This window comes from Oncorhynchus clarkii, chromosome 25, assembly GCF_045791955.1.
Source record: "Oncorhynchus clarkii lewisi isolate Uvic-CL-2024 chromosome 25, UVic_Ocla_1.0, whole genome shotgun sequence".
Classification (NCBI taxonomy): domain Eukaryota; kingdom Metazoa; phylum Chordata; class Actinopteri; order Salmoniformes; family Salmonidae; genus Oncorhynchus; species Oncorhynchus clarkii.
Genome location: NC_092171.1, coordinates 22,169,117 through 22,228,002, shown reverse-complemented (window position 1 = coordinate 22,228,002; position 58,886 = coordinate 22,169,117). Strand labels below are relative to the sequence as shown.

The following is a 58,886-nucleotide window of genomic DNA, read 5'->3' as shown; positions in this document are numbered from 1 at the left end:
AAATAGGAAAAACGCCAAGGGGGATGAATACTTTTGCATGTCACTGTATCTGATGCTGGCTAGTCAAAAGGAGTATGACATGCCATCCTCTTTTAGGCCAGACATGATCAGATACATGGGTAACACATGAATGTCCTCTGCCTCAAGGAGAAATAAATCCCCTGCCAGTATTTTCAGCAGCACCTGTCGTTTTACTAAAGAAATTAGTTTAGGTACTTTTTCTGTTCAAATTAAATCTTCTTTCTTTTTCTCTGCCCCACTCTGAAAGCTCCTCTTTGCCGGAGCTTAATTTCAATGAAAGTCACGTTTGCAACCATATTGAGTGGAACAATGCACAGGAATGAATCAGTCTGTGGGTGATTAATGACACTCGTTTCTACTATTATGAGAAAAACTGTAGGTATGGAAATAAATTATGGTTTATTATGAATTATTATTCAGCTGTATGGATTCATGTACTTTTTTTGAGGCCTTAGTAAACAATGTCCTGGGATAAACCCCACTCCCTCCCCATTTACTTTGCAAATTTCAAGCTTTCTGCAGATTTTGCTGCTGCTGAACCAAAACATAATTGGAGTGATGAGCTGAGCAGCCCACGACAGCAGGTCGTTTGTCAGGGGGGCTCAAGTAGAGAACTTATATATATATATTTTTAAAACTATTACTAGTATTTTTATTATGCTCAGCTCACTAGGCCCCTTAATGAGGCCTGAGGCATTGCACAGGGGTTGAATTTTTGCAAGGTCTGATTAAACCAGATTAGTAGCCTGCACTGGTGCCTCCCGAGATCAATGCTCTTGACCTTAAACCTTGAGCTAAACTGATGCTCCAGTAAGTCATAGAATAAAGAAGATAGAGGTGGGATTTTGTTAGTTTAGTGCTGGCAAGGTTTTAGAGCCGTGTGAGGCATCCTCTTTCAATTGAATAAAGTTCACATAAGGTCTATGTGTCCTTGTAGCACAGGCTAGTGGGACATTACTTGTGCTCTGTTTAGACGGGAGCTATTTCCTGCCATTGATTTCAAACAATGCTAATTTTATATCTTGGGAATTTCTTCCAGCAGGATAAATCAGTGACTCTGGTACTGTCTGAAGACTTCCAGTGCTAAATGACAGGAAGTTCCCATCCTATCTGAACATATCAGTGCACATCTCCGGGTCAAGAACATCGAGCTCTGAGCAGGTTCAACACAGGGCAGCAAATTGTTTCTTCTGACTGCTGGGATTTCCTTCAGCGTCAGAGAAGGGTTGTTTTCAAATCTATCTTCCATCTCCTAGACCAGCTGCTTATTAGCAGAATGCTTGGCCAACATCTAAGTCGCCCTTTCAACGAACAGTAACCTCACCTTCCTGTAACTATCAGAGGCGACAGTCATGACACTGTAGTTTCCTGTTTATCCATTTATTGTCTGTGACGACAGTAAGAATGTAAGATATACAGTACATGATGGCTCAAACAGAGGATGGATCTTTATGGTTAGGGTTGCAACTGCATTTCCCTTCTCTCTCTCAAGAGATCCATAAAGCAACATATAAATAATAATCTGATGCAGTTTCTTATAGTCTCTTGTTGCTATCCTGTACCTGTCCCGCAGGTGTGATGTTAGGATGTAGCGATCCTGTGTAGGTGTTGTTACACGTAGTCTGCCACTGCGAGGACGATCAGCTGTCCGTCCTGTCTCCCTGTAGCGCTGCTTAGGCGTCTCACAGTGCGGACATTGCAATTTATTGTCCTGGCCACATCAGCAGTCCTCATGCCTCCTTGCAGCATGCCTAAGGCACATTCACGCAGATGAGCAGGGACCCAGGGCATCTTTCTTTTTGTGTTTTTCAGAGTCAGTAGAATAGCCTCTTTAGTGTCCTAAGTTTTCATAACTGTGACCTTAATTGCCTACCGTCTGTAAGCTGTTAGTGTCCTAACGACTGTTCCACAGGTGCATGTTCATGAATTGTTTATGGTTCATTGAACAAGCATGGGAAACAGTGTTTGAAACCCTTTACAATGAAGATCTGTGAAGTTATTTGGATTTTTATGAATTATCTTTGAGACAGGGTCCTGAAAAGGGGATGTTTTCTCTTTTTGCTGAGTTTACATATCTACCTCAATTACCTCATACCCATGCACATCGACTCGATACATCGAGCATAGCTGTGCTGCAATCCCAGCTTCAGATGCAATCGTTAGGCAAGGGTAATTTCAGTGTAGGAAAGGATGAGACAGCGTCTGTGCCACCAGTACAGATAGTAGTATAAATCCCCTCGCACAGTCCCCGCAGTCGGACAAGTTTCTCATGGCTTCTGGAGGGAAATGCTTTAGGAAAGCTCAACCGGTGTCGCTCATTCAGCCGACAGAACCTTTCAACAGGTTCTCCTCATTAAGCAGCGAGTTGGAGTCAGAGGCTGAGCCTTCTCTGGTCTCTACTCCTCCCGTTAAGGGGTCTGAGACGCCGAAGCCTCCCACCATTAGCTCTGACAAATTGAAAACCTTAGTCATTGGCGACTCCATTACCCATAGTACTAGACTTAAAACGAATCATCCAACGATCATACACGGTTTACCAGGGGGCAGGGCTACCGACGTTAAGGCTAATCTGAAGATGGTGCTGGCTAAAGCTAAAACTGGCGAGTGTAGAGAGTATAGGGATATTGTTATCCACGTCGGCACCAACGATGTTAGGATGAAACAGTCAGAGGTCACCAAGCGCAACATAGCTTCAGCGTGTAAATCAGCTAGAAAGATGTGTCGGCATCAAGTAATTGTCTCTGGCCCCCTCCCAGTTAGGGGGAGTGATGAACTCTACAGCAGAGTCTCACAACTCAATCGCTGGTTGAAAACTGTTTTCTGCCCCTCTCAAAAGATTGAATTTGTAGATAATTGGCCCGCTTTCTGGGACTTACCCACAAACAGGACCAAGCTTGGCATGTTGAGGAGTGACGGACTCCATCGTAGCTGGAGGAGTGCTCTCATCTTATCTACGAACATAGACAGGGCTCTAACTCCCCTAGCTCCACAATGAGATAGGGTGCAGGCCAGGCAGCAGAATGTTAGCCAGCCTGCCAGCTTAGTGGAGTCTGCCACTAGCACAGTCAGTGTAGTCAGCTCAGCTATCCCCACTGAGACCGTGTCTGTGCCTCGACCTAGGTTGGGCAAAACTAAACATGGCGGTGTTCGCCTTAGCGATCTCACTGGAATAAAGACCTCCTCCATTCCTGCCATTATTGAAAGAGATTGTGATACCTTACATCTCAAAATAGGGCTACTTAATGTTAGATCCCTCACTTCCAAGGCAGTTATAGTCAATGAACTAATCACTGATCATAATCTTGATTTGATTGGCCTGACTGAAACATGGCTTAAGCCTGATGAATTTACTGTGTTAAATGAGGCCTCACCTCCTGCTTACACTAGTGACCATAACCCCCGTGCATCACGCAAAGACAGAGGTGTTGCTAACATTTACGATAGCAAATTTCAATTTACAAAAAAAAAAAGAAAACAACGTTTTCGTCTTTTGAGCTTCTAGTCATGAAATCTATGCAGCCTAATCAGTCATCAATTATTATGTTTGCAATCACAACAAATAATCTGCTCAGATCCCAACCAAGGATCATCAAAAGCCGTGCTATAAATTCTCGCACAACCCAAAGATTCCTAGATGCCCTTCCCGACTCCCTCCGCTTCTACACCTGCATTGTTTGCTGTTTGGGGTTTTAGGCTGGGTTTCTGTACAGCACTTTGAGATATCAGCTGATGTAAGAAGGGCTTTATAAATCAATTTGATTTTGATTTGACTCAGTACTGGTAACCCGTGTTTATAGCCAAGTTATCGTTACTCATTGTGTATTTATTTCTTGTGTTATTATTCTTCTATTTATTTTTTTTCTCTTTGCATTGTAAGCATTTCACTGTTAGTCTACACCTGTTGCTAACGAAGCCTGTGACAAATAAAATAGGATGAGATGTATTCCTTAAAAACAGGGACAAAACAAGAGGTGTGAGACCCCCTTCCCTCTTCTCAGACCACATCCCTGTGTCTGATATGAAAGGTGAAAATGACTGACATTTATCTCCATTGTGTTTGAATTACTATCCTCGTGGGTACGGGAAATCCCCCAAAGTCCCCGCAAGGATAGTAAAACAAGGAACATTCTCCCTCGTCCTCATGAGGACAAAGGCTATTTTAAGCTTAGAGGTTAGGTTTATGGTTGCAATTAGGGTTAGAATTAGGGATAGGTTTAGGGGTTAGGTTTAGGAGTTAGGGTTAAGTTAAGGGTTAGGTAAAAAATGTTTTTTAGGTCCCCACAAGGATAGTAAAACATACTGTATGCTGTGTGTGTGTGTGTGTGTGTGTGTGTTTTCCGGGAAGGACAGAGAAACTTTTTCACATGGACCCCTCAGCAGTCATTCCAGTATTTTATAGAGCAGATCAGCCGTTCTGGTTACGTTACCATTTTCCCTGCTATCGTCTATGTGCTGGAGTCAGTCAGTTATCTTGACTAATGGTCACAGCCAGTGGCGACACGTCATTCAGCCCAACCTGTCTTGAGCCCTACCTGTTTAGCCCATTTCATTTTTTTGCGCCTCTCTTGCATGTTATTCTGGCTTTAATATTCTGTCACATATCAGTTTGCAAACAATGTTTAAAAAAAGAGTTAATAAAGCTGCATGCAGACATGGTCTCTTTTTTGCTTTCTTGAGTAAGGTACTTTCTGTGGTGCTGGGACAGCCAGCAAAAAATACAGCGCCTTGGGGTTGGTAATGTTCTCAGTGTTCTGTCACTCATGGGGACACTACGTCACCGCAAAATCTACGGGTAGAGCTCGAATATTTATTATTATTATTTAAAAAAAAATGTTTAGCCCTTTTTCTCCCCAATTTCATGGTATCCAATTGTTTTAGTAGCTACTATCTTGTCTCATCGCTACAACTCCCGTACGGGCTTGGGAGAGACGAAGGTTGAAAGTCATGCGTCCTCCGATACACAACCCAACCAAGCCCCCCTGCTTCTTAACACAGCGCGCATCCAACCCGGAAGCCAGCCGCACCAATGTGTCGGAGGAAACACTGTGCACCTGGCAACCTTGGTTAGCGCGCACTGCGCCCGGCCCACCACAGGAGTCGCTGGTGCGCGATGAGACAAGGATATCCCTACCGGCCAAACCCTCCCTAACCCGGACGACGCTAGGCCAATTGTGCGTCGTCCCACGGACCTCCCGGTCGCGGCCGGTTACGACAGAGCCTGGGCGCGAACCCAGTCTCTGGTAGTACAGCGCCCTTAACCACTGCGCCACCCGGGAGGCATAGCTCGAATATTGAAGCCCATTGGGTGCTGCCATAGACTTACATTAGAAGTGCCCATCAAAGAAAGCTCAAAGTCATTGGCCACATATCTACAGTAGCTTTGATTGGACTGATCTTGTCAACATCATACTTTCAAAATCTTAGCTAGCCAGACAAGCAGTCATCATAAATCAAGTCGACAATCTACTAGCAAATCCTTATCATCCTTGCCACAATAAAATAAATTATAGATAAAACATATCGGTGCTCATCGGCCATAAACATTACTCAAATTCAACAATGAGTGCTGAGGCGCGACTGCAGCCTTGGGTTCTATCCCCAGCTGTGACCTGGAGACCCATTGGATGGCGCACAATTGGCTCAGTGTTGTCCGGGTTAGGGGAGGGTTTGGCCAGCCAGAATTTCCTTGTCTCATTGTGCTCTAGCAACTACTTGTGGCGGGCCGGGCACCTGCCCGATGACTTCGGTCCTCAGTTCGATGGTGTTTCCTCCGACACATTGGTGCGGCTGGCTTCCGGTTTAAGCGAACACTGTGTCAAGAAGCAATGCGGCTTGGCTTTCGACCTTCGCCGAGTCCGTAGGGGAGTTGCAGCGATGAAACAAGATTGTAACTTCTGGCCCATGACGTTATATGTGAATGTTTATCCTTTAAAATGTTTGAACCCCTTTTTTCCCCAATTACGTGATATCCAATTGGTAAGGAACTCAAATTTGTTCCCCCTCTGACTGGGAAAATACAGAAAATAATTTAGACTCGGAATTCCAAGTCGGGAACTCGGGCCTCTTTCTCGAGCCCACAAGAAAGACCGCCGCGCCACCTTCCTGTTCAAGTGAGCACAGCACAACAAGGTGAGTCCAAAAATGTCTTGTATGCTGCTGCATAAATGATGCAATATGCCAGGGAGATATGTATACTGATGTTGTGTAGTAAGCAGTTAGTAGCCCATGTGCCTCACCCTAATAATTTGGTCCCTTTCCCCCCTCATAACTTAGCCTTCTGTTCTGACTTGGTGGTGCACATGTAGCCTATAGCCTGTTTTAGAGAACTGTAATCATCGAATATTGTAAGAGCTTTCATTGTCAGTCTATATTTATCCTACGGTTCTGACTTGGTGTACAGGGAAAATACTTTAAGAAAGGCCCATGTTCTGAATTCTGTCGCTGTACATTTCTAAAGTGCTGAACAAAGTTATATTGACTACGCCCGTCCTAGCTAGCTAATTAATGTCTTCATTGAAATAACGGATTGCCTCTTATCCGCTCATCATTCCCTTATGCCATAGTTTGTAGATCTCAAATGTCAGTAGGAACCACATTTGTTTAAGCAAGTCAGACATATCAGCTATGTTTTTTTAAAGGCAGTAAATGAGGCTGAATTAACTGTTTCACTGCTAGACAAGGCTCTGTTGATAGCCAGGTGTAGCAGCGGTTAGGATTCATTCCATGGTGCTGAAAAGTTCAGCTCTGCTGTTGGGACAGCTTTATGTAGGCCTAAGAGTTTGTGGGCACCGTTCGTCACCGTTATAGTGCAATGAATGTATTGTTTAGTGTTGTGTAGTGGTTTTGCTGGCATGCATAAAAAAAAGAAAAAGTTTGCCCACCAGGATTTACATGCTAAAATCGCCAATGGTCACAGCATGAACAAGAAGTATGTCAAGTTAATAAAGACACAGATACACAATTCTCATTAGTTTAAAAAATGCTTGTATTTATCTTGAAGTAACTGTAGGGAAATTCATCTTTCTGTATCAGCGGACAAATTGCCATTAACATTGCTTTGCATTTCAGTCAACTAGTCTGAAAGATCAGTAAAACACTTTGAGCAAGATTACAAGTCAGAACTGTCCCATGTTTTCCAAAGGTGACAGGAACGAGCATGGAAAAATAAAGAATCTCTGATTAAAATCTGGCCTCATTGAGCAACCTCTCTCTGTCTCAACACAGAACCAGTCAGTCATGTCTCACGGTGACGAGACAGTGATGTCATATCCCACAGTGCCAAGACGCAATTACGCAACAATCCTGCTGCAAGAATTTAATTGATAATGTCAGAAGCTGGATATGTTTTTCAGTGCTACAGTAAGAGTCCAATATGAGTCCTCATGTATCTGGAAGTCAGCCTCTTCCACTCAAACTGCCTCCCCATTGGGCAGAAGTAGAAGTCAGTAGGGCCAGAGAAAAAGGGGTCAACAGTGAAAGGGGGAGGTATGACAGAAGTCTGGGGGTGCTGGGGTGTCACACAGGGCACCTTAATCGTCCAGCAGCTCAGGAACAGTGAAGGAGAAGTTGTGAAACTCGTCTTGATTGACAGAGGGAAGGAGGTCCTCAATCGGCGTCAGGGTGGGCTCCTCCTGGGTGAAGTCTGGGTCAAAATTGTTCACGTCCTCTGCAGTTTTCTGAAAGTGAAGTATTGGTTAGACAGGAAAGGAGGCACAATAACAAAATATCAGTGAGATGTCCTGGAAATACTTTTGGGTAACTGCCAACAGATACCACCTTGCATGTCTTTCATAACCCAGGCCACTACCTACCATACTGTAATTCAATGGTTAAGAGAGTAAAACTGGGTGTGTATTATAAATGGTAAGATAGGAAGGTATTACAACTCTACCATAATATCTACTGTAAACAGTTTGTAATGACATCAATCATGTATATCAGGTGTGTGTGTGCGCGCCTCACGATGCGGGGTTTGAAAGGTGGCTCCAGCTCCCTGCGGTTCAGCTTGTCCCAGTCGATTCCAATGAAGAAGGCGTGGCTAGTCACAGCATTCTCCCCGCCCTCTTCCGCCATGCAGCCTAGACGCCGGGCTGGGTTCTTAGTCAGGAACTGTGGAGAGAACAGAAATATAATTGCATATGAGAAGCAAATAAAAGTAAAATAAAGTGTGTTAATGAAGTAAATAACTTGAATGTGGCTTATAATATGACTGTTGAGATTAGCATCAGATTTGGTTCGACCTTGAATGCCATCCCATCCACCCCCCTGACACACTTGCAGAAAGACACACCCCGAGGCCCAGTAGCACCTCCTTTCCGGCTCAGCTTGGCGTCTGGAGAGACACAGATGTGTTTTGTAAATTCTATTTATCTGAACTGTGTCAACAAAACAAAGCAACCATTTCCTGGACTAAATACTGTATGTGGACCTTACATTTTTCTCAACAACATCTGACGTTGGTGGGTATGAGCAGCCAAGGGGAAGAGTCAAAGAAAACACAACAAAACTAAATTAAACACAGTCTCTCAAATTTCCTTGAGGAGTGATTCCAGAGGAACAAATTAATGTATTGGACCGCTGTGTTGGCTGAGGAGTCTAGGGGGCTAGCAGTGACATTCCCAATCAGCCAAAACTAATGAAAAATGGGACCAGATTCACCTCCAGTCCACCCCAAGATTAATAGGTCTTGCCACACCAGACCCAAACACAGTTAACAGAACATTAATACTCTCCCTTCCGTGACGGCTACAAATCCCTCCCCCACCCAGGACTACGTTTTTGGCTAGAAAGTCCAAGCTGCTTAATAAGGACTCCATGAGAGTGCTAGCCACTGCCCTCATTCAATGCCATTTTGAATACGCTAGTACTCCAGATAGCCTAGAATTAGCTGATCAGGGCAGTATTGAAGGGGAGTCCACATACTCACATAGGCAGGAGCTGCTTTCAGGAACTGAACTGGTTGCCTGTTGAGGTTAGGGTGTCCCAGATTAAACTTGGTTTGGTTTACAGGACTATTCATGGTTCTGCGCCCAGATATCTAACTGATTACTTTCCCCATGTTAGGGATGCACATAACAGCATCAGATCAGGTGTTGATAATGTGTACTTATACAGGTTCAGGAGTAATGCTGGGAAAGGTACTTTCTTGTATACTGGGTCCTCAGAGTGGAATGAGTTGCTTCTGCCCATAAAAACAACATCCTCACTGGACAGTTTAAGTAAAACAAAAAACTGTCTTCTGTGCCCATTTGAATGTACCTTATGATGTAACTGCAATGATGAGATAGATGTTCTTATTCTTTGTTTTTATGTTTTATTATCTTGCTGTCATACTGTGTTGCAACTGTTGGATTTTGCCTAGCCATCTTGTCTCAAGAGGACCACAATGGAAATAAGTCCTAGACTTTGTGTGTTATCCTCGATGATTTTACTAATATGCACGTTTGGATTTAAGTTTTATGGTCAATTTAATAAACAAAACATTTAAAAAATCAGCTCACACCTCCATTCTGCTCCTCCCACCTATAGGTAGAAATTTAAATAGGAAGCTACCATGGTAAGGGCCGTTCAACATTGGTCAGACCAAACAAAATCTATGCTTCAAGATTGTTTTGATCACACGAACTGGGAAATGTTCCAGGTTGCCTCTGAGAATAGTTTTGACGTATACACTGACTTGGTGACAGGAAGTGCATAGAGGATGTTGTTCCCACTGTGACGATTAGAACTTATCCAAACCAACCATTGTTCTTGCCATAATACAGACTTCGTCTTTTACCAAATAGGGCTCTCTTCTGTATACCACCCCTACTTTGTAACACAACTGATAGGCTCAAACGCATTAAGAAGGAAAGAAATTCTACAAATTAACTTTTAACAAGGCACACCTGTTCACTGAAATGCATTCCATGTGACTACCCATGAAGCTGGTTGAGAGAATGCCAAGAGTGTGCAAAGCTGCCATCAAGGCAAAGTGTGGCTACTTTGAAGAATCTCAAATATAAAATATATTTTGATGTGTTTAACACTTTTTTGGTTACTACATGATTCCATATGTGGTATTTCATAGTTTTGATCTCTTCACTATTATTCTACAATGTCAAAAATAGTAAAAATAAAGAAAAACACTGGAATGAGTAGGTGTATTCAAACTTTTGACTGGTACTGTATGTAAGAATGTTGTTCATCACCTACAGCTCAGCTTTCAACTCCATTAGTGCCCTCCAAGCTCATGACTAAGCTCAGGGCCCTGGGTCTGTCCTCCCCATTCAACTGGGTCCTGGTGGGTTGACCCCAAGTGGTGAAGGTAGGCAACAACACCTCTGCCACACTGATCCTCAACACCGGCCCCACAAGGGTGTGTGCTCAGCCCCCTCCGGTACTCCCTGTTCACCCATGACTGCTTGGCCATGCACGTTTCCAACTCAATCATAAAGTTTGCTCACAACCCAACAGTGGTAGGCCTGATTACCAACAACGATGAGATAGCATACAGGGAGGAGATTAGAGCCCTGGCAGAGTGGTGCTTCAAGTTCCTCAATATGCACATCACCGACAACCTGAAAAGCGGTCCATTCACACAGACAGGATGGTGAAGAAAATGCATCTGCGCCTCTTCAACCTCAGGAGGCTGAATAAATTTGGTTTGGCCCCTAGGACCTTCACGAACTTCCACAGATGCACCATTGAGAGCATCCTGTCAGGCTGCATCACCGGCTGGTACGGCAATTGCACCGTCCGCAACCGCAGGGCTCTCCAGAGAGTGGTGCAGTCAGCCCAACGCATCACCGGTGGCACACTGCCTGCCCTTCAGGACATCTGTAGCACCTAATGTCACAGGAAGGCCAAGAAAATCATCAAGGACCTCAGCCACCCGAGCCACGGCCTGTTCACCCCGCTACCATCTAGAAGTCGGAGACAGTACAGGTGCATCAAAGATGGGACCGAGAGACTGAGAAACAGCTTCTATCTTCAGGCCATCAAACTGTAAACAGTCACCACTAGCTGGCCTCTGCCCAGTACCCTGCCCTGAACCTCAGAGACTGCTGCCCTATGTATATAGATTAACTGAACACTGGTCACTTTAATAATGTTTAGATACTGTTTCACCCACTTTATATGTATATACTGTAGTCTAGTCACGGCTCATCCTATATAAAACTTTTTATTTTTATTTTTATTGATTATGTGTGAATTTCTTTGTTGTTGCTATTACTGCACTGCCGAAGCTAGAAACACAAGCATTGCGTACACATCTACAAATCTGTGTACGCAACCAATACACTTTGCTTTGAGACCAGACCACAATTAAACTGAGATTTAATCTAAGCCACTCTTCAACAGCCCAGAGCCATTGCATTTTTTATAACGAAACAGTTCACAAGGAGAGGAGAGGAGAAAGTAGAGCTGATGTAGAGAAAGGAAGACACAAGCAGAGACAAGAAGACAAGAAGAGGCCAGGAGAGAAGAGTAGAGGAGCAGAGGAAATTGGTTAGTCAGTTCATGATGGGACAGAGAAATGCACTATGTAATTCCCTCCTCCTCAACTGACCACAAAATGGAAATTGGGAAATCCTACTTGAGTCTATCATATTTTCCACTGGCTACACCAGGCCTGTGCCATCCACTCTGCCAGGCCTGAGAACTAAACTTTGCAGACAGACAACAAGCCTACTATATCAGAGCGAGCAGCTTTCAGTATAAATAGAGCAGCGAGTTAAATCCACTCAACTGTTGAAAGCCTCTGGATATGATGACACGAGCTAGCCTTTACATAACATGATGTGACGCTAGGGGGGGGGGGGGTCAGAGGGGAGGAGGCAGCGTTATTTATAGTGGTGGGGTAGTGGACTGTGCCTTAATGTAGTTATGTAAGACAGAGGGAGCACTGTGAGGCTAGTGTCATACACGAGGACCCAGATTATTTATTATCCACCCCGATGCGCTGACCAAAAATCCGTCCCCAAAACCCTGTCCTGTATGTTCTCTCCTATCTGAGAGCTTATATTATTTTTTAACCCTGTGATCACTTGTGGCAACAGATGGGTGCCAGTTCTGTTTGCATGGAAGTGTTGCTACTGCTTCTCTCTACATGGTGGTCTGTAATGTTGATATTCTATTATGCAAACCGCTGGTGGTAGGCTAATTGGACTTATCATTTTTTCCTCATAAGGCTCTAAATACACAACTGTGTATAGATCGATCTTCTTGCCCTTTGGTTCAGAGACAAAATGTACTCTGACAGAGTTGGGCCCGAAATGATTGACACCTTCCTGATAAACATGAGCAATAATGACTGTGTACAATAATTCAAATCTGAGCTATATTGTATGCAACAAAAAAAGGGGGACTTTTTCTATTTATTCATACTAATACAATTGCTGAGAGAAATAGAAATAGTAATATTTTCTATTTTCAAAAAGGTAGTGGTCAAAATTATTGACACCCCTAAAGATTTGTAGAAATAAAGTAGTCTAAAGTTAAGTATTTGGTCCCATATTCCTAGCACACATTGACTACATCAAGCTTGTGATTCTATACTGAACAAAAATATAAACGCAACATGTAAAGTGTTGGTCTCATGTTTAATGAGCTGAAATAAAAGGTCACAGAAATGTTCCATATGCACAAAAAGCTTATTTCTCTCAAATTATGTGCACAAACTTGTTTACGTCCCTGTCAGTGAGCATTTCTCTTTTGCCAAGACAATCCATCCACCTGACAGGTGTGGCATATCAAGAAGCTGATTAAACGGCATGATCATTACACAGGTGCACCTTGTGCTGGGGACAATAAAAGGCCACTCCAAAATGTGAAGTTTTGTCACACATCACAATGCCACAGACATCTCAAGTTGAGGGAGCGTGCAATTGGCATGTAGACTGTAGGAATATCCACCAGAGCTGTAGCCAGAGAATTTAATGTTCATTTCTCTACCATAAGCCGCCTCCAACGACAGGATAGTCTGAGACCAGCCACCCGGAAAGCTGATGAAACTGAGGAGTATTTCTGTCTGTAATAAAGCCCTTGTGGGGTTAAAACAAATTCTCATTGGCTGGGCTTGGCTCCCTAACAATTTTGTCCAGTCCCAAACTTGATGTAGTCATTGCGTGCTAGGAATATGGGACCAAATCCTAAGCTTTTGACTACTTTATTTATACAAATCTTTAGGTGTGTCAATAATTTCAGACTCCACTGTATATTCTCTCATGTAAACAATATAAAGGCCTCTGTAACATGAACAGCATTGAGTGTTATTGACATGATTAACTGTGGTCATTTAGGACAGATAGATGAGCTCCGCATTAAGGATGGACTTTTAATTTTTTTAGGATGGACTTACAGCTTTCAGGATATTGACTGCATCAGCACTCAGCCAGGATGCATAGATAATCTCCTCATTCAGGATGGACTCAAACAGGTCGTCCTCGTTCTCTGCCTCGAAGGGGGCGTGGCCAGACAGCATCTCGTAGAGCAGCACCCCGAGAGCCCACCAGTCCACAGACGGCCCATACAGCATCTCCTGAAGAATCTGGGTACCCACAACACATGACATTTAACAACATTACACAACATAGTAGAGACCTTCTAAAGTACATCAACTGGAGTTTTACTAAATGTAACACCAAATTCCAGAGCCAAGACAGTTCCTTGGGTTTCGCTGCTCTTCACTGGGATACACTAAGGACTGAGTGTTGGGGATGGCAATGAAGCCATTCATCAAAATCAGACTAAATGCTTTACGTACAAACACATACACACTCCACATTCATAAACTCACTAATTCGTAACCAAGGACCCCTCTCTTGGTGCATTTCGTCGTGGGGATTTAAAGAGTGTTGGCAAACAGAGCCTGTGAGAGGCAGATGGGGCTCTCCTAACAGAACTGAAGTGGTTTCAGGGGGCCAACCCAACACAGGTGTGTTACCTAGCTGCTAACCACCAGGGAGACTGGATTAGAGGACCAGTGTTAACAGTACTGGGTATTCAGAGTGGTGGGGTGACATAGTGGGGCTGGCTCCTAAATAATGTGAACTCCAATGTCCTTCGAAAGATAGATGGGAGACCGATACTTAATGATTCCCATTGGTGTAAAGGATGCAATCTTAGAGCAGAGGAAGGGGTATAAGTGGAGGGGGGTAAACTGACCTCTGGGGCGATGTAGTCAGGCGTCCCACAGAAGGTGCCCGTGGCCACACCTTCAAACATGCCCTCCTTGCACATGCCAAAATCAGCCAGTTTACAGTGTCCATCCTTATCAAGGAGCACATTGTCCAGTTTAAGATCCCTGGAAAACATAACACCTCATTACAGACATCTCCAGACCTGTAGACTCCTAAACGCATTCATTTTTGGGGGGAAACTATTCAACTATTACGTATGTTCCCTATTGGGGCGGCAGGATAGCCTAGTGGTTAGAGCGTTGGACTCATAACTGGAAGGTTGCAAGTTCAAATCCCCGAGCTGACAATGGGGAGAACTTCAAACACAGACATTAACAAAATGTTTTGGCGTTGGGCTCTTGTATCTTTGAAGTTTGTCTAGCGTCTTTAAATTAGCACTGTAACGAGGAGAAGCAATATTCAGGAGAAGCAGTAAGGTAGGAGCAAAGCAGTCATTATTAATTTCCTTCATAATGAATCATCCCCCATAACAATAAATTGTCTGGTCTCTGTCTCCATCTCTATTGGAGGCCCCTCCTCCTCCCCACTAAGGCCGTTGGAGCCTTGGCTATCTGAGAGACTGATTAACCCAGCCAATAGCGCTAATCTGAGATCAGGTGACACAGCAGTGATGCGTCACCAATGTGTTAGACGGGCATGGCTGAGTCTGCAGGTAAAGGTGAGGTAATGACTTAATGTGTAGGTTGTGTGTGTATGTGTGAGAGGGAGGGAGTGAGGAAAAAGAAATAGAGTGAAGACACACAGACACACATTAATGGAAGTATAGTGTGGTTGGTTTAATCTGGTGTTTCCTGTCCTGACTGACTCAGTTCCTCATGGTGCCTCTGGCTCACTGCAAAACAAACACAGGGCAAAAAAGACTTGTAGAAATAAAGCAGTCTAAAGTATAATATTTGCTCCCATACTTCAAGCACGCATTTACTACATGAAGCTTGTGATTCTATACTGAACAAAAATATAAATGCAACATGTAAAGTGTTGGTCCCATGTTTCATGAGCTGAAATAAAAGATCACAAAAATGTTCCATACACACAAAAAGCTTATTTCTCTCATATGGTGCACAAATTTGTTTTACATCCCTGTTAGTGAGAATGTCTCCTTTGCCAAGATAATAAACATGGACAGGTGACTAGGAATATGGCCGAATACAAACAGTGTAGTTATTCCCTCCACAAGGGAATCAAACAAGCAAAATGTCAGTATAGAGAAAGTGGAGTCGCAATTCAAGGACTCAGACACGAGACGTATGTGTATAGTCCTTAGCAAGGGTACATCCTGTTTGAGTTTCTGCCTATAGGAAGGGAGGAGCAAAATGGAGTCATGGTCAGATTTGCCGAAAGGAGGGCGGGGGAGGGAGGGCCTTGTATAATTTGCAAATAAATTCATTAAAAATCCTACAATGTGATTTCTGGATTTTTTTCCCTCATTTTGTCTGTCATAGTTGAAGTGTACCTATGATGAAAATTACAGGCCTCTCATATTTTTTAAGTGGGAGAACTTGCACAATTGGTGGCTGACTAAATACTTTTTTGCCCCACTGTATATATATTTTTAAATACTGCAAAGTTTCCTAAGGACTAGAAGTGAGGCAGCCCTCTCTATCGGCACCATTACTCTAAGAAGCCGATTAAACAGCATGATCAATACACAGGTGCACCTTTTGTAAAATGTGCAGTTTTGTCACACAACACAATGCCAGAGATGTCGACAATTTTGAGGGGGCGTGCAATTGGCATGTTGACAAAAGGATTAGCCACCAGTGCGGTTGCCAGATAATTCAATGTTAATTGAAAAATACCATAAACCACCTCCAACGTCATTTTTAAAAATTTGGCAGTACATACAACCGGCCTAACAACCGCAGACCACGTGTATGGCGTAGTGTGGGTGAGCGGTTTGCTGATGTCAACGTTGTGAACAGAGTGCCGGGGTTATGGTATGGGTATAAGCTACAAACAATGAACACAATTGCATTTAAATCGAGGGCAATTTTAATGCACAAAAATATCGTAACAAGATCCTGAGGCCCATTTGTTTAAGGTATCTGTGACCAACAATCATGTGAAATGCATAGATTAGGTCCTAATGAATTTATTTCAATTGACTGAGTGACTGTAACTCAGTAAAAATCAATGAAATTGTTGCATGTTGCAGTTATATTTTTGTTCAGTATAAAAGCACAACCAAATTACAGTAGAAAAACAATATGTTTGATTTTTGGTTTAGTTGTCATCTAAATGTGTTATTACTGCGCTGTCAACCATTTAAAAGCATAACAAAGTTCAAATGGGAATACAATGTCAGATATTTGTATTTATACAACAACTTAACGTGTTATGGGCTTCATCTAATAGAACAACCAAATGTCCTGGGTTGCAGTTGAGATTACATTAAAAGTACATAGTGCAAGTGATCAATGCTGTTCAAGATTCTGCACAGATTATGAAAGCAACTGAAGATCTCCACAGACCTGCGACCTTTGAATGCTATCTTGAACATGCACGCTTGATTACGTAAGAGATTTAGAGTTACAGTAGGCTAACCTCAAAATGTGGCCATAGATGTGTTACTCATTTTAAGGTTGAATAAATACTGTTACATATGAAAGATTATTGAATTGTGTTTGGTTGACCACGCAACCAAATATCAACATTTCAAGGATATCTAATGCTTGGATAGTTTCATCTGAGCCACTGGCTTAATCTTATTCTTTACATTTTTGTTGTTGAAGTTAGAGATGTGAATCCAACACATCATTTGTTAACAAGTTAATAGGGAATTTACTGTATTGCAAAAGTGATATTAAATTGTGTTTGGTTGTCAAATTCCAGTTTGTCTACAATTTAATAAAATGTAATATCCCACTGGGCACAAATTGGTTGAATCAACATTGTTTCAATGTAATTTTTCAACATATTGAATGTGAAATTGTTGTTTTAAGGGTGAAATTTGAATCACAGGATTATGTCATCATGGTTACACATTTTCAACATAGATAAACCTTATATAAAATATGTTGAATTTGCACCTTTTGAAATACCGTTATATCCACTATCAGAAAAAAACTATCGGAGAGTTTATATATCTACAGCTATCCATTTGGTCTCCCAAACCCAGCCCTGCTCAGCTTTAATATGTGTCACTGACTACTATCAATGTGCTATCGAGAGAATGATTTTGAGAGATCTCTTAGTAACTAAATATATTCACTGTTGCTATCAGCCATTCCAAAGCTACATTTTAACAAAGCAAATTAAAATGTAAGCATACTTTATAAGTCATACAGTATTTCAATGATACTTTTTAGGCCTAAAAAGCATTTGCAAAGTCATCAACGACTTTTGTTTCAATTCAACCTAGGGTAAAAAAATAAATAAAAAGACAATACAGTTGAAGTCGGAGGTACATACAGTCGTGGCCAAAAGTTGAGAATGACACAGATATTAATTTCCACTAAGTTTGCAGCTTCAGTGTCTAGATATTTTTGTCAGATGTTACTATGGAATACTGAAGTATAATTACAAGCATTTCATAAGTGTCAAAGGCGTCTATTGACCCTTCTTTTTCAAGACCTCTGCAATCTGCCCTGGCATGCTGTCAATTAACTTCTGGGCCACATCCTGACTGATGGCAGCCCATTCTTGCATAATCAATGCTTGGAGTTTGTCAGAATTTGTGGGTTTTTGTTTGTCCACCCGCCTCTTGAGGATTGACCACAAGTTCTCAATGGGATTAACGTCCGGGGAGTTTCCTGGCCATAGACCCAAATATCAATGTTTTGTTCCCTGCTTTTGCCTTATGGCAAACTGTTCCATCATGCTGGAAAAGGCATTGTTCGTCACCAAACTGTTCCTGGATGGTTGGGATAAGTTGGTTTCGGAGGATGTGTTGGTACCATTCTTTATTCATGGTTGTGTTCTTAGGCAAAATTGTGAGTGAGCCCACTCCCTTGGCTGAGAAGCAACCCCACACATGAATGGTCTCAGGATGCTTTACTGTTGGCATGACACAGGACTGATGGTAGCACTCACCTTGTCTTCTCCGGATATAGGATATATCGATATATGGTTTACTGTGGATATATGTACTTTTGTACCCATTTCCTCCAGCATCTTCACAAGGTCCTTTGCTGTTGTTCTGGGATTGATTTGCACTTTTCACGCCAAAGTACGTTAATCTCTCAAATTAGGTTGAAACAACGTTGATTCAAACAGTTTGTGACCAGTGGGTGGTGGGGTTTTCAGGCTTGAGTCCAATGACACCGTTTTACTAAAGAATTACCCTCCACTTAATCACAAACCCTGCCTGCTTCCTGTCCTCTGGTTTTTGTTTGGCTCTCTACTCCAACCTCAGTCGCTACCTCATCCACCTAATTCCTCTTCATCACTTCCTGTGAGAGGCACGGCTGGGCAGTGAATCTAGCGTCGATATTAGAGACATTAGACCTTTGTCTATGCGATGTAGGTCATAGTCACAGTGTGTTCATGACCTTGGGGTCAAACTGCCATGCTGGAAACATCTCAGTGCATTCTGAACGTCTGCCGCATGCTGACTTGATCTGCTGTGAATCACATCTCCAACTGGTGATTGGGAAACAGCTGCAGGCATAGAGAGAGGGACCAAGTGCTTCCCAATCATACAGGGAGCGGAAAGTACTAGTAGAGGGAGTAGTTGGTGACTTACTGACTTACTAACCCAAACCATTTACCTTATCTGGACTTCAAATATGTAATAATGACTAACAGCACAGTAAGCAAACCTAAAGAGATTAAAGGACTAGTCAAGGAGGGGACCTTGTGGTCTGTAACATTTTGACATTGGGTACTATAAGCTCTGGACTTTGATTTAAGATTATATTAATGGTCTAAAATCGAGATTAAAGCACTTTTGCAAAAATCATTTTGTTGCTCCATTTTATGGCCCCTGATTGGCTGATAATGAGCCCTTTATCTTGAGGTGAAAGAGCACGAGGAAGAGATACAGTAGTTAAGACAAGAAGGTGGTTAGGTTACATAATACACTTGGGCTACATCTGGGACCATATGTTGAGAAGTCAGCACAGGGTCTTTAGTACTGTTATAGAGCAAGGCCTGGTGTTCTAGGGTTAGGGTATTTCCAGGAAAAGACATTAGCTCGTCACATCAATCTAGCAGTCATTATATGTGGCGCTAACATGGAGGGCTCTCTACAGTGCCTTGCGAAAGTATTCGGCCCCCTTGAACTTTGCGACCTTTTGCCACATTTCAGGCTTCAAACATAAAGATATAAAACTGTACTTTTTTTGTGAAGAATCAACAACAAGTGGGACACAATCATGAAGTGGAACAACATTTATTGGATATTTCAAACTTTTTTAACAAATCAAAAACTGAAAAATTGGGCGTGCAAAATTATTCAGCCCCTTTACTTTCAGTGCAGCAAACTCTCTCCAGAAGTTCAGTGAGGATCTCTGAATGATCCAATGTTGACCTAAATGACTAATGATGATAAATACAATCCACCTGTGTGTAATCAAGTCTCCGTATAAATGCACCTGCACTGTGATAGTCTCAGAGGTCCGTCAAAAGCGCAGAGAGCATCATGAAGAACAAGGAACACACCAGGCAGGTCCGAGATACTGTTGTGAAGAAGTTTAAAGCCGGATTTGGATACAAAAATATTTCCCAAGCTTTAAACATCCCAAGGAGCACTGTGCAAGCGATAATATTGAAATGGAAGGAGTATCAGACCACTGCAAATCTACCAAGACCTGGCCGTCCCTCTAAACTTTCAGCTCATATAAGGAGAAGACTGATCAGAGATGCAGCCAAGAGGCCCATGATCACTCTGGATGAACTGCAGAGATCTACAGCTGAGGTGGGAGACTCTGTCCATAGGACAACAATCAGTTGTATATTGCACAAATCTGGCCTTTATGGAAGAGTGGCAAGAAGAAAGCCATTTCTTAAAGATATCCATAAAAAGTGTTGTTTAAAGTTTGCCACAAGCCACCTGGGAGACACACCAAACATGTGGAAGAAGGTGCTCTGGTCAGATGAAACCAAAATTGAACTTTTTGGCAACAATGCAAAACGTTATGTTTGGCGTAAAAGCAACACAGCTGAACACACCATCCCCACTGTCAAACATGGTGGTGGCAGCATCATGGTTTGGGCCTGCTTTTCTTCAGCAGGGACAGGGAAGATGGTTAAAATTGATGGGATGATGGATGATGGATGGAGCCAAATACAGGACCATTCTGGAAGAAAACCTGATGGAGTCTGCAAAAGACCTGAGACTGGGACGGAGATTTGTCTTCCAACAAGACAATGATCCAAAACATAAAGCAAAATCTACAATGGAATGGTTCAAAAATAAACATATCCAGGTGTTAGAATGGCCAAGTCAAAGTCCAGACCTGAATCCAATCGAGAATCTGTGGAAAGAACTGAAAACTGCTGTTCACAAATGCTCTCCATCCAACCTCACTGAGCTCGAGCTGTTTTGCAAGGAGGAATGGGAAAAAAATTCAGTCTCTCGATGTGCAAAACTGATAGAGACATACCCCAAGCGACTTACAGCTGTAATCGCAGCAAAAGGTGGCGCTACAAAGTATTAACTTAAGGGGGCTGAATAATTTTGCACGCCCAATTTTTCAGTTTTTGATTTGTTAAAAAAGTTTGAAATATCCAATAAATGTCGTTCCACTTCATGATTGTGTCCCACTTGTTGTTGATTCTTCACAAAAAAATACAGTTTTATATCTTTATGTTTGAAGCCTGAAATGTGGCAAAAGGTCGCAAAGTTCAAGGGGGCCGAATACTTTCGCAAGGCACTGTAGATATAAACTCAACATTTAGCGTAGCCGCTCAGATGCTGCTGCCACCTTTATCAACATGAGGTTTGGCAGAGAGATCGTTGTGTTGGCCATCATGGTAAGTGGACAACAACCATGTAAAAAGACTTTTAAAAGACCACACACAAATCTAGATGGATTAGAACCAGTCACCTGCCACCTTGGCATCACTTCAATGAAAAGGTTAGCCGTCTCTATATAAGAGCATGTGTGTGTGTGTGTGTGTGTGTGTATTGGACCTGTAGAGGATGCCCTTGCTGTGCAGGAACATTAGTGCAGAGGTGATCTCGGCAGTGTAGAAGCAAGCGCGGCCCTCCTCAAACTTCCTGGACTTCTGGATGTGGAACATGAGGTCGCCCCCGTTGACAAACTCCATCACAAAGAACAGGCGGTCCTGCAACACAGGGACAATGGTTCAGTTTGTACATACACAATAACGAATCCCAACTTTATCCACAACAGCTCTACATGTTTGAGGACATACCAAGTTCCTTATGTCAAGGAGGAAGAGACGTCAAACTCTTGTCTATTACCCTACTATACAAAATGGCGCCGACAGATGGTCGCCTCGCTTCGAGTCCTTAGGAAACCTTGCAGTATTTAGTTTTTTTATGTATTATTTCTTACATTGTTACCACAGGAAATCTTAAGTTTATTACATACAGCCGGGAAGAACTATTGGATATAAGAGCGACCGACATCCACTTACCAACATTACGACCAGGAATAGGACATACCCGAAGCGGGTCCTCTGTTTGGACCAGGACAATGGATCTAATCCCAGAAGCCGAACCAAAACAACTGTGCCTCGGCAGACGGAGCGGCCTCTTGGTCAGGCTCCGTAGACGTGCACATCGCCCACTGCTCCAAAGTATACTACTCACCAATGTCCAGTCTCTTTACAACAAGGTAGACGAAATTCGAACAAGGGTTGCCTTCCAGAGAGACATCAGAGATTGTAACATTCTCTGTTTCACGGAAACATGGCTCTCTCGGGATATGTTATCGGAATCGGTTCAGCCACCGGGCTTCTCCATGCATCGCACCGACAGAGATAAACACCCCTCTGTGAAGAGGGGGTGTGTATGCCTCATGATTAACGACTCATGGTGTAATCATAACATATAGGAACTCAAGTCCTTCTGCTCACCCGACCTAGAATTCCTTACAGTCAAATGCCGGCCATATTACCTCCAAGTGAATTCTTGTCAGTTATCGTCACAGCTGTGTACATTCCCCCTCAAGCAGACACCACGACGGCCCTCAAGGAACTTCACTGGACTCTATGTAAACTGGAAACCATATATCCTGAGGCTGCATTAATTGTAACTGGGGATTTTAATAAGGATACCTAAATTCAATCAGCATATTGATTGCAGTACTCGCGGGGGTAATACACTCGATCACTTATACTCTAACTTCCAGGACACATACAAAGCCCTCCCCCGACCTCACTTCATCAAGTCCGACCACGACGCCATCTTGCTCCTACCATCTTATAGGCAGAAACTCAAACAGGATGTACCAGTGACTAGAACCATTCAATGCTGGTCTGACCAATCGGAATCCACGCTTCAAGATTGTTTTGATCACGCGGACTGGGATATGGTCCAGTCAGCCTCAGAGAATAACACTGATCTATACGCTGACTCGGTGAGTGAGTATATAAGGAAGTGCATTGGCGATGTTGCACCCACTGTGACTATTAAAACCTACCCTAACCAGAAACCATGGATGGATGGCGGCATTCGCAGCAAACTGAAAGAGCGAACCACCGCATTTAACAATGGAAAGAGGTCTGGGAACATCACTGAATATAAACAGTGTAGTTATTCCCTCCGCAAGGCAATCAAACAAGCGAAATGCCGGTACAGGGACAAAGTGGAGTCGCAATTCAACGACTCAGACCCGAGACGTATGTGGCAGGGTCTACAGGAAATCACAAACTACAAAAAGAAAACCAGCCACGTCCCAGACACCGACGTCACGCTTCCAGACTAAAACCCTTCTTTGCCCGCATTGAGGATAATACAGTGCCATTCTTGCAGACCTCTAACAAGGACTGCAGCCCCCCCCCCCCCCCCCCCCATCTCTCCTTCTTTGTGGCCGACATGAGCAAAACATTTAAACGTGTTAACTTCCTTGGGATAGGTGGGACGGTAGCGTCCTCGACAACAGCAAGTGAAATTGCAGAGCGCCAAATTCAAAAACAGAAATACTCATAATAAAAATTCCTAAAACATACAAGTGTTATACATCAGCTTAAAGATGAACTTATTGTTAATCCAACCGCTGTGTCAGATTTCAAAAAGGCTTTACGGCGAAAGCAAACTATGCGATTATCTGAGAACAGCGCCCAGCAGACAAATCATTAAACAGTAACCAGCCAAGCAGAGGAGTAACAAAAGTCAGAAATAGCAATAGAATGTATCACTTACCTTTTAATGATCTTTGTATGGTTGCACTCACAAGACTCCATGTGACACAATAAATGTTTGTTTTGTTCAGTAATCCATTGGCACAAAGCGCTGTCACAGCAGGCAGACGAAAAATCATAAAAGTTTGTAGAAACATGTCAAACGATGTTTATAATCAATCCTCAGGTTGTTTTTGTCAAAAATAATCAATCATATTTCAACCGGACAATAGCTTCGTCAATAGAAAAGGAAAAACAAGAAAGGCGAGGACACATCTCTGGAAATTTCCACTGGCCTCTCATTGAAAGTGGTGTTTCTCCCTCATTTTTTAGAGTAAAATCCTGAAACAATGCATAAAGACTGGCCACATGTAGTGGAAGCCATAGGAATCGTGAACTGCGTCATAAGTCTTTGTATGGTGGATAGGCTTTCAATGGAAAAACAGGCATTTCAAAATAATAGCACTTCATGGATGGATTCTCCTCAGGTTGTCACCTGCCATATTAGTTTTGTTATACTCACATACATTATTTTAACCATTTTGGAAACTTTAGTGTTTTCTATCCAAATCTACTAATTATATGCATACCCTAGCTTCTAGGCCTGAGTAGCAGGCAGTTTACTTTGGGCACCTCAGTCATCCAAACTTCCGAATACTGCCCCCTATCCCAAAAAAGTTTACCCTCGCAAGGCTGCTGGCCCAGACGGCATCCCTAGCCGCATCCTCAGAGCATGCACAGACCAGCAGGCTGGTGTGTTTACGGACATATTCAGTCGCTCTCTATCCCAGTCTGCTGTCCCCACATGCTTCAAGATGGCCACCATTGTTCCTGTACCCAAGAAGGCAAAGACAACTGAACTAAATTACTATCGCCCCGTATTACGCCCCGTCATCATGAAGTGCTTTGATTGACATGTCAAGGATCACATCACTTCCACCTTACCGGCCATCCTAGACACACTTCAGTTTGCATACCACCCCAACAGGTCCACAGACGATACAATTGCCATCACACTGCCCTATCCCATCTGGACAAGATGAATACCCAAGTAAGAATGCTATTCATTGACTATTCATTGACTACAGCATTCAACCCCATACATAGAACCCTCCAAGCTCATCATCAAGCAGGAGGCCCTAGGTCTGTGCAATTGGGTCCTGGACTTTGACGGGCCGCACCCAGGTGGTGATGGTAGGAAACAACATCTCCACTTCGTTGACCCTCAACACTGGGGCCCCACAAGGGTGCATGCTCAGCCCCCTCCTGGACTCCCTGTTCATCCACAACTGCGTGGCCATTCACGCTTTCAACTCAAACATCAAGTTTGCAGACAACAGTAGTGAACTTGATTACCAACAACGACGAGACAACCTACAGGGAGGAGGTGAGGGCACTCGGAGGGTGGTTTCAGGAAAACAACATCTCACTCAACAAAACAAAGGAGATGATCGTGGAATTCAGGAAACAGCAGAAGGAGAACCCACCTATCCACATCGAAGGGACAGTGGTGGAGAAGGTGGAAAGTTAAGTTCCTCGGCGTACACATCACGGACAAACTGAAAAGGTCCACCCACACAGATAGTGTGGGTGGACCTCAGGAGGCTGAAGAAATTTGTCTTGTGCATCTGTAAAAGTTGGTCAGGGTTTTGGGTGACAATCGAGAGCATCCTATCAGGCTGTATCATAGCCTGGTATGGCAACTGCACCGCCTTCAAGTGCTAGGCTCTCCAGAGGGTGGATACAAACTTGTACTGATGCACAATTGAGAGCATCCTGTCGGGCTGTGTCACTGCCCGGTACGGAAACTGCACCACCCAGACTCTCCAGAGGGTGGTGCGGTCAGCACAACGCATCACCGGGGGCAAACTACCTGTCCTCCATGACACCTACAGCACCGGATGTCACAGGAAGGCCAAAAAGATAATCAAGGACAATTACCACCCGGGCCGCTGCTTGTTCACACTGCTACCATGTAGGTAGAGTTATTAAAGTGACTATGCATAGATGAAAACAACAGACAGTAGCAGCGGTGTAAAATGGAGGGGTGCACATAGTCTGGGTAGCCATTAGATTAGGGTGTTCAGGAGTCTTATGGCTTGGGGATAGAAGCTGTTAAGAAGTCTCTTGGACCTAGACTTGGCGCTCCGGTAACGCTTGCCATGCAGTAGCAGAGAGAACAGTCTATGACTAGAGTGGCTGGAGTCTTTGACAATCTTTTTGGCCTTCCTCTGACACTGCCTTGTATAGAGGTCTTGGATGGCAGGAGGCTTGGCCCCAGTGACTAGGCACCTTCTGTCATGCCTTGTGGTCAGAGGCCGAGCAGTTGCCATACCAGGCAATGATGCTCTCAACGGTGTACCTGTAGAACCTTTTGAGGATCTGAGGACCCATGCCAAATCTTTTCAGACTCCTGAGGGGGAATAGGTTTTGTCGTGCTGTCTTCACATGACTGTCTTGGTGTGCTTGGACCATGTTAGTCTGTTGGTGATGGACACCAAGGAACTTGAAGCCCTCAACCTACTCCACTGCAGCCCCATCGCTGAGAATGGGGGGGTGCTCAGTCTTCTTTTTCCTGTAGTCCACAATCATCTCCTTTGTCTTGATTACATTGAGGGAGAGGTTGATGTCCTGGCACCACATGGCCAGGTCTCTGACCTCCTCCTTATAAGCTGTCTTCCCGGTTATCAGGCCTACCACTGTTGTGTCATTGGCAAACTTGATGATGGTGTTGGAGTCGTGCCTGGCTGTGCAGTCATGAGTGAACAGAGAGTACAGGAGGGGACTGAGCACGCACCCCTGAGGGGTCCCTGTCTTGAGGATCAGCGTGGCGGATGTGTTGTTACCTACCCTTACCACCTGGGGGCGGCCCGTCAGGAAGTCCTGGATCCAGTTGCAGAGGAAGGTGTTTAGTCCCAGGGTCCTTGGCTTATTGATGAGCATTGAGGGCACAACAGTGTTGAACGCTGAGCTGTAGTCAATGAATAGTATTCTCACATTGGTGTTTATTTTTGTCCTGGTGGGAAAGGGCAGTGCGGGGTGCAAAATAGATTGCATCATCTGTGGATCTGTTGGGGCGGTATGCAAATTGGAGTCGGTCTGGGGTTTCTGGGACAATGGCGTCGATGAGAGCCATGACCAGCTTTTCAAAGCACTTCATAGCTACAGACGTGAGTGCTTCGGGTCGGTAGTCATTTAGGCAGGTTATCTTGGCGTTCTTGGGCACAGGCACTATGGTTGTCTGCTTAAAACATGTTGGTATTACGGACTTGGACAGGAAGAGGTTGAAAATGTCAGTGAAGACACTTGCCAGTTCGTCAGCGCATGCTCGCAGTACACGTCCTGGTAATCCGTCTGGCCCTGTGGCCTTGTGAATGTTGACCTGTTTAAAGGTCTTACTCACATTGGCTGCGGAGAGCGTGATCACACAGTCTTCTGGAACAGCTGGTGCTCTCATGTATGTTTCAGTGTTATTTGCCACGAAGCGAGCATAGAAGTAGTTTAGCTCGTCTGGTCGGCTCGTGTCACTGGGCAGCTCTCGGCTGTGCTTCCCTTGGTTGTCTGTAATGGTTTGCAAGCCCTGCCACATCCGACGAGCGTCAGAGCCGGTGTAGTGTGATTTGATCTTTGTCCTATATTGATGCTTTGCCTGTTTGATGGTTCTTCGGTGGGCATAGCGGGATTTCTTATAAGCTTCCGGTTTAGAGTCCCGCTCCTTGAAAGCGGCAGCTCTAGCCTTTAGCTCAGTGCGGATGTTGCCTATAATCCATGGCTTCTAGTTGGGGTATGCACTGTGGGGACGACGTCATCAATGCACTTATTAATGAAGCCAGTGACTGGTGTACTCCTCAATGTCATCGTAGGAATCCCCGAACATATTCCAGTCTGTGCTAGCAAAACAGTCCTTTTGCTTAGCATCTGCTTCATCTGACCACTTTTTTATTGATCTAGTCACTGGTGCTTCCTGCTTACATTTTTGCTTGTAAGCAGGAATTGAGGAGGATAGAATTATGGTCAGATTTGCTAAATGGAGGGCGAGGGAGAGCTTTGTATGCTTCTGTGTATGGAGTAAAGGTGGTCCAAAGTTTTTTTCCCTCTAGTTGCACATTTAACATGCTGATAGAAATTTGGTAAAACATATTTAAGTTTCCCTGCATTAAAGTCCCTGGCTACTAGGAGCACTGCCTCTGGGTGAGCGTTTTCTTGTTTGCTTATGGCAAAATACAGCTCATTCATTTCTGTCAGTGCCTGCCTCTGACTGTGGTGGTATGTAAACTGCTATGAAAAATACAGATGAAAACTCTAGGTAGATAGTGTGGTCTACAGCTTATCATGAGATACTCTACCTCAGGCGAGGAATAGCTAGAGACTTCCTTAGATATCATGCACCAGCTGTTATTTACAAAAATACATAGTCCACCGCCCCTTGTCTTACCAGACGCTGCTGTTCTGTCCTCCCAGTGTAGTGTATAACCAGCCAGCTGTATGTTGACTGTCGTCGTTCAGCCACGACTCCGTGAAGCATAAGATATTACCGTTTTGAATGTCCCGTTAATAGTTTAATCTTCCGCGTAGGTCATCTATTTTATTGTCCAAAGATTGCACGTTTGCTAGCATAATGGAAGAAAGTGGGGGTTTATTCGATCGCCTACGAATTCTCAGAAGGCAACCCACCCTCCAGCCCCTTTTTCTCCGCCTCCTCTTCACGCAAATCACAGGGATCTGAGCCTGTTCCCGAGAAAGCAGTATATCGTTCACGTCGGGCTCGTCAGACTCGTTAAAGAGGAAAAAAAGGGTTCTGCCAGTCCGCGGTGAGTATTCGCAGTCCTGATGTCCAGAATTTATTTTCAGTCATAAGAGACGGTAGCGGCAACATTATGTACAAAATAAGTTAAAATAAGTTACAAACAACGCAAATAAACAAACAAAAAACACAATCTGTTGGGGGCATGTAAAACATCTGCCTTCTTCTCCAGCTCCATTTTAAGCAATGTACACTGTGCAAATACATAAATAATTGATCTCATTACAGGTTAGGCACACATATGTTCCAGAATATGGGAGCAGGAAAAAACACAAAGAACACGGAGTGCAGTACTGTATGGGCCATAAATGTACCAGACATGACTAGCCAGTACAAGGTGTTCTGTTCAACTGCAGCACACTAGGTAGGTAAAGACTATAGAGCCCTTACTGTGTTATTCTACTGAGCATGTCTTAGATTAACCCAACTGGATAAGTCATGGATATGAATGGCGTAGAGGGGCTCTGTGAGAGATGAGGTACAGCTACAATTTGTATTGTTAAGATATGAAGTACTGTAACTCCCACTCAAAGAAGACAGAACTATGGAGTGAAGATAGAGTGTGGTCTGGGGTAGCTGAGGTATACATAGTAAGCTGTGTCTAGGAGCCAGAGATAACCCATCACTCAACACTGCTCGATTTTCATCCACATTGAAGTAGACCAGCGAGGGTTCAAACAACTAAAACAGAGCAGGCTCTGGGTTGTAGAATAGCTCTGGCATCCAGATGGCCATTCACACTGTGCTTCCTGTGTCACAATCAATTTAACCTCTCACACTCATAACGTTAGGGCACTGCTGCCCTCAACAGGACAATCTAGGCATTTATTTATGTATTTTATTTCACCTTTATTTAACCAGGTAGGCAAGTTGAGAACAAGTTCTCATTTACAATTGCGACCTGGCCAAGATAAAGCAAAGCAGTTCGACACATACAACAGCATGGAGTAAAACAAACATACAGTCAATAATACAGTAGAAAAATAAGTCTATATACAATGTGAGCAAATGAGGTGAGATAAGGGATGTAAAGGCAAAAAAGGCCATGGTGGCGAAGTAAATACAATTTAGCAAGAAAAACACTGGAATGGTGGATTTGCAGTGGAAGAATGTGAGAGAGAAATATAGAGATAGAAATAATGGGGTGCAAAGGAGCAAAATAAATGAATACAGTAGGGGAAGAGGTAGTTGTTTGGGCTAAATTATAGATGGGCTATGTACAGATGCAGTAATCTGTGAGTTGCTCTGACAGCTGGTGCTTAAAGCTAGTGAGGGAGATAAGTGTTTCCAGTTTCAGAGATTTTTGTAGTTTGTTCCAGTCATTGGCAGCAGAGAACTGGAAGGAGAGGCGGCCAAAGGGAGAATTGGCTTTGGGGGTGACCAGAGAAATATACCTGCTGGAGTGCGTGCTACAGGTGGGTGCTGCTATGGTGACCAGCGAGCTGAGAAAAGGGGGGACTTTACCTAGCAGGGTCTTGTAGATGACATGGAGCCAGTGGGTTTGGCGACGAGTATGAAGCGAGGGCCAGCCAACGAGAGCGTACAGGTCGCAGTGGTGGGTAGTATATGGGGCTCTGGTGACAAAACGGATGGCACTGTGATAGACTGCATCCAATTTATTGAGTAGGGTATTGGAGGCTATTTTGTAAATTACATCGCCGAAGTCGAGGATCGGTAGGATGGTCAGTTTTACGAGGGTATGTTTGGCAGCATGAGCGAAGGATGCTTTGTTGCGAAATAGGAAGCCAAGTCTAGATTTAACTTTGGATTGGAGATGTTTGATGTGAGTCTGGAAGGAGAGTTTACAGTCTAACCAGACACCTAGGTAGTTGTAGTTGTCCACATATTCTAAGTCAGAACCGTCCAGAGTAGTGATGCTGGACGGGCGGGCGGGTGCAGGCAGCGATCGGTTGAAGAGCATGTTTTTAAGAGCAGTTGGAGGCCAGGGAAGGAGAGTTGTATGGCATTGAAGCTCGTCTGGAGGGTTGTTAACACAGTGTCCAAAGAAGGGCCAGAAGTATACAGAATGGTGTCGTCTGAGTAGAGGTAGATCAGAGACTCACCAGCAGCAAGAGCGACATCATTGATGTATACAGAGAAGAGAGTCGGCCCAAGAATTGAACCCTGTGGCACCCCCATAGAGACTGCCAGAGGCACGGACAACAGGCCCTCCGATTTGACACATTGAACTCTATGAGAGTAGTTGGTGAACCAGACGAGGCAATCATTTGAGAAACCAAGGCTATCGAGTCTTCCGATGAGGATGTGGTGATTGACAAGAGTCGAAAGCCTTGGCCAGGTCAATTAATACGGCCGCACAGTATTGTTTCTTATTGATGGCGGTTAAGATATCGTTTAGGACCTTGAGCGTGCACCCATGACCAGCTCTGAAACCAGATTGCATAGCGGAGAAGGTGCGGTGGGATTCAAAATAGTCGGTGATCTATTTGTTGACTTGGCTTTCGAAGACCTTAGAAAGACAGGGTAGGATAGAGCAGTTTGGGTCAAGAGTGTCCTCCCCCTTTGAAGAGGGGGATGACCGCAGCTGCTTTCCAATCTTTGGGAATCTCAGAGAAAGAGAAAGAGATGTTGAACAGGCTAGTAATAGGGGTTGCAACATTTTCGGCAGATCATTTTAGAAAGAAAGGGTCCAGATTGTCTAGCCCGGCTGATTTGTAGGGGATCAGATTTTGCAGCTCTTTCAGAACATCAGCTGACTGGATTTGGGAGAAGGAGAAATGGGGAAGGCTTGGGCGAGTTGCTGTGGGGGTGCAGTGCTGTTGACTGGGGTAGGGGTAGCCAGGTGGAAAGCATGGCCAGCCGTAGAAAAATGCTAACTGAAATTCTCAAATATAGTGGATTTTTCGGTGGTGACAGAGTTTCCTATCTTCAGTTCAGTGGGAAGCTAGGAGGAGGTGTTCTTATTCTTCATGGACTTTACAGTATCCCAGAACTGTTTTGAGTTTGTGTTGCAGGAAGCAAATTTCTGCTTGAAAAAGCTAGCCTTGGCTTTTCTAACTGCATTACAGCAAATATATATATTGCAGTCAACTGTAAATGTAAGAATGTGCGCGTGTCTCACCAGTGTCTGAAAGCAACAGTAGAGCTGAGTGAGGTAGGGGTGGCAGCCAGCTAGTGACAGCACTCTCTTCTCTGTCATAGTGCACTCAACATCATCATCCTGCAGAATTATGTCCTTCTTCAGCACCTTAACTGCGAACACCCGCTCAGTGCAGTTCAACCGAGCCAGCATCACCTGACATAAGAATATACCACACACACACACGTCACTAACCCAACTCCAAACCCTCACACAGTCCCTTGTGTTATCGCTCCATAGTGTATCTCTATTGTCTCACCTTGCCGAAGCTGCCCTTGCCCAACACCTGTAGGAAGGTGAAGTCAGTGATACCCAGCCGTCTGGTCTGCTGCTGAGGGTTTCCACTCTCCCTCCTCACACTGAGGGCCCGCTCCTGGCCCTGCCCTCCAGGGGACTGGGGGACAACAGAGTATGTATGTAATGTATGTACAGTTGAAGTCAGAAGTTTACATACACCTTAGCCAAATACATTTAAACTCACCTTTTCACACAATTCCTGACATTTAATCCTAGCAAAAAAAATCCCTTTCTTAGGTCAGTTAGGATCACCACTTTATTTTATGAATGTGAAATGTCAGAATAATAGTAGAGAGAATGATTTATTTCAACTTTTATTTCTTTCATCACAATCCCAGTGGGTCAGAAGTTTACATACACTCAATTAGTATTTGGTAGCATTGCCTTTAAATTGTTTAACTTGGGTCAAACGTTTTGGGTAGCCTTCCACAAGTTTCCTACAATGAGTTGGGTGAATTTTGGCCAATTCCTCTTGACAGAGCCGGTGTAACTGAGTTAGGTTTGTAGGCCTCCATGCTCGCACACGCTTTTTCAGTTCTGCCCACATATTTTCTATAGGATTGAGGTCAGGGTTTTGTGATGGCCACTCCAATAACTTGACTTTGATGTCCTTAAGCCATTTTGCCACAACTTTGAAAGTATGCTTGGGGTCATTGTCCATTTGGAAGACCCATTTGCTTTAACTTCCTGACTGATGTCTTGAAATGTTGATTCAATATATCCACATAATTTTCCTTCCTCATGAAGCCATCTATTTTGTGAAGTGCACCAGACCCTCTTGCAGCAAAGCACCCCCACAACATGATGCTGCCACCCCCGTGCTTCACTGTTGGGATGGTATTATACGGCTTGCAAGCCTTCCACTTTTTCCTCCAAACATAACAATGGTCATTATGGCCAAAAAGTTATATTTTTGTTTCATCAGACCAGAGGACATTTCTCCAAAAAGTACGATCTTTGTCCCCATGTGCAGTTTCAAACCGTAGTCTGGCTTTTTTATTGCAGTTTTGGAGCAGTGGCTTCTTCCTTGCTGAGCGACCTTTCAGGTTATGTCTATATAGGACTCGTTTTACTGTGGATATAGATACTTTTGTACCGGTTTCCTCCAGCATCTTCACAAGGTCCTTTGCTGATGTTCTGGGATTGGCTTGCACTTTTCGACACCAAAGTACGTTCATCTCTAGGAGACAGAACACGTCTCCTTCCTGAGCGGTATGACGGCTGCGTGGTCCCATAGTGTTTATACTTGCGTACTATTGTTTGTACAGACTAATGTGGTACCTTCAGGCATTTGGAAATTGCTCCGAATGATGAACCAGACTTGTGGAGGTCTACAATTTGTTCTTCTGAGGTCTTACTTTCTTTAGATTTTCCCATGATGTCAAGCAAAGAGGCACTGAGTTTGAAGGTAGGCCTTGAAATACATCCACACGTACACCTCCAATTGACTCAAATGATGACAATTAGCATATCAGAAGCTTCTAAAGCCATGACATAATTTTCTGGAATTTTCCAAGCTGTTTAAAGGCACAGTCAACATGGTGTATGTAAACTTCTGACCCACTGGAATTGTGATTCAGTGAATTACATATAAGTGAAATAATCTGTCTGTAAACAATTGTTGGAAAAATTACTTGTGTCATGCACAAAGTAGATGTCCTAACCGACTTGCCAAAACTATAGTTTGTTACAAGAAATTTGTGGAGTGGTTGAAAAACAAGTTTTTGCCTCCCGGGTGGCGCAGTGGTCTAGGGCACTGCATCACAGTGCTAGCTGTGCAACCAGAGACTCTGGGTTCGCGCCCAGGCTCTGTCGCAGCCGGCCGCGACCGGGAGGTCTGTGGGGCGACGCACAATTGGCCTAGCGTCGTCCGGGTTAGGGAGGGTTTGGCCGATAGGGATATCCTTGTCTCATCGCGCACTAGCGACTCCTGTGGCGGGACGGGCGAAGTGCACGCTAACCAGGTCGCCATGTGCACAGTGTTTCCTCCGACACATTGGTGCGGCTGGCTTCCGGGTTGGATGCGCATTGTGTTAAGAAGCAGTGCGGCTTGGTTGGGTTGTGTTTCGGAGGACGCATGACTTTCGACCTTCGTCTCTCCCGAGCCTGTACGGGAGTTGTAGCGATGAGACAAGATAGTAACTACTAACATTTGGATACCATGAAAAGGGGGATAAAAAAAAAAAAAAATGAAAAAAAAGAAAAGCGAGTTTTAATGACTCCAACATTAGTGTATATAAACTGTATGTGTATGTATCTAAGTACGTGTGTGTATCAGTTGAGGCTGCTGAGGGGATAACAGATCATAATAATGTCTGTAACAGAGCAAATGAAATGGCATCAAACACATGGAAACCATTTGTTTAATACCATTTCACATATACCAGTCCAGCCATTACCACGAGCCTGTCCTCCCCAATTAAGGTGCCACCAACCTCCTGTGGTTTGTATGTGTGGGTTAACTTGGCACACTATTTCTTCCTCTCCCGCTCTCTCTTTTCATCTAGTTAGCATACCAGTGAGTTGCGTTTGGAGAGCCCCCCAGCCTGCAGCCCCATCTCTGCCAGCTTGTTGGCCAGCTCCACACTGTTGACCCCACAGCTGGGTGCTACGTTGCCTTTACAGCGGATGTGTACGTTCATCTTACAGACTGCAGAGGACAGACACACAACAGACAGGAAGTACAGGTTAATAAGCCATGAAAATGGAACACCTGCCTATAAACATCTGAGAGAGAAAGAATATAAGAAATGAGAGAAAGAATCTTACTCTTGCAGTGTAGACCCTGTCTGACAAGGCCCCACAGTAGAGAACCACAGTGGTCACAGAAGGTGGGAGCCTTAAAGTTGTGGATGTTAAACTTATGGGGGACGTTGATACTGAAGCCTTGATTGGTGGTCTGTGAATGAGAATTTATCAGAATGTCATCACATTGGCCCAGTGGTATAAGGTACTTAAGTAAACAATACTTTAAAGGACTACTTAAGTAGTTTGGGGGGGTGTGGGGGGGGGGGGGGGGGTGTATCTGTACTTGACTATTTATGGAAACTTTTACTTTACTACATTTCTAAAGATAATAATATACTTTTTACTCCATACATTTTCCCTGACACCCAAAAGTACTCGTTACATTTTGACAGAAAAATGGTCCAATTCACACACTTATCAAGAGAACATCTCTGGTCATCCCTGCTGCTTCTTATCTGGCGGACTCAGTAAACACAAATGCTTTGTTTGTAAATTATGTTGGTGTGCGCCCCTGGCTATTCGTTTAAAAAAAAAAAGACATTTGTGCTGTCTGGTTTGCTTAATATAAGGAACTTGAAATGAATCATACTTTTACATTTGATACTTGAGTATATTTTAGCAATTACATTTACTTTTGATACTTAAGTATACTTAAAACCAAATACTTTTATATTTTTCTCAAGTAGTATTTTACTGGGTGACTTTTACTTGAGTCATTTTCTATTAAGGTATGTTTACTTTTACTCAAGTATGACAATTGAGTACTTTTTCCACCACTGCATTGACCTCGGTTTGAATGGGAAACCATGTAAATACTGCATGTTATAAACCACACAGCCAGCAGGTAGCAGTGTGTGCTCAAGCAAACCATCACATGGCATCATGTCATTGTGCCAGTTTGCTTCAGCAGAAAACTATCCTGCAGCAACAGGAAATGTGAATTATTATGTGGATTATAATGAATGGACATTTTAAGGGAAAATAAAGTCTGAAATTTCAAACTGGTAATTACAAACTTCAGAAGCCTTTTTAAACCTGCATTGCAGTTCTCCTGCAACAGGGTGATCAAATTAAGATCCTACATCTGTATTCAGTAGCTTGATGTTGTTCACCCACAACAACTCAGCACAAACAGCATCCGGGGCAGGGTCCCTGACTGACACAGTTCCTGAATAAAGATATTTTCATCTGCGTCTGAAGGCCATCTGACTGGATCTGGATCTATCAGCTGATGCACAATGCACCTGTAGAACAGCCGATTTTGACTCTGGAATCCCCCGGATAGTCAAAATAGTGTATTTCAGGTACAAAGACAACTTTTTGTCTTTGCATTGTCAGAACACATTCCATTGATGAGAGAGTGATTTTTGGAATGTGGAGGGGTGGGTGTTCTAGTAATGACATGACAGAGATGTTACAGTGTTATTGTAGTGTAATAGGGGTATGGTGTTAAAGTTCAAATGGCTCGTCTCTGTATGTTGTCTCACCGGCTCCTTGACAGGCTTCTTCATGCGTGGACACACCGTGACAACCAACTGATGACATCGCTTGTGAACCACACAAGTGCATACTGGAAAACAGACAGAGAATTAATCAAAACAACAATCAAACCATGTTTTTCATTAACACAGCCGTTAAGTGTGAAAGAAACCCTGACAAAGGCATCAGCTTCCTGCTGAAACACTAGGGATTTTTATCAATTGTTTCTGAGAAAGACCATGTGGCTTAATTATTTGAGATAGAGGCCGGGCACTGTGAGATGATTGGGTTTTGGGTTCAGCAGCTCAATAATAAAAACAGGCCGTGTGAGAGAGAGCTCCGTCTCTGTGGCGTAGCACTGACTTCCTTTCTGAGTGGGCTGGTGGTCACAGAAATGGTGTGAATAAGAGTGAGAGAAAAGAAAGACTGGGGGTTTGAGCAGAAAGAAAGACTCAAGAAAGAAAACAGTGAAAAGGAGAAAAAGGGTCACTCACCTTGGCATTGGTAACCCTGCTTCCCAAAAACACCCCTGTAACAGAAGACCTGACAGTCAGGAATCATGCAAAGCATACTGTTTACATATGAAATATATTTGTAACTGACTGTTTCTATTATAAACCATCGACAATACTATCACTATGTGTAACACGTTAGATGAACTCTATGAGGTGAGGGCAGTGGAGTGTGTGTGTGGTCTTGTATTACTATCCTTGTGGGTACCGGAAATCCCCAAGTCTCCACAAGGACAGTAAATCAAGGAACATTCTCCCAAAGACTATTTTCAATATAGGGATTAGGCTTATGGTTACAATTAGGGATAGGAGTTAAGGTTAGTGTAGTGTTAGGGTACCAGAATGGAAATCAATTTTAGGTCCCCTCAAGAATAGTAAAACATATGTTTTGTGTGTGTGTGTGTGTGTGTGTGTCCTTACCAGATGAACTCTTTGCAGTGGAAGCAGAAGGTGGGCTGCCGTAGGAATGTGGACATGAACTTGTGTCCGTTGACCTGGTGAATTTTGCGTTTCACGGCCCCCTGCCTCTTCCTGTTGAACTGCTTAAACACCTTCACATTCCCCGTGGCATCATCTTAGAACATGGGAACAGAATGGGATGGGGGTCAGACAGTATTGGGATTCCAACTGCAAGCTCTGAACCTTTACACCGGATCATTGCAGCTAGCTAGCTGCTATCCGAGTGGCTACTCCTGGCTAACGTCTCTGTCCCGAAACAAGCATCCAGTTAGCCTGGAACTAGCCTCGAGCTAGGCCCATCTCCCGGCTAGCCAAAGAGGTCCTTCAGCCAATTCTTGGGCTACAATACCTATTTTTCCAATTGGCCCTTTTACTGCCGACACGGAGCCCCGCCGATCCATCATGACTGGTCTACCGATGTAACTGTCCGAGGGGGTCTCAACAGGCTATTCTGTTACGATGTCGCCAAATAACCATTTAATAGCCCCAGCCCGCTAGCTTTTCTGAACTCTGTGTCCCCTGCTCGCCTAGTGTAGTAGTGACTACCGAACAGCACCCTGACTCACCTATTGCTGCTCTTTTGACCCTATGATCACTCGGCTACACAGCGGATGCCCCCTGTACTGTTTCAATAACACGGTACCTCATTTTGTTTACCTGTCGGCCCCAGCCTCAAACTCAGGTCCTGTATGTCCTAACCAACCCACTCTGCCCTTTCATCGCCATTTACACGTTGTTGTCTTAGCTCTCCTGATCAACAACTGTGTTTGCTTTATGCCTCTCTCTAATGTCAATATGCCTTGTCTACTGCTGTCTTGGCTAGTTCTTACTGTTTTATTTCAGCCCTCAGTCCCACTCAAAATGCCTTAGATAGCTCTTTTGTCCCACCCCACACACATGTGGAGACCTCACCTGGCTTAACTGGTGCCTCGAGACGAAACCTCTCTCATCGTCACTCAACGCCTAGGTTTACCTCCACTGTACTCACATCCTACCATACTATTGTCTGAACATCATACCCTGAATCTATTCTACCACTCCCAGAAATCTGCTCCTTTTATTCTTTGTCCCCAATGCAATAGACGACCAGTTTTTATAGCCTTCAGCCGTACCCTTATCCTACTCCTCCTCTGTTCCTCTGGTGATGTAGAGGTTAACCCAGGCCCTATAGCCCCCAGTTCCACTCCTATTCACCAGGCGCTATCTTTTGTTGACTTCTGTAACCGTAAAAGTCTAGGTTTCATGCATGTTAATATCAGAAGCCTCCTCCCTAAGTTTGTTTTATTCACTGCTTTAGCACACACACATCTTGCTCCAAGGTGGCATAGCAGTCAGACGTCTTTTGTCCTTGTCTTGCCGTGTCCTGTATATATATATATATATATTTACAACTTTCTTCGCATACCTTTTTATATATATTTTTTATTTTCCATAAACTCATCTTCAAAACACTCTCCTGCAACCCGCCTCACCAATTTATATTTAAAAAAAAAAGAAAGTATTATTTACCTCAAATCTGTAATCCTCCATAGAAGCTAACCAGAAGCTAGCCAGAAGCTAATCCAGAAGCTAGCCTGAAGCTAACCAGAAGCTAATCAGAAGCTAGTTAGCTTCTTTACTGGCTAATCGTTAGTATTCAGCTAACCACGGTTTGTGGTCATCAGCTATCCTTTAGCTCAAAAATCTATCACCAGTTTTGTACGGCGCGGCTCGGACCGGAACATATCGGACCTATTTTTCTCTCCATGTCCCCGGATTTCAACCGCTAACTCTGGACATTTATACCTGGATCTCGCAGCTAGCTAGCTGCTATCCGTGTGACTATCGGCTTACGTTGATTCCGGAGCAAACATCAATTATTGCGGAGCTAGCCAGCTGAAGAGTTCCATCAGTCACTCCTGGGCTACAATCACCTATCCGGACCCGTTTTACTGCCAACGCGGAGCCCCACCGGGCCTTCACAACTGGACTACCGACGTTATCTACCCGAGGGAGTTATCCAGCTGGCTCCTCCGTCGCGACGTAACCTGAACGCCCATCTGCGGTCCGCTAATCGTTAGCTGTCTTATCGGCTGCTATCTGAATAGGCCTATCGGACAATTGATTTTTTTATTTTATTTTATTTTTTCTTGGGACTCTATCTATTGTTTTTTGTTTTTTTGCAAATTGGATTCATCCCCTCTACCACACGGAACCCCACTAATCCTACCGACGGAAACGCACGAGGTGGCTAAAAACAGACCTCCATCCTATGCTAGCTTGCTACCGATGGCCCGGCTAGCTGTCTGAATTGCCGTGACCCCAACCAACCTCACTACTCACTGGACCCTTTTGATCATTCGACTAAGCATGCCTCTCCTTAATGTCAATATGCCTTGTCCATTGCTGTTCTGGTTAGTGTTTATTGGCTTATTTCACTGTAGAGCCTCTAGTCCTGCTCACTATACCTTATCCAACCTATTAGTTCCACCACCCACACATGCGATGACATCTTCTGGTTTCAATGATGTTTCTAGAGACAATATCTCTCTCATCATCACTCAATACCTAGGTTTACCTGCACTGTATTCACATCCTACCATACCTTTGTCTGTACATTATACCTTGAAGCTATTTTATCGTCCCCAGAAACCTCCTTTTACTCTCTGTTCCAGACGTTCTAGACGACCAATTCTTATTGCTTATAGCCGTACCCTTATCCTACTGTTCCTCTGCCGATGTAGAGGTAAATCCAGGCCCTGCAGTGCCTAGCTCCACTCCTATTCCCCAGGCGCTCTCTTTTGATGACTTCTGAAACCGTAATTGCCTTGGTTTCATACATGTTAACATTGGAAGCCTCCTCCCTAAGTTTGTTTTATTCACTGCTTTAGCACACTCTGCCAACCCGGATGTTCTAGCTGTGTCTGAATCCTGGCTTAGGAAGACCACCAAAGATTCTGACATTTTCATCCCCAACTACAACATTTTCCGCCAAGATAGAACTGCCAAAGGGGGTGGAGTTGCAATCTACTGCAGAGATAGCCTGCAGAGTTCTGTCATGCTATCTGTGCGCAAACAGTTTGAGCTTCTACTTTTAAAAATCCACCTTTCTAGAAATAAGTCTCTCACTGTTGCTGCTTGTTATAGACCATACTCAGCCCCCAGCTGTGCCCTGGACACCATATTTGAATTATTTGCCCCTTATTTATCTTCAGACTGTACTGTGAGGTGACCGAAACTGGGATATGCTTAACACCCTGGCCGTCCTACAATCTAAACTAGATGCCCTCAATTTCACACAAATTATCAAGGCACCTACCAGGTACAACCCTAAATCCGTAAACACGGGCACCCTCATAGATATCATCCTGACCAACCTGCCCTCTAAATACACTTCTGCTGTCTTCAATCAGGATCTCAGCGATCACTGCCTACGTCCGTAATGGGCATGCGGTCAAATGACCACCCTTCATCACTGTCAAACGCTCCCTAAAACACTTCAGTGAGCAGGCCTATCAAATCGACCTGGCCCAGGTATTCTGGTAGGATATTGACCTCATTCCGTCAGTTGAGGATGCCTGGTTATTCTTTAAAAGTGCTTTCCTCACCATCTTAAATAAGCATGCCCCATTCAAAAAAAATGGAACTAAGAAAAGTTATATAGCCATTGGTTCACTCGAGACTTGACTGCCCTTGACCATCACAAAAACATCCTGTGGCGTACTGCATTAGCATCAAATAGCCCCCGCGATATGCAACTTTTCAGGGAAGTACACAGGCAGTTAGGAAAGCAAAGGCTAGCTTTTTCAAATAGAAATTTGCATCCTGTAGCACAAAGTCCAAAATGTTCTGGGACACTGTAAAGTCCATGGAGAATAAGAGCACCTCCTCCCAGCTGCCCACTGCACTGAGGCTAGGAAACACTGTCACCACCGAATAATCAAGAATTTCAACAAGCATTTTTTTTTACGGCTGGCCATGCATTCCACCTGGCTACCCCTATCCTGGCCAACATCTCTGCCCCCCCCACAGCAACTTACCCAAGCCTCCCCCATTTCTCCTTCACCCAAATCCAGATAGTTTATGTTCTGAAAGAGCTGCAAAATCTGGACCCTTGCTGGGCAAGACAATCTGGACCCTCTCTAAAATTGTCCGCTGCAATTGTTGCAACCCCTATTACTGGCCTGTTCAACCTCTTTCGTATCATCTGAGATCCCCAAAGATTGGAAAGCAGCCGCAGTCATCCCCCTCTTCAAAGGGGAGACACTCTAGACCAAAACTGTTGCAGACCTATATCTATCCTGCCCTGCCTTTCTAAAGTCTTCGAAAGCCAAGTTAACAAACAGATCACCGACCATTTCGAATCCTACCGTACCTTCTCCGCTCTGCAATCTGGTTACCGAGTGGGTCATGGGTGCACCTCAGCCACACTCAAGGTCCTAAACGATATAACTAGAGTTCAGCCAATTAATCGGAATGGCCGATTAATTAGGACCGATTTTGGACACCGATTTGGCCGATTTGTTTTTAAATATATTTTTTTACACCTTTATTTAATCTTTATTTAACTAGGCAAGTCAGTTCAGAACATATTCTTATTTTCAATTACGTCCTAGGAACGGTGGGTTAACTGCCTTGTTCAGGGGCAGAACGACAGATTTTTACCTTGTCAGCTCGGGGATTCAATCTTGCAACCATTCCCAGGTAAGAAGTTTTAGGTTGTAGTTATTATAGGAATTATAGGACTATTTCTCTCTATACCATTTGTATTTCATTAACCTTTGACTATTAGATGTTCTTATAGGCACTTTAGTATTGCCAGTGTAACAGTATAGCTTCCGTCCCTCTCCTTGCTCCTGCCTGGGCTCGAACCAGGAACACATCGACAACAGCCAACCTCAAAGCAGCGTTACCCATGCAGAGCAAGGGGAACAACCACTCCAAGTCTCAGAGCGAGTGACGTTTGAAACGCTATTATCTCGCACCCCGCTAACTAGCTAGCCATTTCACATCGGTTACACCAGGGCTGTGCGTCCCCCAAAGAAATGCCACCCCACACCATGACTGACCCACCGCCAAACCGGTCATGCTGGAGGATGTTGCAGGCAGCAGAACGTTCTCCACGGCGTCTCCAGACTGTCACGTCTGTCACATGTGCTCAGTGTGAACCTGCTTTCATCTGTAAAGAGCACAGGGCGCCAGTGGCGAATTTGCCAATCTTGGTGTTCTTTGGCAAATGCCAAACGTCCTGCACGGTGTTGAGCTGTAAGCAACACTCCTTCCGTGGCCTCCATCTGCTCTTAAATGCAAGTAAGACTAAATGCATGATCTTCTACCGATTGCTGCCCGCACCTGCCCGCCAGTCTAGTATCACTACTCTGGACGGTTCTGACTTAGAATATGTGGACAACTACAAATACCTAGGTGTCTAGTTAGACTGTAAACTCTCCTTCTAGACTCACATTAAGCATCTCCAATCCAAAATTAAATCTAGAATCGGCTTCCAATTTCGCAACAAAGCATCCTTCACTCATGCTGCCAAACATACCCTCGTAAAACAGACCATCCTACCGATCCTCAACTTCAGCGATGTCATTTACAAAATATCCCCATATTGTTATTTTTTTTTGTTGCTCATTTGCACCCCAGTATCTCTACTTGCACAATCGTCTTCTGCACATCCATCACTCCAGTGTTTATTTGCAAAATTGTAATTATTTTGCCACTATGGCCTATTTATTGCCTTACCTCCCTAATCTTACTACATTTGCACACACAGTACATAGATTTTTCAATTCTGTTATTGACTGTACTATTGTTTATCCCATGTGTAACTCTGTGTTGTTTGTTTCGCACTGCTTTGCTTTATCTTGGCCAGGTCAAAAATGAGAACTTGTTCTCAACTTGCCTACCTGGTTAAATAAAAAATATATATATATATATTTTGCGTGGGTAAAATCACCAAGGAAGCCAATCCAGGACAAAAAAGCCATACTTAAACCGGTGTTGTGATAAATGCTTTGATAGCTCTATAACCTGTTAGCTCACATGCCTTACCACCATGACATATTGGCCTAAGGCCCAAGGCAATAAAAAGACACAGTGGCAGAATAAAGTCAACCACACGTTTCATTACAAAACCAGAGAGCAACATCTGTCCTGTGAAGTCCACAAAACATATTGCATGTAGCAAACAGTTACATGACCTACAGCATGATAGAGCAAGGTAATGTTTGACATTTTCACACTACTAAACAACTATTTATTTAGAGCCACAGAGAGTTACCGCAAGACGCAAAGAAAACTGGAGTGGTCTCCCCTATTCCAGCACCATTTCAATTTCAACAGCTTATCACCTATGCTTAGTCTAATAGAGTGACAACTACAGTGAACAAAAATATAAACGCATCATGTAAAGTGTTGGTCCCATGTTTCATGAGCTGAAACAAAAGATCCCAGAAATGTTCAATAAGCACAAAAAGCTTATTTCTTTCAAATTGATTCTGAGGAGTATTTCTCTCCCTTCATGTTGCCTAAACGGTCTATGACAGTCACACAGTCACACTTTAAGTTGTTGTTGACCTAGGCTACCTGGTTAAAATACTTGCTCGCTAGCCTAACTTCCTTTCATGGGCAACGATAGGTCAGGCCAGCTAGTTAACATTAGCATACCGCAATCTAGCTAAACGTTAAACTTCCATCCTCTCAGGCCAGGGGCACAATGTACGAATTTATGGTTGGATCAGAATCGCCGTTTTAATGATTGACCAGTATGGAGAATTAAGTCCATATCCCTATCTCCATCCATGGCTAATTTAGGAAAGGGACGATTTTAGCTAGCTAGCCACCGGAGAACACAACAATTAATTTGTTTTCTGTCAGTAATGATGATTGGCCTGTGATGTGATTGGACTGAAGCCAAATCCAAACTATCTTCCCTTAAAAAATGTTTTTGTTGCGCCAGGACCATTCAAAGCTGAGCTCACTCAGTTTAATAGCTGATTGGCTATTATCAAGGGAGGCCAAATACTTGCTGGCTTCCCTTGCATTCAATATTATGGGCAGCATCAATTTCATACTTTTTCTGACCAGACAGCATCGGATAGATACACTACACAAACTGAGACAGAGGGGCGCTGTTTCGTTCACTGGGATGCTTTCTCCGGTGAGATACATTTTGTTCAATTCACAAGAGGCTGAACGTATGAAACACAGAGAGATTGCACTACCAGTCTAAAGTTTTAGAACACCTACTCATTCAAGGGTTTTTCTTTATTTTTACTATTTTCTACATTGTAGAATAATAGTGAAGACATCAAAACTATGAAATAACACAAATGGAATCATGTTGTAACCAAAATAAAAAGTTTAACAAATCAAAATTGATTTTATATTTGAGATTCAAATAGCCACCCTGACAGCTTTGCACACTTGGCATTCTCTCAACCAGCTTCACCTGGAATGCTTTTCCAACAGTCTTGAAGGAGTTTATTTTATATGTTTTTTTCTTGGTACATTTTTGGGGGAAGCCTGGCTTCCCTTGGCATCCATGAATACATGCCACTGATCATATCATGTATGGTATTATGGATGAGTGTGTGCGTGTCTATAGGTGAGTGTGTATGTCTGTGTGCGTGTGTGTCTGTCTAGAGTAATAATAGTTGAGTTTGTGAGGTGCTAAAACCACATACGAACAGAGGAAAGTTGTATGTTTTAGAGTCCCGACACATGTCAGAGAGACAGGTGGTGGAGTACTACACTGAGAATGGCACTCAATTGTCAGCTATTGAAGGATGTTTGATTTGCCAAAGCAAAAACTAGGGTTTAATGTGTGTTATTTCCTGGACGGAACCTCCCTAAAGCATTCATGAACTATCCCAATCGTACTCTTTACAAATTAAATATTATTATATCAGGGAAGTGACCTTCAGAATGGAGAAGTGTATGAATGATATTATGATAAAGTGAGAGAAAATTGCAGAGCTATGTGCAGTTTTTATTTGTAGGGTATCCAGGTCAGATGCAGTTTAGATAAGGTCATGATGATTTTCAGTGGTGATAAAATCACGGCAGAGCACTATACAAACTGCTAGAGGGGAGTATGTTATTCAGACAGGAAATATGGATGATAGAACATTGTTGCTTTTATCTGAAAGGAAACAAAGGAGATAGGATTCCCATCAGTCAAAGCATCTACAGTATGTCTTACAGTAAGTCAGTCACAGGCATGCACAAACGCTCACACATACACACAACCAGGTTTTTGTGACGCCGAATGTCTGTTTGACAGCCTGTTAGTTATCAACTGCATCAGTGGCTGTGTTGAAGTAGCCAGACAGACAGACAGACTTTTAACTTTAGAGGGAGGAGGGTCGAATAGAACAAAATGTTACTGAATATTTAAGGAGTTGAAAGAATGTATGCTGTCTCAGTGTAAGAAAAATAAAAGATAGGAACAGAGAAAGAGGGAGAAAGAGATAGTTGTGCCATCTATGGATGAAATAGATAGAGGGTTAGTGTGAGATACAGTGAAAAACTCTTACCATCAATGAAGGAGCCATTGAGTGCTATGAGTATGTACACCTTGCCCTCTGGCTCCAGGTCCACCTGCACACAAACACAGGAGACATTAGACTAGACTATTTAAAGGCCCAGTGCAGTCAAATATGATTTTCCTGTGTTTTATATATATTTCCACACTGTAAGCTTGGGGTAATACTGTGAAAATTATAATGATGTCCTTTTAGTGTAAGAGCTGTTAGAAAAGGCCACTTGGTTTTGGTGGGATGATGTTTTGGCCTGCCTGGTGACATCACCAGGCGGTAATATAGTTAATAGACCAATAAGAAAGAGAGTTCCAAACCTCAGCTAGTTTTCAGTTTCTCTCCCCACTCAGACCACTCCAAGACAGTCATAGAAAAATACATCTTGAGAAATTGCTCTTTATTAAGAAACTATTTCTGTTTCTTTTTTACCATTTAATTCAAAATAATAAATCACAGAAGGGTACTTAATTGTTACCCAGAAATGATTTGATATTGAGATAAAAAAACATCTGCATTGTTAGGTTTTTCTTTAACATACCGGTATTTAGCATGTTGAGTGGGTTGAGTGTGTATGTAATGTGGGGAGAATGTGAGCAATGTGGTGAAGAGACTAGAGAGCAGGTCCAGCTGGTTGAGCTAGCTCTATTAAAATGACACCCTGCTCCAGTGACAATAACATCCATCTCACACAGACATAGGCATACAGTGATTTCGGAAAGTACTCAGACCACTTGACTATTTCACATTTTGTTACGTTACAGCCTTATTCTAAAATTAATTAAATACAACATTTTCTTCAGCAATCACTACACAATACCCCATAACGACAAAGCAAAAACAGAAATACCTTGTTTACATATGTATTCGGACCCTTTGCTATGCGACTCGAAATTGAGCTCAGGTGCATCCTGTTCCCATTGATCATCCTTGAGATGTTTCTAAAACTTGATTGGAGTACACGTGGTAAATTCAATTGATTGGACATGATTTGGTAAGGCACATACATGACTATACAAGGTCCCACAGTTGACAGTGCATGTCAGAGCAAAAACCAAGCCATGAGATCGAAGCAATTGTCCGTAGAGCTCCAAGACAGGATTGTGTCGAGGCAAAGATCTGGGGAAAGGTACCAAAACATTTCTGCAGCATTGAAATGCCTCAAGAACACAGTGGCCCCATCATTCTTAAATGGATGAAGTTTGGAACCACCAAGACTCTTCCGAGAGCTGGCTGCCCGGCCAAACTGAGCAATCGGGGGAGAAGGGCCTTGGTCAGGGAGGTGACAAAGAACCTGATAGTCACTCTGACAGAGCTCTAGAGTTCCTCTGTGGAGATGAGAGAACCTTCCTGAAAGACAGCCATCTCTTTGGCTGTCCACCAATCAGGCCTTTATGGTAGAGGTAGAGGGCCAGATGGAAGTCACTCAGTAAAAGGCACAGGACAGCCTGCTGGGAGGACTCTCAGACCATGAGAAACAAGATTCTCTGATCTGATGAAAACAAGATTGACCTCTTTGGCCTGAATGCCAAGCGTCACGTCTGGAGAAAACCTGGTACCATCCCTATGGTGAAGCATGGTGGTGGCAGCATCATGCTGTGGGGATATTTTTAAGCAGCAGAGACTAGTCAGGATAGAGGGAATGATGAACGGAGCAAAGAACAGAGAGATCTTTGATGAAGTCCTGGGTGCTCTGGAGTTTTGGGGGGTATTTATTTTTTTGACTACTTTTACTTCACTACGTTCCTTGAAGAAAATATTGTACTTTTTACTCAAAACATTTTCCCTGACACCCAAAAGTACTCATTACATTTTGAATGTTTAGCGGGATAGGAAAATGGTCCAATTCACACACTTATCAAGAGAACATCCCTGGTCATCCCTACTGCCTCTGATCTGGTGGACTCACTAAACACAAATGCTTTTTTTGTAAATTATGTCTGAGTGTTGGAGTGTGCCCCTGGCTATCCATACATTTAAAAAACAAGAAAATGGTGCCATCTGGTTTGCTTAGTAAGGAATTTTAAATTATTTATACTTTTGATACTTAAGTATATTTCAAACCAAATACTTTTAGACTTTTACTCAAGTAGTATTTTACTGGGTTACTTTCACTTTTACTTGAGTCATTTTCTATTAAGACATCTTTAGAAGTACACTACATTACCAAAAGTATGTGGACACCTGCTCGTCGAACATCTCATTACAAGATCATGGGCATTCATATGGAGTTGGTCCCGCCTTTGCTGCTATAACCGTCCTCCACTCTTCTGGGAAGGCTTTCCACTAGATGGAACATTGCTGCGAGGACTTGCTTCCATTCAGCCACAAGAGCTTTAGTGAGGTCAGGCACGGATGATGGGCGATTAGGCCTGCTCACAGTCGGCGTTCCAATTTGTCCCAAAGGTGTTTGATGGGGGTTGAGATCAGGGCTTTTTGCAGGCCAGTCAAGTTCTTCCACACCGATTTCGACAAACTATTTCTGTATGGACATCGCTTTGTACACGGGGGTATTATGTTGAAACAGAAAAGGGTCTTTCCCAAACTGTTGCCACAAAGTTGGAAACACAGAATCATCTAGAATGCCATTGTATGCTGTAGCATTAAGATTTCCCTTCACTGGAACTGAGGAGCCTAGCCCGAACCATGAAAAAAATCCACAGACCATTATTCCTCCTCCACCAAATTTTACAGTTGGCACTACACATTCGGGCTGGTAGCGTTCTCCAGGCATCCGCCAAATGCAGATTCGTCTGTCGGACTGCCAGATGGTGAAGCGTGATTCATCACTCCAGAGAACACGTTTCCACTGCTCCAGAGGTCAACGGCAGCGAGCTTTACACCACTCCAGCCGACGCTTGGCATTGCACATGGTGATCTAGGCTTGTGTGCGGCTGTTTGGCCATGGAAATCCATTTCATGAAGCACCCGACGAACAGTAATGTTGCTGAAGTTGCTTCCAGAGGCAGTTTGGAACTTTCTAGTGAGTGTTGCAACCAAGGACAGGTTTTTACTCACTACGTGCTTCAGCATTCGGCGGTCCCGTTCTGTGAGCCTGTGTGGCCTACCACTTTGTGGCTAAGCCGTTGTTGCTCCTAGACATTTCCACTTCCCAATAACAGTACTTACAGTTCACCGGGGCAGCTCTACTACCAATGTTTGTTTATGGAGATTGCATGCCTGTGTACTCGATTTTATAAACCTGTCAGCAACGGGTGAGGCTGAAATAGCTGAATCCACTAATTTGGAGGGCAGTCCACATACTTTTGTATGTATAGTGTATTTTAATGTGGGATGGTCATCTACAGTTCGGGATGTTAAAAGTTGCACTTTGGAAAGATTCTGTCCCGGTGATGAAAAAAGTTATTTTTGAGCCCTGGGTAGTTACATTCATGAGCAATCCAATGATTGAATGTTTTAACATTTTAAAACAAGTAAAAGTTAATGAACATTTCATAAATCTATTCCTATGTTCCTGTGTAACTAGTGAACTATTTACTGGTGATGAGATAATTGTGTAAAAATAGTTTTATAGTGGGTGATGCTATGCTAGGTTGGCTATTTTAGCTCGCTAGCACAGTATCTTCCCCTTTTCAACTGCAGCTCCAGATGAGCAGCACTTAGTGAGTCACTGTTCACCCTAGTGAAAAAGTAGTTAGTGCCCTTAATGGAGGTACCAAATTAATTAATGGCTACATAGCTAGCTAACTACAGTACACTGTACAATTCATAATAGACTGGGACTTTGTTGTCAGCTAGCTAGCAAGTCTATTGCTTGAGCATGATGCTACACTGATAGGTTAATTTTGAAGTCTATCGTTAGATCCATATCGAAGAGTTATATTTTGAATGTCACTGAATTATTTTATGAATTAATACTACAATTCAATTGTGTAACTAAGTAAGATGTTTCTGGAGTCAGATTTTAAGTTAATTTGGTATAAGAAATGAGTTATTCAAGACCATGTACTAGCCAAGCGTGGTGAAGGGTACACAAATAGAATAATGGGTTTTAACATTTAAATGTAGTTAAAGAAGGGGTGTGGTGGTGACTTTCTGAACTGTTACGAGTAACAACACAGTTTAAAGAAATATTTGTGTTTCAGTTGTTTTTGGGGTATATTGACCAAATTCACCAGAAACAATAATTTCAGACCTTTTTAAAACAAAGCATCTCCCGTGGAGACATGACTCCAGACCCCCCTAGAGGGGTTATGACACCGGAACCCGTTGACCCTGACCCCAACCCCAAATATCCAACAAAAAGTGATGCCCTTGCTTACAGCACAAACTACAGAGAGGGTTCATGGAAAAACCTTGACAATCCACAACAAACGTGACATGATTGGACTGATACTGCAGGGTCATCTCTATCCTGATTTAGTAATCACTACCAGCTGGTCTCTCCATTCAATATACTTGGTCAGTTAGATACAGAACTATCACTGTAAGGAGGGAATATATGTAACATCACACATGATCTAATGCTGAGGCTGAAACATTGGAAACGGAAATCCCAGACAGAAAATGACATCAGATGTAGATGTTATGATAATTTCACCTCTCTCATTCCTTAACTATTGACCTTGACAAGACATCACCCTCCACATGTTTCCTTTGTGTTCAGCTGAGCACACACAAACTATTAGCCTACTGTCACCCATTACTGTTAGCTCCCGTTCTCTCTCTTTCTCTGAGAGCCCTGGGTCTGTGTACTCTGTGAAGCAGCTGATGCAGTCAGGACTCCAGAGACAGATAAAGACAGAAGTGTTCAGACTAAATCAAGCTCTGATGCAAACAGGACCACACTAAATTTAAAAAGCAGGAACTTTGCCTGGCTGAGCCACAGCAATGGAGGAAGTGGTTTTTTCAGGGAGTGGAAGCTGCTGACAGACATTTAGAGTTAAACTGCGTCTAGTGTATTCAGTCCCCAACCCTTTCTAGAAGAGACAAAATTTCAATGAACCTGATAAATGGTTCAACACAGGCCACTATTTGAAGTTGTCACAGGTGTAAGTTATGGGTCTTAATGGAAACTGTCCCCCAGTGTTGAGGATGTGAGTGGGGTGTGAGAGGAGTGGGTGGGTGGCACATGAGGCTGAGCCACAGGCTGATGAGACACAGATATGACTGCATGCTTCTATTTTGAGTTGCTATTTTTTAGGTTAACACCTCAAACTGCTGCTTGTCCTGACACACAACATAGACTCTCTCTCTGCTCCTCTGTACTTTGACATGGGGGCGGAGGCACACAGTGTTATGGTGCTGGTCAAGGTTCTGTGTAACAGTGCAATAAGAAGTAAAGTTATTGTATGTGTGTGTGTCCCGATAGCCCCTAAGATTTAAGACACTCTGTAAAGTATGTTTGTGTTTAATATGCAACACTGTACTGAGCAATTCCAAAGTTACACTTTAAACGTTTGCAATAATTTTTTGAGGGGCATTGTTTTAAATTGAACTAGGCAAGTCAGTTAAGAACAAATTGTTATTTACAATGACAGCCTACTGGGGAACAGTGGGTTAACTGCCTTGTTCAGGTTTTTTTTTTGTTCAGGTTTTTACCTTGTCAGCTCGGGGATTCGACACAGCAACCTTTTGGTTACTGGCCCAACGCTCTAACCACTAGGCTACCTGCCGTACAACTCTATGCACAATGACTACTTTTAACATTGTCCAAAAACACATTTACTTAAAAAAAACAGTGCAGATGCAAATTTTGGAACAGAATGACAGTTTGTGCTGTTCTTCCAGGTAAATGTGATTTTGTAAAATGTTCAGTGGAAATTGTTAAAAAGTAGACCTTGTGCATAGAGTTGTATGGTATGTTTAACTTTGCAATCATTTTATTTTGTTTGACATACATTTTAAAGTGAGAAATCTGAGTCTCAGCATCATTCTGTTGTCGTGGAATTGCCCTGCTGGTTAGAGAGGAACACAGGTGAGAAAGAGAAAGTGATGTTATTGGCTCTGAGCCAAGAGAGGTTATAAAACAAGGGAGATGGGATGGGATTGAGAGGGACTTGGAGCGTCAAGCAGACGTTGGGAAAGCAGCAATAACAGTGGTGTTGGCGTGTGGAGGCCTGTGCCCTACTTTTTAGTCTCTACTCTTTGTCATACATATAGGGCCCCAAGCACTTCATCTGAGAAAGCTAACAAAGCAAAAAGATAGTTTCACAGTTCAGATCTATCAGATAAGTGCTGTCAAGAGTGCATGTCCTAAAGTGTGAGGGCAGGCTATGCCCACATCTTGGTCAATAAAACCTCACAGACACACCCACTGCACTGACTCTGGTCTTCAGCGATTGGCCCCTGGTGGAAGCTTTGCAAAAAAAAAAAAACTCAGATTCTACTTTTCAAGAGGTTAAAGGGATACTTCCCCAGAGTCGAATGAACTCATGGATACCATTTGTATGTCTTTGCATCCAGTATGAAGGAAGTTAGAGGTAGTTTTAAGAGCCCATGCTAACCAGCGTTTGCGCTAACGCTATTTAGCAACTTCCTTCAAACTGCACACGTAGACATAAAAATGGTATCCACCAGTTCATCTGACTCTGGGCTTCATAGCCAACATTGTGAAGTATTGCTTAATAGCTTTTTGGCACCATGACAGAGGAGGTTGAGTATGTCAGCCCATTGTTCCAGAGTGCCGCAGGGGTCTAAGGCACTCTATCTCAGTGTAAGATGTGTCACTGCAGTCCCTGGTTCACATCAAGGCTGCATCCCTTCTGGCTGTAATTGGAAGTCCCATAGGGTGGTGCACAATTTGTCCGGGTTTGTCCTTCATTGTAAATAAGAATTTGTTCTTAACTGACTTGCCTAATTAAATAAAGGTTCAATTTTAAAAATTGGACTGTGTGACCATAAGAGATAATAAGAAGCCCAGACAGCCACTGGAGGATGGTGGGTCTCAAGGCCCACTGACGATCCCAGTTCGCACAGGTTCAGGTTACACATTATTAAAATGGACCAAAAGTAAACCAGACGAGTGAAACTATGTTATAGAGGGCAGTTCCAGTGACAAACATAACCCAAACCAATAGTAGCCTACAATGGTATAAAGAGGTATCCATGTAGCCCCTAAAGCAATGCACATCAACCAGAGAGAGAAATGTAGAAAGTCATAACAGGTCATTCTTTTGATACTGTCACTTTAACATCTATCAATGGCTGTATTTGAGTGGCTGTACGAGAGTGGCGGTATGAGATGCAGTAAGATAGGGTATTATCACACTTCAGCCTGTTTGTGCATGCAAGGCACCGACCCCAGATGCAAAGTCTCTGCTGGTTGTGGTTTCCAGCACACTTTACAATGCCATGCTTGACATACTGCTAGCAGGGAGCACAATTAACACATTAGAACAGCATGTGTGGTTATGGCCCTTTGCTGATGTCGCTTCTGCCTTTCCGACAGGCTCAAGCTAGTCTCTAGACAGACGTGTTGCTTCCTATAATGTACTCATGTGGGTCTGGGTTTGAGACTGGGCGTAAGCTAGTCTCTAGACAGACGTGTTGCTTCCTATAATGTACTCATGTGGGTCTGGGTTTGAGACTAGGCGTAAGCTAGTCTCTAGACAGACGTGTTGCTTCCTATAATGTACTCATGTGGGTCTGGGTTTGAGACTAGGCGTAAGCTAGTCTCTAGACAGACGTGTTGCTTCCTATAATGTACTCATGTGGGTCTGGGTTTGAGACTAGGCGTAAGCTAGTCTCTAGACAGACGTGTTGCTTCCTATAATGTACTCATGTGGGTCTGGGTTTGAGACTAGGCGTAAGCTAGTCTCTAGACAGACGTGTTGTTTCCTATAATGTACTCATGTGGGTCTGGGTTTAAAACTAGGCTCAAGCTAGTCTCTAGACAGACGTGTTGCTTCCTATAATGTACTCATGTGGGTCTGGGTTTGAGACTAGGCGTAAGCTAGTCTCTAGACAGACGTGTTGCTTCCTATAATGTACTCATGTGGGTCTGGGTTTGAGACTAGGCGTAAGCTAGTCTCTAGACAGACGTGTTGCTTCCTATAATGTACTCATGTGGGTCTGGGTTTGAGACTAGGCGTAAGCTAGTCTCTAGACAGACGTGTTGCTTCCTATAATGTACTCATGTGGGTCTGGGTTTGAGACTAGGCGTAAGCTAGTCTCTAGACAGACGTGTTGCTTCCTATAATGTACTCATGTGGGTCTGGGTTTGAGACTAGGCGTAAGCTAGTCACTAGACAGACGTGTTGCTTCCTATAATGTACTCATGTGGGTCTGGGTTTTCGAGACTAGGCGTAAGCTAGTCTCTAGACAGACGTGTTGCTTCCTATAATGTACTCATGTGGGTCTGGGTTTGAGACTAGGCGTAAGCTAGTCTCTAGACAGACTTGTTGCTTCCTATAATGTACTCATGTGGGTCTGGGTTTGAGACTAGGCTCAAGCTAGTCTCTAGACAGACGTGTTGCTTCCTATAATGTACTCATGTGGGTCTGGGTTTGAGACTAGGCGTAAGCTAGTCTCTAGACAGACGTGTTGCTTCCTATAATGTACTCATGTGGGTCTGGGTTTGAGACTAGGCGTAAGCTAGTCTCTAGACAGACGTGTTGCTTCCTATAATGTACTCATGTGGGTCTGGGTTTGAGACTAGGCGTAAGCTAGTCTCTAGACAGACGTGTTGCTTCCTATAATGTACTCATGTGGGTCTGGGTTTGAGACTAGGCGTAAGCTAGTCTCTAGACAGACGTGTTGCTTCCTATAATGTACTCATGTGGGTCTGGGTTTAAAACTAGGCTCAAGCTAGTCTCTAGACAGACGTGTTGCTTCCTATAATGTACTCATGTGGGTCTGGGTTTGAGACTAGGCGTAAGCTAGTCTCTAGACAGACGTGTTGCTTCCTATAATGTACTCATGTGGGTCTGGGTTTGAGACTAGGCGGTAGCTAGTCTCTAGACAGACGTGTTGCTTCCTATAATGTACTCATGTGGGTCTGGGTTTGAGACTAGGCGTAAGCTAGTCTCTAGACAGACGTGTTGCTTCCTATAATGTACTCATGTGGGTCTGGGTTTGAGACTAGGCGTAAGCTAGTCTCTAGACAGACGTGTTGCTTCCTATAATGTACTCATGTGGGTCTGGGTTTGAGACTAGGCGTAAGCTAGTCACTAGACAGACGTGTTGCTTCCTATAATGTACTCATGTGGGTCTGGGTTTTTGAGACTAGGCGTAAGCTAGTCTCTAGACAGACGTGTTGCTTCCTATAATGTACTCATGTGGGTCTGGGTTTGAGACTAGGCGTAAGCTAGTCTCTAGACAGACTTGTTGCTTCCTATAATGTACTCATGTGGGTCTGGGTTTGAGACTAGGCGTAAGCTAGTCTCTAGACAGACGTGTTGCTTCCTATAATGTGCTCATGTGGGTCTGGGTTTGAGACTAGGCGTAAGCTAGTCTCTAGACAGACTTGTTGCTTCCTATAATGTACTCATGTGGGTCTGGGTTTGAGACTAGGCGTAAGCTAGTCTCTAGACAGACGTGTTGCTTCCTATAATGTGCTCATGTGGGTCTGGGTTTGAGACTAGGCGTAAGCTAAACACACAGACATTCACTAAGATGCCGCCTATAATTAGCGGCTCTATATGGGGAAAGGACACTATCGGCTCTTGCCCTGTAAAGAAAGGACTGGAAAGGGAATGGCAAAATGAGTGTAAACTATGCATCTCAGGTCTACAAGTAGCACTACTGATGGGGATGTATTTAGAAGTGCCTATTACCTTGCGTCTGGCCCTTGGCATTAGTTTATCACCCAACAGTACAGTATGGAATGTGTATATGCAAATTCCCCAAAAGTTCTCCAACGGGACTTTTCAGAGCGGTAAAAGAAAATATGATCAGGGTATTTTTTACTGACAGTCTGGCTATATTCATTCTGCTTTATCATAAAGGCTATTTGAGTGAATTGCCAAGAGGATACAATTGTGTCATGACAGCCACATCAGTCCCTATTCATCCTCACAGTGCCCAGGGCTTAAAGTGTCATTTCCAAAACGTTCAACTTCGTATTCATCATTTTCAGCACCACCCGAACAAATGCGAAAATAGTGCGTTTTGTTTTGTTGTAAAAAAAATGCTTTGCTCGTGGTTACATTTCTCCAGCCCCATCTCTCAGCTTTTTATAGGAACAGGGAAGGGATTCGGCTTTATTACTGTTTTAACTAATGATTGCCGCTTTAAAGCTACTCACCCATCCTTCAAAAGTATCTTCTGTGTTCGAGGTTTTGATCAAGTCCTCAAATTGAATAATGCAGTTGGCAACAAAGTCGTCATACCCTATGGGTGCATCATGAAATACAGCCAACTCTATATGCTTGCCGTCGTTGACATTGAGGCAAAACTCTTCGTTGTAAGTTGGCATGTTGGTTTTCTGTTTTGTATGCGTTTGTCCAATTTTGTACTCGTCCACCTTTATCACAAGGTAAGGGTCTAGAGTGGGAGCCGTTTTGTTGAACATTACAGAATGACGAAGAGAAAAAGTAGTTGGTTTGAGGTCCACCGCCTCACCAATTCTAAGCTTCAGATACCCGTTGAACTTCATATTGTTCCTCTACAGAAAGAAAAAAAACGTAACCAGTTCAAAGTAAAAAAATAAATAAAAAAAGACTTTAAACTCAAATTAAAACTACGCTATTGCGATAGTCATGTAAAAGCATTCCTACATACTGACCTAATTTCAAAATAATATAAATCAATATATTTGACTGTGAATTTGAGTCCAATGTTGCATCCTAGAGCAATTCGAAGACATTGCTCGTCAATAGGCATTTGCAGGTGACGCGTTCGGACGGTGCTCTTGACCCTCGGTCGTGAGCGGTGCCCTGGACCAGCGCGTGTGATCTTGCCTCCCAAAACAACACTGCTGATGTAGGCTATACAGAAAGCGCGCACGTTCTGAGAACGACCTAGGTCTACTTCAAGGAAGCACAAGGCAAGTTCCGTAAAAAGGAAGTAACAGAAGTAGGGACCATGCACGATAATGCTTTCTATAGAGTTTATTCTTTCTCAATGCACGTGTTTACATTTTGTTCTGACTAATCGGCATGCTACAACTAACTGTAAAAGGTCTAGTCAATATTAGTCTCATCGGTTATTATCAAGGATTGATATAATAATGTGAAAAAGTAGCATTAAGACTATAACTACCGTAGTGCACTTGCAGCGCTTAGGGTTGCCTCAGAGCATGGGGGTAGGCTATCGGAATGATTCTCCTGTCCTCGGCAGATAAATAAGGAAATAGCACCCCCTTGTGATATACAGAAAGTGTGACTACAGCTATTTAGCCTCCAGAGGTCTCTTGTACAGTTCTTGTGTGAAGAATATCACCTGGCACAGCTGTGAAGATGTAATTAAAGGCACATGGCCATGAGCTGCAAGACATGGTTGAAACAAGTGGGCTTTTAATCTGAGTTGTAAGGATGGGCGCTGTGGAGTTGATTTATGCTGAATGCTAATAACACCAGAATCAAAAAGAAGGAAATTAAAGGCAAGAGTTTTCTTCTGAAAGATTGCCTCAGAGGACCTATGAAAGTAACCAGCAAGCGCTAATGATGACCTTAACTCATGGGTTAGTTCTAACTCCCCTCCAGTCTTAACCCCTCTCTGTCTCTGAATATCTTCCTCTGACACACACTCTCTCTGCCTTCATTTCCAAACTCCCTTGACCCCAATCTTTTTGGCAAAAGAAAAGCTCATATTCGGTGCCACACTGTCAATCTTTGAGGTCAGTAAATATTTATCTCTCTCACGATCAAAGTCTGGCCGTTATTAGTGTTAGAGTTGACCTCTCAGCCTTCTCTGCCAAACGTCGCCTCCCCACATCTCTCTCTTCCAGCTGCTTCCAATAAAGGGGCCACATCCCAGGGAACAGAGATGGTCTTAAAAAACGAATCTTTTAACACGGTTCTTACAGATCTCAGGGATAGAGCCTGTCTTATAAACAACGGCTTTTACCTGCCCTTATAAAAAGAAGACAGTGATGAGATAAAAGTGACAGATAGATAGGGTAGTGTGGTTTCATATGTTTTTCACAATTATCACCCCAGAATGACTAACCTGAATACTACAGATGTATGTGTATGTCAGTGTGTTCAGTCAGACATTGAGTCATTACTGACAGGGATTTGACCTGTCAGTAATAGAATTCCGAGACAAACATGTGCCCGTAATACATCAAAGTGGTCTAAGACAACCTCCTGGGACAACTTTCATTACCGGTAAAAACACATTCAATTGATCCATCATCCATGGTCTGTGAGTAACCATTCCTCCCAAGGAATACTGTACATTGGTTTTCATTGCCAGTTTTGTGGAGCATTACACCATACAGTCCAGCAGAGGGCAGGCTGAGACTGCTGTTGAACTCAAGAAAGTTCATTTGATAGCCATCTTCCTCGTATCATCAATCTTTTGTTTTTTTCCATCTTTACGTTTACATGCCCTACTTCCTCATCTTGACAGTGGTCTTTTTTTCTTAGGCTACCGCAGACATTTTTCTCCACAACAGTCGTTTCACTGGCTGGCGTTTATACGATCATGGAGGGTGATTTGTTTGGTCTCTCTGTTTTCCCAACTGTCCTCATCTCTCTATTTCTCCAACTCTCTCCCGTTTTTCATCCATTTTTATACTCTCCTCCCTACAGATGTTGCCATGCCCAAATCAAGAGTTATGATCACACACATCTGAACTCAAACACGTGTTCTGGTGTGTACTCCACAAACACACATGACCACACTTTCTCATATATATAATCACACATTTCTTTGCAAGGACACACCTCTGGTGTAAACTCTAAAATTGCATGTTAACGTTCTTGTACACATTAACACAGAAGCAGCTACCTCAACCAGGTTGTAACAGTCCAGGGTATTCATTGGTACGACTAAAGTAACTGCCACCTGTAGTGTTTCCACATTCCCTTCACCGTCCACATTACGATTTATGCTCCTGTAACCCTGGACAGCTCTATTCTCTGGCTCCGTGCCCAGGTACACTCTATAGCTGCAGCTAATGAACCATAGCATTGGTGCCAAATGGGACAACAGGGAATATGGGTAATATGGGCCAGGTATGGTGAGCTCCATCCCCAGCCCTCTGTGTGTGACCCCGGTAAGGGAAGGCCCATGTGGCTAGTATATAAACACCATGCCTCCCACATCAACCCCCTCCCCATCACCCCCCTCAGACCCAACCCAATTACCTCCATCCCTCACAGGGGCAGTACCCCAACACTATCCCCCTCACCTAATGCCACATTGGACCTCTCGTCCCCTTCAGGTTGGGTACGACTAGAGACTCCTACACACTGAATACTGAACTAGGCCAAATGAGCTGATTATGTGTAATCCACCAGTATCTTTCTTTCCTAGTCACTGTCCTCACAGGGCTATAAACAGAGATATCAAAAGGTACATGATAAACCAGAGTGAACCCTTCAAAAGAGAGCTTATATGTAGGTTATATGTGTCATCATTACCAGTGGCATTATGCCA

The 58,886-nt window shown here is 43.5% G+C and overlaps 1 protein-coding gene across 1 annotated transcript; it reads right to left on the bottom strand.

Moving 5' to 3' along the window:
• Positions 1 to 6,991: 6,991 nt before the first annotated feature.
• Positions 6,992 to 56,571, bottom strand: LOC139383436 (protein kinase C, eta, a). The gene is made up of 14 exons (XM_071127984.1): positions 55,585 to 56,571; positions 45,378 to 45,441; positions 36,817 to 36,970; positions 36,379 to 36,413; positions 35,893 to 35,975; positions 34,427 to 34,556; positions 34,174 to 34,307; positions 31,620 to 31,754; positions 31,343 to 31,516; positions 21,280 to 21,434; positions 14,170 to 14,308; positions 13,364 to 13,552; positions 7,984 to 8,130; positions 6,992 to 7,697 (listed from the first exon to the last, which is right to left on the bottom strand). The coding sequence occupies exons 1-14, from the start codon at positions 55,933 to 55,935 to the stop codon at positions 7,551 to 7,553; spliced, it is 2,037 nt and encodes a 678-aa protein (XP_070984085.1). The 5' UTR covers positions 55,936 to 56,571; the 3' UTR covers positions 6,992 to 7,550.
• Between the last annotated feature and the right edge of the window lie 2,315 nt (positions 56,572 to 58,886).

Coding starts and splice junctions, on each gene's coding strand:
- LOC139383436 (XM_071127984.1), bottom strand. CDS start 55,935: ATGAAGTTCAACGGGTATCTGAAGCTTAGAATTGGTGAGGCGGTGGAC. Junction 36,971..45,377: donor CAATGGCTCCTTCATTGATG/GTAAGAGTTTTT, acceptor CCATGTTCTAAG/ATGATGCCACGGGGAATGTG. Junction 36,414..36,816: donor CACTGCAAAGAGTTCATCTG/GTAAGGACACAC, acceptor CTTCTGTTACAG/GGGTGTTTTTGGGAAGCAGG.